Raw genomic sequence first — 68867 nt, forward strand, 5'->3', positions numbered from 1 at the left:
TGTGAGCCCATCTGGAGTTGAACAAGTTGCGAATTCCGTTTGGCTCTAGAGCTCGGGGGGTCAGAGGTCACAGAAACAAGCCTTTACCTATGAGTGTCACTAAGGACCCAGGGCCCTGGGGATGTGGGCCTTTAGTTTTAGCCCACCTCTGCTGGGTTCTCTAAAGGGGAACCGACGGCTGGGTTGATGTGAACTCAGAGCCGGTCCCACCTTGGCTCGGCCAGGCACCCCATCTCCCACCTGGGAAATGGGGAGCAGTTAGGGCTGGAATCCTGGGGAAGAGAAGTTCTTTCTCTGTTGGGCTGCTGATGGGTGCTGAGGCCATCCCGGGAGTGGCGGTGGAGAGCCCCCCTGAGCAGGACAGCAGCACAGAGGGCAGGCAGCCAAGCCAAGAGGCTGGGAGGGCCGATCCCTGCTGGTGGCGTCGAGCACCCAGGTACAGCCTCACCTGAAGCTCTCTGCCTTTAGACGGCCTAGTTACAGAAATTGTTCTCTCCTGCTTTGTTCGTTTGCTAGTTCAAGCCCCTTGGGTTTCTGTCACAGGCTATCAAAAGAATCCTGGGGCCGGGTCGGCAGCATAGTGGTTAAGCTCCTGCACTCCTCTTCAGCGGCCCCAGGTTTGCAGGTTTGGGCCCCAGGTGCAGACACTCACATTGCTCATCAGCCATTGCTGTGGCAGGTGTCCCACATGGAAAATAGCGGAAAATTGGCACAGATGTTAGCTCAGGGCCAATCTTCCTCACAACACAAAAGGAAAAGAATAAACCTTCTGACTGTTCCTTTCAGCTGGCAAATGGAGCACTGTGGCATGGCTACAACATGGAGGATTTAGGCTAGCTTCAAGGAAGAACTTCCAGATAACACTGCAAGGCTCCAGTCTAACCTGGAGCCCAACTGGACTCAAGCCATATCTGTTGGGGGCCTGCTATAGACTGCTACCCAAGTTAATCCTCGTTTTGGAGGACAAGACTGAGGCTCAGAGAAGGGAGGCAAGTGGCCATAGCGAGGACGTGTGGACCAGGCAGCAGGCCCAGACGCTGCTGCTACTCTCTGGGGAGGTGGCCGAGGTGGCTTGCCCGCGTGCCGGGGGCTCTGGCGCCAGTGGCACGTGTGCTGGGAGCGCCTGAGCCATGGTGGCTGCACGGGCTGCCCAGAGGCGCCCAGAGGGCTTGCGCACACAGCGGGCCGGCTCTTGGCCCGGCCCCGCCCGGCTCCCCTCCCGGCTTTGTCTTGCTTTGCTTGGGGGAGTCACGCTCAGGTGACCACCAGGCCCAGTGTCTGGAGCCTGTACAGGGGAGGCCACAGCCTGCGCCGCCCGCCGGCCCTCCGGACACCCCTTCCTTCCTTCGGGCCTTGCGGGACCCTGTTCCCCACTTGCACAGCGGAGGTCTTTCCAGAATACGCAGGGCACCTCGCTCCTTCTGGAATGCGATGGGTCCCTCGCTGCCCTTTCCGCGTCACCCTGGAACGCAGCTCGGGTCCTGCTTTCTTTGCCTCGTTGCCTCCAGAGGCCGCCACAGGAGGGCCCGGGCGGACGGTGCACCAAGCTCAGCCCCCAAGGGCCCTGAGGCGAGAGCTGCCCACCAGGGACCTCGCACCAGCTGAGGAGGCTGCTGAGGCCCCGAGGGGCGGACACAGGGCTCCGGCCAAAGGGACCCCAAAGGCTTCGTGCTGGCTGGGGGCTTCTGGCCGTGCTGGGGGTCGAGGTCCCTGCGGTGTCTGAGGGCCCGCTGTGTGCAGAGAAGCAAGGACAGCGGCCGGCCCAGAGCTGTTCACAGCCCAAGCGCGGACGAGCCAGCCAGGCAGACAGAACCGCAGCTCACGGGCCGTTTCCAGGGGTGAAGGGTGGCGTCGGGGCAGAGGCCCACGTCTGCTGGGGAACTACTTAAGTACAGAGAAGTTTTAGCTGAGACTTGCAGGCTTCCAGTGAGATATGAGTTTGGCTCAAATAATGGAAAACTCTATTAAGAGTGGCTTAAACCACAAAGACATCTAATTTGTAATGTTTAAAAATGATGTGAGAGACGGGAAGTCCAGACGTGGTCTGGTGGCCCGACAATGTCATCGGTGACCCAGAAGCCACCCCCTCTCTATCCCACCATTAACAGAATGTTAGTGTCACTCCCTCATGACTGCAGTGTGGCTGCCTCCATTCCAGCCATCATATCTGCACAGTCAGGGTTCAAGCCGGAAGCAAGGGGGCATCTCAACTCAGGGCGCCAGGGCAAAGGTAGATTTTCAAAGCTCATTCTAATACTGAAAACCTGGAAGACTACAGAGCGAATGCCAGGTGTCAAGCTTTTTGTTGGTATGAAATGGGAACGGCTGGCCACCTGCGACAGTCCCTCTAGGAGACGCTCTTCTGGAGCTGAGCTGGAGCCACTCTCTGGATGGAGCATGTGTCCCCAGCTCACCACAGTCCCCGCCACTCCCTCAGCTTGCCTCTGGCCCAGGGCCTCACCCACCTCTCTGGACCTGACCCCTGGAGGCATCTGAGTTTGCGGTCCTCCCGTTAGCCCCACGGAGCTTCACTTCTTCACCCAAGACGTGAGGACAGCAGTGTCCGGCCTGGGTTAGACGCACTGGGAATGCAGCCTCAGAGCAGGGGTTCACTGAGTGCCCCGAAGGCAGCTGAGACGAGGTGGGTGGGCGAGGCCCGGGACTAGGGGCTCAGGGAAGTGTCCCCGAGGAATGCTGTGTCTTCTGACTCCAAAGCTGCACCCTGACCTCCTGCCCGTCTCTCACTCCCTCGTGCATCACTGCAGCCAGGGATCCCGCAAACCCTGGGCATGCGGGGGCCACGGCCCCGGGGTCAGCACCAAGGGCACCAGCAACAGGCACCCATCCAACACTCCATCTCCAGCAGCTCAGAGAGCACAGCGCCCCCGAGGTACCACTGCCAGACCCACTTATAGAGAGAAACTGAGCCTCCAAAGGGACCAGGGACCCGTCCAAGGTCACACAGACTTAGAAAGCTAGAAGCCAGGTCTGCCGGTCTCTCACACAAGCAGACATCCCAGCCTCAGGCGATGACAACCAGGTGACCTAAGCACAGAGCGGGCTGCGTGTGTCATGGTGGGGGCGGGGTACTGGCCGGGCAGGCTGGGGAACAGATGCCAGAAGGGCAGAGTCTCGCAGGGTGAGGGCACTGCTGTCTGGAGAGCAGAGGAAAGGCGCTCCTGCTGGAGGACCAGCTCATGCTAAGGCCTGGAGGTGCGGCGGCCTGAGAAACACGGCTTGTACGTGACAGAGGGGCCTCTGGAAGCCACCGCCCTCACCTGTGGAGGCCCCTGGACTCCCCCTCCTCCCGGCTTGACCCCCGCCCCGGCAGCTGTGCCTCCATCCATCTCTCTGTCTGCCCTCCTCCGGCTGCCCCGAGGCCCAGCCCCTGAGCCGGCTCCTCCTCAGCATCCTGCTCTTTCCACATTGTCCGGTCTTGGCTCAGACACAACAGGTGGGTTCCCTCCCTTGAAGTGATAATTAAGTTTCTCATTACCGAGGGATACCCTCATGACATGTCCTCAAAGTTTAAAAAGAATTAAAATTGAGAAAAGAATCCAGACTGCTAACGGCCTAAATGAGCACAGGATGAGAGAAGGTCCCTCTGTTCCTGGTGAGGAAGGGGCCCTGTTCCCGGAGGAAGACGGGAGGGGGTGACCTGGACCCCCGTGCGCCTGTGGGCAATCCTTCCGTCTAGTCAGGGTGTAGCCATCGTCACACGTTTCTGAGCCCCTTTCTGTATCTGTCCCAGAGCCCTCCCAGCGCTCCCAGGCTGGAGAGGCCATCAGACAGTGAGCACAGCTCTGGGGGCCCAGGTGAGGCCAGAGGGGGCTGCAGGAGGGGATGTGGTTTGAGAAGGGCTTCATGGAGGCGGTGAAATCTGAGCAGGGTCTCCAAGGACAAGGCATCATGCAGCCAGGGCCTGGCACCCGGCAGGAACCAAATCCATGAGGAAAGAACGAGCGAGTGAGTGAAGAAATGAACGGGCGCCCTGACCTCCTGCCCGTCTCCCACTGAGCGGGTGCTGAGCGGGGGGGCCTGGCTCTGAACGCAGTGAGGGGAATGAAAGGGCCGACGCGAGGGAGACCAGGCCGGGAGGCCGTCACTGTGGACACAGGAAGCAGGGAAGGCTCCTCTGAGGAGGTGACGTCGGAGCTGAGCCTTGTCTGGGCCATGTTTGTAGCTTCTGGAAACCTGAGGCTTTAACCTCTGGCCCACGTGCGCATAGGGGACACGCCTTGTCCCAAGTCCCTTCGGCTCGGCCTCCTGCCTCCCTTGTCGCACCCCCACCCCAGGAAGAGCCCTCCTTCGTGGGCCCACATTCCAAATACAAACCGACCCATCCAGGGGCCATCCACACCCCAAGCACCTCCTCTCTTGGACTCTCACACTCAGGGCCACGGGCCCCCTGCCCTTGTCCCCCAGGGCAGGCACCGGACAGGCGGGACAGCCCCCTGCCCCGGAGCCTGTGAGTTATTCAGACCAGCCCGTCTGAGCCGGCTCACCCTGCCTCGCTGTTCCTCCCCGCAGAACCCACAGGACAGACTCCTGCCCGCGGTGCCCTGCTGTCTCGCCTCCTGACCCCCGGGGCTTCCCGGGTGGCCCTGCGTGGCCCTGCGAGCTCCGCCTCAGAGAACTGCAAGTAATAAACTATCTTCTCAATGGCATCGTCTCTGGGTCCGCTGGCCTTGCTGAACCGCACATGTTCCCTTGTCACTTTCTCTGTGAAACCTGCCCTCCCAGACCCTTTGCAGACGCTTAGCCTGAACAGAGGAAGAGCAAAGGAAGTGTGCGCCCTGTCACAGCATCTTCGACAAGGTGAACCTGGAATACACACTGGAGTTCCTTTCCCCATCAAACGGGAGGCTCCAGAAGAGTGGAGGGCACATCAGGCATTCCACTGACAAGACCAGAGCCCCGGGAAGTCCCGAACGTCTGTCTCCCCAGGCGGCGGGCTCGGGGCCAGGGCTTGACTGAGTCCCAGGCTCTGCCTGCCCACTGAGCCTGGAGTTTGGTGGGTTTTTCGGATTCAGCTTTTAATCTTGTCACTTTAGCAGACAGCCCTCAGTTCCTAACTCAACTTTCCAGCAATAATCCAGTTAGAGAGCTGCTCCCTGAGTCAGGTGACGAGAATCTGCGGACATCAGCAGGGAGAGACAGTTTCAGCCCGGCCTGTTTCACAACAAGGGGTGTCTTTGGGAGAGAGTGGGGGTGCGCAGTGTGGGAGGACAGAACAAGGGGACGCCCTGGGGGGCATCAGCGCCAGATTTGTTTCCTGGGGGCATGGACCTTCACGCATTAGATTTCCAGGGCAGCGCCCCGAGAGGGGAGTGGGTTGGAGCTGAGCTTGGCTGTCACCCCACGGAAAGGAGGGCTGAACACTGCAGGCAGCTGTGGCCCGGGGAGCAGCCTGACCCAAGGGAGCCCCCGAGAAAGTCGCCTCCAAGATGGCCATCCTGGTCAGGACAGGGTCCAGCTGCTGGAACAAAGGCCCACGGCAGAGTGGCGCACAGAGCTGGCCCCTCTCCCACGCTCAGTCTGGAGGCACACGGTTGGCGCTGGTCTGGCAGGGCTGCCCGGGAGGCTCCTGTCCCCGTTGCCCTGTCATCCCAGAGGAGACGCCCTCCTCCGTGTGGTCAGGACAGAGCTCCAGCCTCAGAGCTCGTGCTCCCGGCAACAGGACAGAGGGAGATGCAGATAGAAGAGCCTGCTTCTCTCTCCTGGGAAATATCTGGAAGCCGCACAAGTCACTTCCCTTCCCGTCCTGAGGGAGCGCTGGGTTCCATGCCCAGCCCGCTGCAGAGGCGGCTGGGAACTCTATGTCCTGGGTGGCCACATGCCCAGCCAGGAGTCAGGGGTTCAGTTGCTCTGGGAGGTGGACGATGCCATTGGGAGCCACCCGGACCTGTCTGCCACACCCCTGGTAATGTTTTCTCCCACCACCCCACCACTCCCCACCCTGAGTTGCTGTTTTGTGAAAAATGACCCATCAGACCAGTTGCATTAAGTAATTCATAATTCAGGAGTCAGCTGAAGATGCCGGGCCAGCGGGGCGTTCATTAGCTGCGCTGGCAAATCCCTGGTGGGGCCCCACACCGACTCACGGTCTCTCCCCGCAGAGCCCACTGTGCACCTGAAGCCAGAAGCATCTTCTCCAGCGGAGGCCGAGCACGTCGCTCCCTGCTCCTGCTCCCCTGCTCCTTAGAAACTGACCCAGGGCCCTTGCTGTGGAACTGAGCTTAGCCTAACGAGGCAGCTCAGAGGCAGGCGCCGGCCAGCCAGCCAGCGCCCAAGCTCACAGAAGAGACGGAGAAAGCCTCATCAGCAGAGCGTTCCGTCATCGCAGCTGACTGCTCTCCAGGCCTGAGCTGGGGGATATCGAAGTTCGGAGACGCACCCAGCGGAAGTGGTCCCAGAAACAAGGGCTGCTGGTCCACGTCCCCCCAAGCCTCGCGCCTGCCTCTGTCTTGTACGTGCCCACCACCGCAGCCTCCTTCTGTCTGGGACGCCTCCTCCGATTGCTGCGGTCAGAGCCTGCAGCCCTCCCCACTAGGTGCCACCTCCCTTTAGACTGCCAGCAGGGGGTGAGCGTGTGCTGAGCTGGGCACGTCCTGCCTCTGTCCCCGGCACAGGGGACTGTCCTCCTGTTGGGTCCCCGCCTTCTCTTCCCAGCTGGGCTGTGCTCTTCCAGCGGGATCCACGCCTCATTCCCCTCGGGGAGCCCGTGAGTCTGGCCAAGCGCCCAGCATGTGGGCTTCACCGAGGGGGAGCCTCACGGGCAGAGGATTTGTGGAAAACCGAACCAGTCAGTGTGAGTAAAGCCCAGGGAGGAGGTGGGAGTGCAAAGGGCTGCCGGGAGCAGGTCACAGAGGGCCCCGAAAGCCCACCGAGGCAGTGGGACTGGCCCTGAAGGGAAGGGGTCCCTGGACAGATGCCAGGAGAGCAGCGCCGGAGGACCACACGCTGGGCTGTTTGGCGTAAGGAAAACCACAGCGGGGGACCCGAACGGGGAGCAACAAGCCTCCATGCATGTCCACAGCCCTCCTCTTCCTGGCCCTGGCCCTGCACTCCGTGGGCGCAGGGAAATCTCTGCCCACTCTCGTGCTGGGACCGTCCCGAGCCGTCTCGTGAGCACGTGGAAAGACTGCACACAGTGCCACCGGCCTCGCGAGCAGCAGCCAGCGGCCTCCTGGCCATCCTCAGGCTTCTGAGGAGCCCCTGCGGAAGCTCCCTGATGGTTGACCCTCCCTCTGGAGCCCCAGGATGTCTGGCTTCCTGTCACCTCCCCTGGAACCTGCAGCTGTCCGAACAGCCCACACCTCGTCAGTGCTCTTAGGGGCCTGCTCCGCATCACCGTCATCAAAAGGAGAAATCGTCCCATTGCCCAGGGCCCCTGCACGTGGAGGTGAGCTGAGTCCGCTCGGGGGCCCACACCCTGCCACCCCGACCCCCCAAGGGTGGCTCACGGACTCGGTTACCCTATCTGGACCTCTCGCTTGTAGTCATAAAAGCCACAGGCTCGACGTTTCCCGTGCTGCTTCTGGAAACGTCAGCTAGTGTTAGCCACGGTCGCTGCCTTTCTGCCCTCCACTGTGGCTCCCAGCCTTGTCCCTTCAGACCCGCATTAGTTGCTAGGAGCGTTACCCCAAGAATTCTGAGTCACTTCTCCACCTAGTTGTTCTGATCACCTCCTCGTGCTACATCCCTACACGCGTCTCAGGCTGGAGCCCGCCCAGCCCCCGCTCTGCGTACGGAGGGTGCAAAACGGAGCATCTGTGACACAGCTTTCTGCAGCAGCAAGTTTATTACAAGACTTGGAAAACCGAGGACTTTCCGAGACCCGACCGTCAGCCCCTCAACGTGGAAGAAGAGACGGAGAGGACGGGGAGGGAAGCTGTGCTCCGGGAAAAGCAGTCCAGGCTCTGAGGTTCCACCCCGGTGGGGCCAAGGGGCAGAGCTGCAGCGAGGGTGGCCTCTCCTCGTGTCCCCCAGGTGCCTCCAGGCCGTCCTCTAGGTTCCCCGAGTGTTTGGACGCGATGCTTTGGAGGCTCAAAGAGGGGCCAGGTCCCTTCCGAGTTGAATCTCTGCAGAGAGCGCCGCCGCGGTTGGCACAGCTCCCCTGGCCGCTGGAGCGAGGCCTCTCACCCGCATCTTTGCACACACGCGTGTCCTTCTTGCACGGCCCCCACTCACAGCAGAAGGCGTCTCCCTCTGGCCGAAGCCCCACGCCCGGGCCGGCTCCGGATTCTGCGACTTCCTTGCTGTGCGCGGACAATGCAGGGGGCAGCTCGACCCTTGGGTTGGGACCGGACCTGCTGGGACCTCACCGGGGCCACACCCTGTTCCTCTTGCCAGACCCTATCCTGATTGGCAGGCAGCAGCACAGACGTCGGAGTGCCTTGAACAGCCTCCTGGCAGCGCCCCCTCGGCCCTGGCTGCGGCCAGAGGGCGAGGCCGGGGTCACCTCATGGGGCTGCCCCGCCTGCCGGGAGTCTCCTTGGCAGCTTTCCTCCTGGGCCCCACGTGTGGTGCGGGCGCTGTCGGAGGAGGGGACGGCCCCGGGGTCCCATGGGGGGGCCGGGCTGGGGGCAGCGGGGCATGAGTCCAGGCTGGGCAGAGCACCGCCAGGCTCTGCGGCCTTCGGCCCTGACTGCGGCTTCTCGCTGGGCCGCTGACGGCCAGCCTCCCGGAGCCAGGTAGGCAGAACGGGCTCACTGCCAGCGCGCTGGCCGCGGGGCTCCGAGGCCCTCCGCCACGCCGTGCAGTGTTGCAAAGCACGGCAGCTGTGGGCCTTGTTGGAGGGGAGGGAGCTCAGGGGTCTGGCGTGACCACCCCCCTGCGGCTGCTGGGCCTTCGCCATCTCGTCGGTCCCCCAGGCGGTCCTCGTGTCAGCAGGCGGCTCCCTGTAAGGCCTCAGCCTCGGCTGGCCCCAGTTGACCCACGGGTCCCCCATCACCTCCTCCAAAGTCTTCCTCTTCCCAGGGTCGAGGGTCAGCAGGCCTCTGAGCAGCTGGGCGCACTGGCACGACACCAGCCTGGGCGGCGAGTAAGCCCCCCTGAGCGTGCTGCGCTGTATGGCTTCGAAGTCCTCCCCCCAGAATGGCAGGGACCCGGCAAGCATGGCGTGGAGCAGCACGCCGAGGCTCCAGACGTCGGCCGGGGGGCCGGCGTAGGGCTGCAGCCGCATGACCTCCGGGGCCATGTAGCCGGGGGTGCCGCAGAACGTGCTCAGCGGCCCGCCGCGGTCCAGGCTGCAGAAGCCGAAGTCGGCCAGCTTCGCGCTCCCCGCCGGGTCCAGGAGCACGTTCTCCGGCTTCAGGTCCCGGTGTATGACGCCCCGGCGGTGGCAGTACTGGAGAGCAGAGACGAGCTGCCGGAACCAGCCTCGCGCCTCCTCCTCCGTCAGGGGGCCGTGCTCCATCAGGTGGTCCAGCAGGTTGCCTCCGCGCACGTATTCACTTATGATAAATAGTGTCTCCTTGCTTTCCATCACCTCCACCAGCCTCAAAATATGGGGGTGACGTAATCGCGCCAGACCCTGCGTTTCGCACAGGAGTCTCTTGGCAGTGGCGGCGCTCTGCTCCTTCTTCTGTATGATCTTGACGGCCACCTCCGTCCCGCTGGGCACGTGCAGGGCCAGCTTCACAATGCCGAAGGAGCCCTCCCCAAGGGTCCTTCGCAGCTGGTAATCCCGCGGACAGGGCTGTCTGCCAGCAGAGGTGGCCGCCAGGCCAGGAAGCATGCTGGCTCCTGTCTACGCTAACTGATAACACTAACGAACGACGCTAACTACGCTTACTATGTGAACAAACAAAACGATAGGAGGCTAGCTAATATGGGCTAACTAAAGTAACGAGGCCAGCTATGCTTCCTAACTACGCTAATAAATAACACGAACGCTACCAAAGATACTAACTACTGACTATGCCAACACTGCTAACTATACTAACTATGCTAACTATGCTAACTATGCTAACAATACTAGCTAAAAAATTTAAAGAAAACGCGAAGAAGAACAAAAACAAGCAAAAATTAAAAATGAGAAAATAACAAGGAAAAACAAATATAAAAAATATAAATATAATAAAAATATAATTTAAAAATATAATATAAAAATAAATCAATAATAAAAAAATTAAAGATTTAAAAGGGGGAAAAATAAGAAGGAGAACAAAACCCAAAAAAATAAAAAAAGGAAAACAAAGAAAAGTAACAAAACAAAAAGAAAAGAACAAAAAAGCAGCAAACTGAAAAAAAATGAACAAAATCAGGGGGCAAAAAAAAAAAAAACGGAGAAAACAAACTAACTGTGGCAGATTCCTCAGGTCACCAGAGCAGCTTCCTGGGTAAGTACCAAAGCCCTAGGCCGGGCAGAGGCTTATACAGGCTTTTGGGAAATTCCATCACAGGGGCTCCTTATGAGGTCAGAGCAGGAAAGGGACCAGGCATGGCTGGGGCTAAACTACAGTGGTTGGCTCACTTTTTGCTCTCAAGACCCCTTTACTCTGAAAAACAGGGACCCCAAAGAGAGTTTCATTAATGTGGGAGATTAGAGAGTGATATTTACTTTATTTGAAATTAAAATCTGTAGGATTTTTCAGTGGCCTTTGCATCTATAATTCAAAAATCTCTAATAACTCTTGGCTGTTAAGACCTCAAAATAGCTACACTTAAAACGCACAACTCCTGGGGCTGGCCCCGTGGCCGAGTGGTTCAGTGCGCGCGCTCCGCTGCAGGCGGCCCAGTGTTTCGTTGCTTCCAGTCCTGGGCGCGGACATGGCACTGCTCATCAAACCACGCTGAGGCAGCGTCCCACATGCCACAACTAGAAGGACCCACAACGAAGAATATACAACTATGTACCAGGGAGCTTTGGGGAGAAAAAGGAAAAAATAAAAAATCTTTAAAAAAAAATACACAACTCCTTTTCCTTAAACTCTGATTAGTTTCAAAATGATCGTACCCCTGAAGGGCTGTTATAGTCCTATAGGAAAACGTTCTGTTGCATGAGACCTGAGAAGGGGCATCATTAACGTTCACAGAGCTGAGGGGAAGAGAGCTTTCCTCCTACTTCCCCAGGGAGACCACGAGCAGATTCCTCACCAGAAACCCTGGAGGCCAGAGGGCAAGGGCTGATGTACTCAAAGTGCAGAAGGAAAAGAATCCGACCAGGAGCCTCTATCTGGAGAGCAGTCCTTCCAAAATGAGGGAGCAACCAAGACGTTCCCAGAAAAGCACGGCTCAGAGAGCGCTGTCCACCAGACCCGCCTCCGAGGAAGGGAGTCCTTCAGGCTGGAAGGAGAGGACGCGGACGGGCACTCGACGCCTCGGGCAGAAATGAGGGTCTCTGCTCAAGTAAGTAGGAGACGACTACAAAAGCTGGAACTATTCTAACTTTGGCTTGTACCTCCTCTTCTTGTTTTCTGCATTAGGAGACTAAAGGATTAAAACCCCAATTCTTAGTCTGTGTTTTTGGACACACAATGCCATTGATGGAATTCTGTGACATTAAGAACTGAAACAGGCAGCGTGAGAGCTCTATAGGGTCCCAGTTTCTCTATGTTACTGAAGTGACGCTGGCATCAATTGACATTTGAGTGTTATGACTTTAGGATGTTAAGTGTAATTCCACGGTAACCACAAAGAAAAGAGCTATCGAATATACACAAAGCAAAATGAGAAGGGAGTTAAATTGCCTTTTCAGTAATTGTACAGACGAGCTGCACGGCCCCGTCTACCACAACTGGGTCTATGTTCATGAGGTGACCTTTTAAAGCCACTAAAGGTGAGGGCTGGCTGCCAGGGGAACCCACCTCCCTCGGACAGTCGGAACTTTCATTCCCACCCCCTGATTTCCTGGGAGGGGAGAGGGGGCGGCGGTCGAATCCATCACCAACGGCCAATGAGCTAATCAATCCTGCTTCTCTAAGGAAGCCTCCATAAAGACCTCCAACCCCAAAGAGGTTCAGAGCGCTTCCAGGGGGGAGCTAGCACGCTTCCACGGGCCACCTGCCGGGCCCCGAACTGCACGAGGACAGAAGCTCCTTCGTCAGGGACCTCGCCGTGTGTATCTTCATCTGCCTGTTGATTCGCATCTTGAAATCTTATGTGATAAACCAGTAATCTAGTGAGTAAACTGGTTTCCTGAGTCCTGTGAGCCACTCTAGCAAATTAATCGAGCCCACAGTGGGGCTCGTGCTAACCTCTGATTTATAGCCTGCTGCTCAGTAGCACAGGTGACAACCTGGGCTGGCGACTGGCGTCTGAAGTGGAGGCAGCCTGGTGGGACCGAGCCCTCGACCCGTGGAACGTGATGCTGGCCCCGCGGAGAGGGTCAGAATCGAGGCGAAGTGTCAGGGAATTGTCAGGGGTCAGGGAACGGCTTGGTGGTATGGGAACACTTCCCTCTACATACATCAGAAGTGGGTACCAGAATCTTCCCCAGGTGAGCTCACAGTGTGAAAGCTCGCCCTGCGCACACTTAGGGCACAAGCGCTTTTCAGTGTGTGTGCTAGTCTATAAAAAAATTGAGAGAAATAAGATGAAAGGGGGAGGGAGGAGGGCAGGAGAGATGACACGAGTGGCTCAGAGCTGATAATGTAGAAGCTGGGCACGTGGGGAGGGTGGCCATTATACCATTTTGCCTACTTTTGTGTATATCTGAAGTTTTCCCCAAGAAAATGTTGAGAAAGGAAAACACAAGAGTGAGTGAATTTGGAGCCTGCCCTCCTGGACTCCCGCTGAGTGGGCTGTGGGGAGCAGACACGTGAAGCAGCGTGGCTTCTGGGAGGTGGGCTCGGCGAGGACGGACAGACGGCGTCCTCCTCTCACAGCCGCATGGCAGAGCTGGAGTGCGATCAGATCCGTGGTCACGATCACGGCACCCCTTCTCTGGCTGAGAGCCCCATAGAGCCTCTGATCAAGGCCAGGGACCCCCCCCAGAGAAAGGCACACACTCGGCTGCAACTCCAGCTGTGGAGAGCCCCGTGCCCTGGCCAAAGAGGGATGTGCCACGTTTGCGACGGCTGGCCCCGATTCTCCCAGCTTTGGCGTGCTCCAGCCCCATCTTGTTTGGGGTGGTGCTGGCTTGGGGGAAGAGCAGGGCAATATGCGCTTCAAGGACAAGAAGATATGTAGCCCAGGAGGTGAGGCCAACATAAGAGGCGGGCGTTTCCCATCGCACACGGCCGAGAGCAGACGAGGCCTGTGTGGTCAACAGGGGCAGGCGCGGGGGGGTGGGGGTGCCGGGTCAAGGGCTCACACTGCAGTTAGGAGGGTGAGTCAGCCCGGGGACGTAATGTGGGCACGACGACTACGGTTAACTTTGCGTCTCAGATGCTGGAAATTCGCTAGGAACACACTGCAGGTGCTTCCACCACGCCAGAAAAGACAATGCCGTGAGGAGAGGCACAGGTTAATTAGCTGTATTGTAGCAACCATTTCACTATGCATCTGTGAACCAAAGCGTGCCGTGCACCTTACATAGATAGCATTTTTATTCAAAAAACACCAAGACAAGGTCTGTGGTGTGAATGGCCAGGAGCTGTACCTCGACACTGTGACTTTTCTGATGGCAGGAAGGACACTCCTGCCGGGTTCAGGCCCAACCTCTCTCTCAGAAGCACTCTCACTCTTAGAAACAACCAGGACGCCGAGAGGAAGCCCATGTAGCCACACGCAGGAGGACCAAGGCCCCAGGCCGCCAGCCTCACCAGCTCCCAGCTGTCAGCCAGCACCAACTTGCCGGCATTGGGAGCAAGGCCTCAGCTGATGTCACACAGGGCGGAGAGGAGCTGTCCCCAGGCCCGGGCCCAAACTGTGAAATCCTGAGTCAATAAATGATGATTCCCGTTTTAAACCGCTAACATTGGGGCTGGTTGGTTACACAACGACAGAGGACCGCAGCAGCCCCCACCCCTTGCTCCGTGCACGCTCCAGTTCTGCAGATGCCCCTCACACCCTGTTACAGACCGAATGTTTGTGTCCCCCCGGCTTCCTATGTTGACGCCCTAGGCCCCAGGTGGCTGTGTCTGGAGACGGGGCCTGTGAGGAGGTGCCGAAGGCTAACTGAGGCCATGAGGGTGGGGCCCTAACTCGGTAGGACCAGTGCTCTGACAAGAGGAAGGGACACGAGAGCTCTCTCTCCACCACGTGAGGACGTGGGGAGAAGGCACCCGCCAGGAGGAGGGGTCCCCCAGAACCCCGCCCTGCCAGACGCTGCTCTGGGGCTTGCAGCCTCCAGCACTGTGGGAAAATGAACTTCTGTGGTTCACGTGGCCCCGTCTCTGGCCCTCTGTTGTGTCGGCCGAGCTGAGGGAGGCCCCCAGCCTCAAAGCCCCTGCCCACTCCTCCTCCCGCCAGGTTGTTCCGCGTAGCTAACGCCGGCCATCGTCCCTCTCAGCAGACGCGTCTCCATGCAGGGGCACCGCTGACCGGCCTGCACACCCTCGGCCAGGCCTCCCCGTCCATCCCTGTCTGAGCAGCCGGCCCCTCCCCACCCCACAGGCCGGTCTGCAGCTGATCCTCCTGGAGGACGCTGCCCCTCCCTGAGCTCAGCACGGGGCCTGCACACACGCGCTCCCTTTCAGAGGAGACAGCGGCCTGCCCAGGAAGGGCAGAGCACCTTTGGACCCAGAAGTTCTGCTCCCAGGTATAGACGCCAGTGAAGCGTGGGACTCGGCCCTGAGCTGGAATGGGCCCGCGTGTCTCTATGGGACAGTGCGTGCATGTGGCCCACCCACACAAGGGACGCTAAACAGTCGCGGGAACACACGCACCCTGGGCACCCCGAGCAGCCGGGTGAGTCGCCCAGGGAGCCAGTCCCCAAACAGGGCGCGCATCACGGTCCACGTGAATGAGGAAAAACGGGCAAAACGCCACGCCTCAGCTGAGGGTGCCGCCCGGGGAGCCAGACTGTGAGGCCGAGCAGGGACACGGCTGTCACAGAAGTCAAGCACCAGTCGCCCCAGGGAGAGGGGCTGTTGTCAGGAGGAACACGAGTGCTTCTGGGCGGCTGGAAAGATCCTGTTTCCTGACGTGGGAGGTGAATACAGACGTCTATACCAGCCGAATCTTTAAACTGTATGCACACGCGTAGGCATATGCATGCGTAGATGTTGTGTGTGTCTTCTGTGTGTATGTCACAATTTGAAAATGGAAAAATGAGCAATGGTCCACCACAGTGATGGATTATCATTTTACGAAGGGGGAGAGAGCCCCCGCTTTGCTCCTTGCACGTCTAGGCCGGTTGTCGCAGGGGAACCGCCGGCCACCCCCGGCAGCACCCAAGCCCCCGCACTCTCTCCGGCAGCAAACGAGACCCAAAGCAGGGAGTTCCCAGCGATGTGTGTCCCAGCGGCCTGAATGGAAGCCCCTTGTTCTAGAAGGACACTGGACTCCCGTCCAGCAATTCCAGGTGGGGGTCGGTGCCCAGCACACCACCCCCTGTGCTGGCAGATGACAGAAGACCGGAATGGCGGGCAGAAACTCGTGCTGTCTCCATAGCCCAGGGGCCAGGGACAAGGTGCAGACAGCTCTCTGTCACCTGGACGGCTCTCCAAGGCCACTCTCAGGGAGCCTGAAGGAAAGCAAGCCCCGGACAGGGAGGAAGGGCGAGCCGGGAACAGCGGGAGAGGGTGCTTGTCGTCGTTTTGTTTTCCATTCCATCCCAGCCGCGGGGGGAGGAAAGCAGGCGGGGCGTGTGTGCGTGTGCGTGTTCGTGTGTGTGTGCACGTGTGTGCGTGTGTGTGTGTGCACCTCGATCTCCATCTTCATCTCTCCCCGGGGAAGCCAGCTCCCGGCCTGTGAGCGGCCCTGTGGAGAGGCCCACGTGGGGAGGACCCGACGCCTCCTGCCCCCAGCCACATACGGGAGCTGAGAGGGAGACTCCCCGCCTGGGATAACGCGGCCCCTGCCGACATCCTGACCGACCCCTCGACAGCCGTGAGTCAGAGCCGCCCAGCCCTGCTGCCCCTGGGCTCCTGGCCCACACAGCCCAGATGATAAACATGGGCTGCTGTCGTTCATCCCCCAGCAGGAGACAGACCCCTCCTCGGAGCCTGTCTACCGTCCCCTGCATGGCAGCCCTCATTCAGGGCCCCTGGAGCCGTCTTGCTTATGGCTGCTTACCGTCTCTGCCTTCCTCGTTAGAGGGAACCCCCCGCAAGGACAGGGGATCTGTAGGTTCACAGTAGGGTCCCCAGTGCCACGACAGCACAGAGGTTGCTTGACAAATGGCCAAGGTGCAGCAATGCAGCAAACCAGGAGCCCCATTGCTCTGACGTCCCGTGTCTGAGAGGCGGGAACACGCCAGGGAACAAGCACGGGCCCTGAGTCAGGCCTCCCCGGTCCCAGCCCCAGCCCCGGCCCCAAGGGACCTCAGAGTCACCCAACCTGGAGGAGCCTCGGTTTCCACATCTGTGCACTGGGGATGATAGTAACAGTTAGCCCACAGGATGCTGTAAGGAAACAAGACACACCCCTGGCACAGAGCAGCTGATCAATCAAGCTGCCTCTCTCACCCTGTCTGAAGGTATCACATGAGAATGTGAGCTCCCTGCGGCTAGGCGGCAAGCCACTGCTCAGGGGCAGACCTGCAGTGAAGGAGGGCAGCTGACATCTGTAGTAGAGGATGCATCCCCATGCGCCAGAGCCAGCATCCTCGTGCGCCCAGCAGAGCAGGCTCCAGGGGACAGTTGGCTCTGTGAACCCAGGACAAAGCTGGCCCCAACCTCACACACTAACAGCGACCCACGGCAGAGTCCCGTTTATGCCAAGGGTGGCACATTCAGAGGATGCCCTTGAATCCCATGGAGATTCATCACCAGTCGCAGGGCCGATGGAGCACTGAATGACATGGGGAGAAGAGGCAGAGACGGCCGGGTGGAACCCTGGGGTGGATGACACCTGTGTGCACACGTGGTCCTGGCCTCAGCTTGGGGGGCGCATCGGGCAGCTGAGAGCGTCCTGGAGCCCTCTGGGTTCCTGCCCACAAGGATGAGAACCAGGAACGGGACAACCTTCCAAACTGGAGTGAGCAGGTGTGAGGTCACAGAAGCAGCCTCACACCTGTTGACTCACGGCCCAGGGACTGTCCCAGCAGGACACCCAGAGCCGGGACGAGGCTTTCCACGTGCGCATGCTTAGGCCACGGAGGCCTCAGCTTGTGCGGCGCCAGAAGCAGACCTGGAGAGGAGGACTCTGGAGCAGGAGTTTATCTGGGTGGTGGAGGCAGGGGGGTTGGGAAGTGAGAGAGGGAAGAGGCGGGGGCTAATAATGGCTCCTATGGGCTGCCCAGCACTGTGGGGCCCCACTCTGGACACCCACCACCGTGGGCAACAGGAGCTCGGCCCACCAGGGAGCCCTGGCAGCCGGGGCAGAGCAGGCCGCTCAGGGCTCTCCCACTCAAGGGGTGAGGCAGCTGGGGTACCGGCTGAAGGTGCTCCTGGGGGACAGCAGATTTCCACATTTGAGCCTGTCACCCAGGGGGCCAAGGAGTCTCCAGCGGTAAGGAAAGTCCCAGCCAGACAGAGCTGGCAGCTGGAAGCCAGGACAGTATGCACTGTGGAAGCTAGGGTGAGGCGCTCTGAGAGCCAGTGCTCCCGGGACCAAGAGAGAGCCACTCGCTCTCCTCCTTGTAACACAGTGGATAGCTGAGCCTTCCCGTGGCCTCGAGAAGGTCAAGGGTGCAAGTGATCATTTCTGTCACTCTTATTTCACACCTCTGGTGGACCCTGCAGGCTGACTCATTCCACCAGTGTGCCAGCCCCTCCTTCTGTGCTTGGCCGCATGGGAGTCTCTGGAAAAACTGCCATCGACATCTCCGTGACTCCCTTGCAGCCAGGGATCTGCCAGTGGCCTCAGCTCCTCTGGACAGATGCCTGCCCGAGATTTAAAAGGTGGAAGTGAGCCACCCAAGGTGGTGGAGGATGGGGCTCCTGGTGGGCAGGGAACAGGGGGTCTGGTTGTCCCACAGCAGCACGCTCCAGGGTCTGGGCCTGAGTATCACAGGCGGTGGGGTTTCCATGGCAACATGGCGGGGAGAGTGATTGTCCAGGTCATTGTTAGTGTTGTCCCTGGCCATGGGGCATCCAAGCTTGGTCCCCTGCTGGTCCTGGCTTCTCAGTCCTAGCACCCATGGACAGATTCTCCTCAGCTCAAACCAGAAAGAGTGTTCTGTCGTCTGCAACTAATCAGTGAGACTGGCCCACGTTCAGATTTTGAAATCACCTCTATTGTTTGTCTTGTGTGAAAAAAATACAGGAACGCTTAAGAAAAACAAGTGAAAATCGTACGTAATCCCACCGCCCGGAGGTCATCACTGTGATAATTGTGCATGTTTCCTCCCGGACTTTGGGTTCTGTCCATTTTTTTATACAGTCAAAATGACGGTTTCTAGCACTCTGTGTGAGCTTTGCTCACTTGACACGGATTGTCAAAGTGGCCCAATCGCCTCGTCCACGAGGCCTGCAGCAGCTTCTAGACCAAGGCAGTTTCCTCTCCACCCACTCTTACTGTTTTTTAAACCACATTCTTGAGGTGTAATTGACAAACAGAAGCTGTATATATTTAACACATACAATGTGATGACTTTGGAGACGAGCATACATCGGTGAAACCAGCACCACCATCTGTGCCATAGACACATCCATCACCTCCAAAAGTTCCCTCCACCTTGTTAGTCATTGTTTTGTGAGTGTGTGTGTGATAAGAATACCTAACATGAGACGGGCCCTCTGAGCAGAGTCGTAAGTACACAGCCCAGCACTATGACCCAGAGGCACAGTGCTGCACGGTAGGGCTCTGGAACGCACTCACCTTGAGACGCGGAGGCTCCGTGCCCTTCGACTGAGACCTCTCCGCTTGCCCTTTCCTCAGCCTCTGGCACCCACCGTCTGCTCTCTTCTTTGTGCGTTTGACTATTTGATTCTTCGTGGAAGTGGTTTTCTGGTATCTGCCCTTCCACGTCTGACTTGTTTCATCGAGCATAACGTCCCCCAGATTCACCCAAGTTGTGACGAATGTCAGGCTTCCCCTCTTTTTCAAGGCCGAATAACATTCCATTGTGTGTGTAAGCCCCATTCTCTTCATCCACTCATCACTTGATACACATTCAGCTTGCTTCCATGCCTTGGCTCTCGTGATAACGCTGCCGTGAACATGGGAGTGTAGACGTCTCTTTGAGATCCTGATTTCAATTCCATTGGGTGCGTACCCACAGTGGGATTGCTGGATCCTTTGGTAGCTCTACTTTTAACTTTTTGTGTGGCCTTGGTGTCACGGCAAGGCTGGCCTCACAAAGGAGCTCACGGTCTTCCTTCTTCAACGTTTTTGAAGAGTTTAAGAAGGATTGGTGTCAGTTCCTCTATAAATGTTTGGTAGAATTCCCTTGTGAAGACACCTGGTCGTGGGCACACATTGCATGTTATTGATGTCACAATTCACATCTTTTCTATGGTGTTTCCATTACCAGATCTTTGTAGTTATAGTTATTCTTAATATTTTTGTCTTTTAACTTTTAGACCAGGGTTAAAAGCATTTCATGCGCCACCATTACAGTATTACTTGGTTTCGTACTTGTCTATATATTACCTTTACCAATAAGATTTATACTTTCATAAGCTTTTGTGTTGTGTGTAGTCTTCTTTCCTTTCAACTGGAAGTACTTCTCTTAGGCAGGTCTAGGGGTAACAAAGCCCCTCAGTTTTTGCTTTTCTGGGAAAGCCTTTCTCTCTCCTTCGTTTGTAAAGGACAGTGTTGCCAAGGACCGCATCCTCGGTTGGTGGGTATTTTTTCCTTTAGCACCTTAAACATATCATCTTACTCTCTCCTGACTTTCCAGGTTTCTCTCGAAAACTATGCTGATCATCTCCTGGGGTCCCTTGGATGTGATGAGTCACTCTTCTCTTGCTGTTTTCAAAAGGCTTTGTTTGTCTTTGACTTTGGACAATTTAAGGAACGTGTCTCGGTGTGGACCCTGTTTGTGTTTAACTTATTTGGGGTCTTTTGGGCTTCATGAACCTGAATGTCCATTTCTCTCCCCAGATTTGTAAAGTTTTCAGCTATTATGTCTTGAAGTACACTTTCTGCTCCTTTCACTTTCTCTTCTCCTTCTGAAACACCCATTCTCTTATATTGGTTTCCTTTAGGATGTCCCGCAAGTCTTACGGTCTTTCTTCATTCTTTCCCTTCCTTTTTCTTTTTGCTCCTCTGACTAGATAACTTCAAATAACCTGTCCTTGAGTTCCTTGATTCTTTCTTCTGCTTGTTCAAGTCTGATGCTGAAGCCCTCCACTGAATTTTTTAGTGCAGTCGTTGTACTCTTTAGCTCAGAAGGTGTGTGTTTAGTTGTCTGTCTGTATTCTCTCATGCCTCACTGAGCTTCTTTAAGATGTCTGCGTAGAATTTGCTGTCGGGCAATCTGCAGAGCTCCATTTCCTCAGGGTCAGCTACTAGAGCTTTACCGTGTTTGTTTCATGGTGGCATGTACCCCATCTCCAGCCCTCAGAACAAACCCAAAGTCCACCCACAGCCTACGAGACCCGAGGGGTCTGGCCCTGCTCGCTTCTCCAGCTTCCTCAGCTTCCAGCTTCTCCCGGCTTCTCCTGCTCCAGTCTCACATCCTCCATCGCATCCCTCACACCGCCAAGCTCCCCAGCTCCAGCATCTTGTCAGTCCTGTTCCTCCTGCCCGGAAGGTCTTCTCCGGGCTGCTCGTTTCACTGGCTCCCTCATCCGTTGGATCTCACTTTGAATGCCAGCTCCTAGGACAGGCTCTCCCCGTGTCCCCCACCTCAATAGCCCTCCCCAACTCCCCTTGATCCTCTACCACATTATCCCACTCTTCCCTCTGCGTCCTTGTCACCATCTGAGACCATCTCATCTGTCCACTCGCTCATTGTCTGTCTTCCCCAGGAGAATGTCAGCTCCCAGGGGCAGGCAGGGTGTCTGTCTTGTTTATGACTATACTCCCCGCCATTCCCTGCAAGTTCTTTTAAAAAGGCATTTTAAATCGTCACGTAACAGTCGATGTATACCGTGCCGTACTTGACTTCACCCTTTACTGTCTGTGAACATGCCGCAGTTTCTGAGTAGAAGTAACACTGCAGTGAACGTCTCTGTGCGCAGCATCCTTTGTCCCTGCCTCTGATGATCTCGTTAAGCAACAGTCTCAGGAGTGGAAATACTGGATCGAAGAACATGAATATTGTTAAGCCTCCTTCATACACACTGCCATCCTGCATTCCAGAAAGTCTGAACCCAAGATCTAACGGAAGTCCCATCGTTCCTGACTGTGAGGGCTCAGAGATGGGTCCTTTAGACTAGTGGTGCACGTGGGTCATGTGGGGTCTGATTCATATTCAGATTTTGATGCAGGAGGTGTGGAGCGGAGCTTGAGAAGCTCATTTCTAACCAGCTGCTGGGAGAACTCCTCCAGAGGCCTCAACATCCTGGGCTCAGTGTCCCCATCTGGGCCCCGGGACTGACCCCTGCCCGGCTCTCAGGGAGGCTCTCTCTGAACCCAAGACCATGTAGGACCATCCCAGCACTGCAGGCCAAGGCCGCCCTGGGGACCCTAAAGTCTCATCATCTTCAGGAGGCAGGAAAAACCTCGAAGGGTTTCCTGGAAAGGCCCCTTGAAGCCAACTTGCTGGCATTTTGAGATTTTTCCTCCTGAGATGAACATGGAAGGAACTGCCTAGTGCTAACAAACTTTGGGAAACTTCCCCTTTGGGAAAGCTTTCCTTCACCAGGCAGGGGCAGCAAAGCAAGAGCCAGGGCCCACCAACTTGCTAGCTCCTCGTTAAGAAACGGGTGGGGCTTTTGATTTGGGGCTTTAGGTAGGGGAGGGTGCCGTGGCCTTCCTGATCAGTGTTTTCCCATGGGCCTGCGTCTGGGGCTGCTTCCAGCCGAGGAGACAGAGGGTTTCTCAGATGAGCGTCCTCGGCTGTTTGTCTCCACGGGGGAAGGTGCACTCTGACGTCAGGGAGCCGAGGAGCTGGGCCTGGGCAGCCTCGGTTTCTGGATATGGTCTGGACGCTAGTTCCTCTGTAAAAGGACTTCAAGGTTTTGGGATCAGCATGACTTTAGTGGGAGCCCAGCGGGAGCCCATCTGGACTTGAACAATTTGCTAATTCCATTTGGCTCTATAGCTGAAGCGGTCAGAGGTCACAGAAACAAGCCTTTACCTATGAGTGTCACTAAGGACCCAGGGCCCTGGGGATGTGGGCCTTGAGTTTTAGCCCATCTCTGCTGGGTTCTCTAAAGGGGAACCGACGGCGGGGGTGATGTGAACTCAGAGCCGGTCCCACCTTGGCCCGGCCAGGCACCCCATCTCCCACCTGGGAAACGGGGAGCAGTTAGGGCTGGAATCCTGGGGAAGAGAAGTTCTTTTTCTGTTGGGCTGCTGATGGGTGCTGAGGCCAGCCCGGGAGTGGCGGTGGAGAGCTCCCCCTGAGCAGGACAGCAGCACACAGGGCAGGCAGCCAAGCCAAGAGGCTGGGAGGGCCGATCCCTGCTGATGGCGTCGAGCACCCAGGTACAGCCTCACCTGAAACTCTCTGCCTTTAGACGGCCTAGTTACAGAAATCGTTCTCTCCTGCTTTGTTCGTTTGCTAGTTCAAGCCCCTTGGGTTTCTGTCACAGGCTATCAAAAGAATCCTGGGGCCGGGTCGGCGGCATACTGGTTAAGCTCCTGCACTCCTCTTCAGCGGCCCCAGGTTTGCAGGTTTGGACCCCAGGTGCAGACACTCACATCGCTCATCAGCCCATGCTGTGGCAGGTGTCCTGCCCAGAAAATAGCGGAAAATTGGCACGGATGTTAGCTCAGGGCCAATCTTCCTCACAACACAAAAGGAAAAGAATAAAGCTTCTGAATGAAGGGGCACCCTGACCTCCTGCCCGTCTCCCACTGAGTGGGTGCTGAGCGGGGGGCCTGGCTCTGAACACAGTGAGGGGAATGAAAGGGCCAACGCGAGGGAGAGCGGGGCAGGAGGCCGTCACTGTGGACTCAGGAGGCTGGGAAGGCTCCTCTGAGGAGGTGACGTCGGAGCTGAGCCTTGTCTGGGCCATGTTTGTAGCTTCTGGAAACCTGAGGCTTTAACCTCTGGCCCGCGTGCGCATAGGGGACACGCCTTGTCCCAAGTCCCTTCGGCTCAGCCTCCTGCCTCCCTTGTCGCACCCCCACCCCAGGAAGAGCCCTCCTTCGTGGGCCCACATTCCAAATACAAACCGACCCATCCAGGGGCCATCCACACCCCAAGCACCTCCTCTCTTGGACTCTCACACTCAGGGCCACGGGCCCCCTGCCCTTGTCCCCCAGGGCAGGCACCGGACAGGCGGGACAGCCCCCTGCCCCGGAGCCTGTGAGTTATTCAGACCAGCCCGTCTGAGCCTGCTCACCCTGCCTCGCTGTTCCTCCCCGCAGAACCCACAGGACAGACTCCTGCCCGCGGTGCCCTGCTGTCTCGCCTCCTGACCCCCGGGGCTTCCCGGGTGGCCCTGCGTGGCCCTGCGAGCTCCGCCTCGGAGAACTGCAAGTAATCAACTATCTTCTCAATGGCATCGTCTCTGGGTCCGCTGGCCTTACTGAACCGCACATGTTCCCTTGTCACTTTCTCTGTGAAACCTGCCCTCCCAGACCCTTTGCAGACGCTTAGCCTGAACAGAGGAAGAGCAAAGGATGTGTGCGCCCTGTCACAGCATCTTCGACAAGGTGAACCTGGAATACACACTGGAGTTCCTTTCCCCATCAAACGGGAGGCTCCAGAAGAGTGGAGGGCACATCAGGCATTCCACTGACAAGACCAGAGCCCCGGGAAGTCCCGAACGTCTGTCTCCCCAGGCGGCGGGCTCGGGGCCAGGGCTTGACCGAGTCCCAGGCTCTGCCCGCCCACTGAGCCTGGAGTTTGGTGGGTTTTTCGGATTCAGCTTTTAATCTTGTCACTTTAGCAGACAGCCCTCAGTTCCTAACTCAACTTTCCAGCAATAATCCAGTGAGAGAGCTGCTCCTTGAGTCAGGTGACGAGAATCTGCGGACATCAGCAGGGAGAGACAGTTTCAGCCCGGCCTGTTTCAGAACAAGGGGTGTCTTTGGGAGAGAGTGGGGGTGCGCAGTGTGGGAGGACAGAACAAGGGGACGCCCTGGGGGACACCAGCGCCAGATTTGTTTCCTGGGGGCATCGACCTTCACGCATTCGATTTCCAGGGCAGCGCCCCAAGAGTGGAGTGGGTTGGAGCTGAGCTTGGCTGTCACCCCACAGAAAGGTGGGCTGAGCACTGCAGGCAGCTGTGGCCCGGGGAGCGGCCTGACCCAAGGGAGCCCCCAGAAAGTTGCCTCCAAGATGGCCATCCTGGTCAGGACAGGGTCCAGCTGCTGGAACAAAGGCCCACGGCAGAGTGACGCTCAGAGCTGGCCCCTCTCCCGCGCTCAGTCTGGAGGCACACGGTTGGCGCTGGTCTGGCAGGGCTGCCCGGGAGGCTCTTGTCCCCGTTGCCCTGTCATCCCAGAGGAGCCGCCCTCGTCCGTGTGGTCAGGACAGAGCTCCAGCCTCAGAGCTCGTGCTCCCGGCAACAGGACAGAGGGAGATGCAGATAGAAGAGCCTGCTTCTCTCTCCTGGGAAATATCTGGAAGCCGCACAAGTCACTTCCCTTCCCGTCCTGAGGGAGCGCTGGGTTCCATGCCCAGCCCGCTGCAGAGGCGGCTGGGAACTCTATGTCCTGGGTGGCCACATGCCCAGCCAGGAGTCAGGGGTTCAGTTGCTCTGGGAGGTGGACGATGCCATTGGGAGCCACCCGGACCTGTCTGCCACACCCCTGGTAATGTTTTCTCCCACCACCCCACCACTCCCCACCCTGAGTTGCTGTTTTGTGAAAAATGACCCATCAGACCAGTTGCATTAAGTAATTCATAATTCAGGAGTCAGCTGAAGATGCCGGGCCAGCGGGGGCGTTCATTAGCTGCGCTGGCAAATCCCTGGTGGGGCCCCACACCGACTCACGGTCTCTCCCCGCAGAGCCCACTGTGCACCTGAAGCCAGAAGCATCTTCTCCAGCGGAGGCCGAGCACGTCGCTCCCTGCTCCTGCTCCCCTGCTCCTTAGAAACTGACCCAGGGCCCTTGCTGTGGAACTGAGCTTAGCCTAACGAGGCAGCTCAGAGGCAGCCGCCGGCCAGCCAGCCAGCGCCCAAGCTCACAGAAGAGACGGAGAAAGCCTCATCAGCAGAGCGTTCCGTCATCGCAGCTGACTGCTCTCCAGGCCTGAGCTGGGGATATCGAAGTTCGGAGACACAGAGCACAATGCACCGGCGGAAGTGGTTCCAGAAACAAGGGGTGCTGGTCCACGTCCCCCCAAGCCTCGCGCCTGCCTCTGTCTTGTACGTGCCCACCACCGCAGCCTCCTTCTGTCTGGGACGCCTCCTCCGATTGCTGCGGTCAGAGCCTGCAGCCCTCCCCACTAGGTGCCACCTCCCTTTAGACTGCCAGCAGGGGGTGAGCGTGTGCTGAGCTGGGCACGTCCTGCCTCTGTCCCCGCCACAGGGGACTGTCCTCCTGTTGGGTCCCCGCCTTCTCTTCCCAGCTGGGCTGTGCTCTTCCAGCGGGATCCACGCCTCATTCCCCTCGGGGAGCCCGTGAGTCTGGCCAAGCGCCCAGCATGTGGGCTTCACCGAGGGGGAGCCTCACGGGCAGAGGATTTGTGGAAAACCGAACCAGTCAGTGTGAGTAAAGCCCAGGGAGGAGGTGGGAGTGCAAAGGGCTGCCGGGGACAGGTCACAGAGGGTCCCGAAAGCCCACCGAGGCAGTGGGACTGGCCCTGAAGGGAAGGGGTCCTTGGACAGATGCCAGGAGAGCAATGCCGGAGGACCACACGCTGGGCTGTTTGGCGTAAAGAAAACCACAGCGGGGGACCCGAACGGGGAGCAACAAGCCTTCCAGCATGTCCGCAGCCCTCCTCTTCCTGGCCCTGGCCCTGCACTCCGTGGGCGCAGGGAAATCTCTGCCCACTCTCGTGCTGGGACCGTCCCGAGCCGTCTCGTGAGCACGTGGAAAGACTGCACACAGTGCCACCGGCCTCGCGAGCAGCAGCCAGCGGCCTCCTGGCCATCCTCAGGCTTCTGAGGAGCCCCTGCGGAAGCTCCCTGATGGTTGACCCTCCCTCTGGAGCCCCAGGATGTCTGGCTTCCTGTCACCTCCCCTGGAACCTGCAGCTGTCCGAACAGCCCACACCTCGTCAGCGCTCTTAGGGGCCTGCTCCGCATCACCGTCATCAAAAGGAGAAATCGTCCCAGTGCCAAGGGCCAAGTCCTGCGATACAGTCGGAAGACCCATCTGCACGTGGAAGTGACCTGAGTCCGCTCGGGGGCCCACACCCTGCCACCCCGACCCCCCAAGGGTGGCTCACGGACTCGGTTACCCTATCGGGACCTCTCGCTTGTAGTCATAAAAGCCACAGGCTCGAAGTTTCCCGTGCTGCTTCTGGAAACGTCAGCTAGTGTTAGCCACGGTCGCTGCCTTTCTGCCCTCCACTGTGGCTCCCAGCCTTGTCCCTTCAGACCCGCATTAGTTGCTAGGAGCGTTACCCCAAGAATTCTGAGTCACTTCTCCACCTAGTTGTTCCGATCACCTCCTCGGGCTACATCCCTACACGCGTCTCAAGCTGGAGCCCGCCCAGCCCCCGCTCTGCGTAAGGAGGGTGCAAAAACGGAGCATCTGCGACACAGCTTTCTGCAGCAGCAAGTTTATTACAAGACTTGGAAAACCGAGGACTTTCCGAGACCCGACCGTCAGCCCCTCAACGTGGAAGAAGAGACGGAGAGGACGGGGAGGGAAGCTGTGCTCCGGGAAAAGCAGTCCAGGCTCTGAGGTTCCACCCCGGTGGGGCCAAGGGGCAGAGCTGCAGCGAGGGTGGCCTCTCCTCGTGTCCCCCAGGTGCCTCCAGGCCGTCCTCTAGGTTCCCCGAGTGTTTGGCCGCGATGCTTTGGAGGCTCCCAGAGGGGCCAAGCCCTTCCGAGTTGAATCTCTGCAGAGAGCGCCGCCGCGGTTGGCACAGCTCCCCGGTTGCTGGAGCGAGTCCTCTGACCCGCATCTTTGCACACACGCGTGTCCTTCTTGCACGGGCCCCACTCACAGCAGAAGGCCTCTCCCTCTGGCCGAAGCCCCACGCCCGGGGCCGGCTCCGGATTCTGCGACTTGCTCCCTGTGAGCGGACAATGCCGGGGGCAGCTCGACCTTTGCACTGGGACCGGACCTGCTGGGACCTCACTGGGGCCACACACTGTTCCTCTTGCGAGACCTGATCCTGATTGTCAGGCAGCGGCACAGACCTCGGAGTGCCTTGAGCAGCCTCCCAGCAGCGCCCCCTCGGCCCTGGCTGCGGCCAGAGGGCGAGGCCAGGGTCACCCCGTGGGGCTGCCCCGCCTGCCGGGAGTCTCCTCGGCAGCTTCCCTCCTGAGCTCCACGTGTGGTTCAGGCACTGTGGGAGGAGGGGACGGCCCCGGGGTCCCATGGGGGGGCCGGGCTGGGGGCGGCGAGGCCCGTGTCCAGGCTGGGCAGAGCACCGCCAGGCTCTGCGACCTTCGGCCCTGACTGTGGCTTCTCGTTGGGCCGCTGACGGCCAGCCTGCTGGTCCCAGGTAGGCAGAACGGGCTCACTGCCAGCGCGCTGGCCGCGGGGCTCCGAGGCCCTCCGCCACGCCTTGCAGTGTGGCGAAGCACAGCAGCTGCGGGCCTTGTTGGAGGGGAGGGCGCTCGGGGGGCTGGCGTGGCCACCCCCCCATGGCTGCTGGGCCTTCGGCATCTCGTAGGTCCCCCAGGCGGCCCTCGTGTCAGCAGGCGGCTCCCTGTAAGGCCTCAGCCTCGGCGGGCCACAGTTGATCCGCGGGTCCCCCATCACCTCCTCCAAGGTCTTTCTCTTCTCTGGGTCGAGGGTCAGCAGGCCTCTGAGCAGCCGGGCGCACTGGCGCGACACCAGCCTGGGCGGCGAGTAAGCCCCCAGGAGCATGCTGCGCTGCATGGCGTGGAATTCTTCACCTGAGAACGGCAGGGACCCGGCAAGCATGGCGTTTAGCAGCACGCCGAGGCTCCAGACGTCGGCCAGGGGGCCGTCGTAGGGCTGCCGCCGCATGAGCTCCGGCTCCATGTAGCCGGGGGTGCCACAGAACGTGCTCAGCGGCCCACCGGGCTCCAGGCTGCAGAAGCCGAAGTCGGCCAGCTTCGCGCTCCCCGCCGGGTCCAGGAGCACGTTCTCTGGCTTCAGGTCCCGGTGTATGACGCCCCGGCGGTGGCGGTACTGGAGAGCAGAGACGAGCTGCCGGAACCAGCCTCGCGCCTCCTCCTCCGTCAGGGCGCCGTGCTCCATCAGGTGGTCCAGCAGGTTGCCTCCGCGCACATATTCACTGATGATGAATAGTGTCTCCTCACTTTCGATGACCTGCACCATCAAGATATGGGGGTGATGCAATCTCGCCAGACCCTCGGTTTCGCAGAGAAGTCTCTTGGCGGTGGCGGCGCTCTGCTCCTTCTTCGGTATGATGTTGACGTGCCTCGTCACTTAAGTCCCATCGTTCCTGACTGTCAGGGCTCAGAGATGGGTCCTTCAGACTAGTGGTGCACGTGGGTCGTGTGGGATCTGATTCATATTCAGATTTTGATGCAGGTGGTGTGGAGAGGAGCTCGAGAAGCTCATTTCTAACCAGCTGCTGGGAGAACTCCTCCAGAGGCCTCCCTCCTGACGCATCCTTGCCTGCTCCTTGCCATCCCTGTCCGGGCTCCCTACTGACACGGCCCCTGGGCACCTGTGTCTCCACCCGGCCCTCTGCCTCCCAGGCCAGCAGGAAACCCTGGGCTTGTCTCCACTCTGCCTGCCTCGGGCCCTGTCTCCACGTGGCTCTCAGTTCCAGGCTCCCTACCCCTGATGTCATATGCGGTTCTCGGGGGTTTTGAGCTGGTTTCCCACCACTTGTGGGGTGAGCTTATCCCCAGTGGAGATGCCAAGGTGCTCCACTGCCCTGCGTGGGGAAGTCCACGTCTGTGGCTATTTGTCCTGCCTGCTCCCACCCTCTACCTCCCCATCTTATGCCAACAGTGCCTCTTTTTCCTCAGAAGACCCCCTCCAGCCTTTCCTAGTCCATGTGGTTTGGGGGAAGTTAACCGTCTATACACAGGCATCAAAGAGAAACATAGGACCTAGATCCGGCCAGTCAGTGCGTTTCATACCCTTTGATCCAGTCACCAGGCTGAGGATGGACATGCGACCTGGGCCCAGCCATCCCGTGCTGGGACTTGCAATGGACTCCTATGAATGAGAAGCCCTCTCCCTCTGAGGCGCTGCCAGGGCACCTCACGCAGGCACCTGACAGAAGGGTGAGGCCAACACGGAAAGCAGAGCTAAGGGAGCTCCTGATGACACAATCTGAGCCCCGGGTCAGGCCAGGCCTGGCGCTGCCCTGACTTGCATGGGGATGGGGCGCCGTGGGGCGGGGACTAAAGCCGTCGAAGCTCAGTGCTAGCTCAGGCGCTGATGCTCGTGTGTGATGGTGTGTCAGCACAGACTGAGGAGGGGAGAGGACTCCAGGGAGAGAAGCCCCAAGGGTGTGCACGCACACACGCGTGTGGGCACACGCACGGCTCAGGCCAGACCAGCGCAGGTCATGAGGGGCTTGCAGCCAACAGGGGGAGCGCCGGTCCAGTGGAAGAGGGGGGTTACCACGTTGCCGGGATCCCTGCGTGACGCACAATCAGCTTTGAAACGACAGTGAAAATGAGGCACGTTAGGCAGCCGTTAAGAAGCGTGACGGGCGCCTGAGTCAGAGCAGCATTTCATATGGGGCAGCGGCCCCGTGGATCTCTAAACAGCCTCGAGCCTTCATCTCTCCCGAGGAAGAAATGCTCAGCCTTGTTATCTTTATGCATGTTCAGGGCCTTCCAAGGCACCGTCTCCTGGGCTCCATGGGAGGAGAGGGGTCGGGTCAAGGTCACACAGCCTGTCGGTCAAGGGCAGACACATGGATGAGGTTTGCTTAGGAAAACCCAGGCCCCACCAGAGGCAGGTTCGGAAGCTGAAACCACAGGGCTCCTCAGTGCACGGCCCCGTCTGGGGCCCTCACCTAGTTCCGGGTTCCTTTACTGAGAAAGCTCCGCCCGAAGGCCTGGGTAAGTCCTAAGCTTTAGGCCCCACAAGGCGTGGATCAGCCCCTACTCCCAACGACACCCGAGGCAGAGGCCAAGGCCGCTTCCCGCTTGCTTCTCCCTCGCCTTCCCGAGCCTAACCCCAAGGGCGCGGCCACGGACTGCACACAGGGGCTCCCGGGCCTCTGCTCCTCCTCACTGGCAGATTCTTCCTATGACTGATGATTCAGAGCCTTGTTATGCCAACGACATCGACAGAGACCCATTCTGTTCGACGCTCACAGGCTGTTTTTCAAGGGTTCTTCATCTTCCAAACGAAACCAAATCCTCCTGCTTCTGCCCGGGCCAGTGAGGGGCCCAGCCCGCAGAGAGGGAGCGGCTCCGGGAGACCCTCAGCCTGCCGCCTGGTGGCCCAGGAGCCCACCCCCACCTGCGCGCCTCCCGAGGAGCCCTGTCCCGCCCTCGAACCTGTCAGGGCTGAGGCGGGCTGGAAGTCACAGCTGCAGGCTCTGTTGCTTGGCCCTGACTCAGTTTCCACCCAGACGTCCTCTCCCTACCCCTCGGGCCTTCCTACACTTTCATGGGCCTCCCAGTCAGCAGCCTAAAGGGATGCACCTGCCCTAACCACCCCAGGGCAGAGGAGCCCAGCGCTGGCAGCTCTGAATTAGAGCACGGGGGCTGCGTGGGCGCGGTGGGGGTGTGGGGACTGGCCCCTGCCCAGAGCCCCCTGGGGGCTTCGCACCTTCCTCCCTGGGACAGGTGACCCTGCCTCCCTGGGCCTCCAGGCAGCCCTGTCGCTCAGGCTGAGAGGACCCCGTTTCTCTCGGAGGACGGGACAGACGTGAAGGGTTTTGCAGAGCTGCTTCAAAGTGATGGTGATGGTGATAATGCTATAATGATAATTACCATTATTATAGCATGATCACGACTGGCATTGACTCAGAAAGGTCTGCGCAAATAATCCATAACCAGCCTATCAGTGAAAACTGGGGTGAGTTTATCAGGAGCCAGAGTGAGGGTGAGGCGTTCGGAGAAGCATGGCTGTCAGAACGGTCTCGTCTCCTTTCGGAACAAGCAGCACACGTCAAACACACCAGGATACGTTGCCATCAGAACGTCACAGAGGCCTTCAGAGGCGCAGCAGCAGGCCACCAGGACCCTGCTGAGAGGACCAGGCGTCCCCCAGAGGGCGCGGGAGGGGCCGGCTGCATCCTCGTGTGAAGAGAGCGCAGTCCGGACTCACTGGTCAAGTAGACGCACGTCTCGGGTTGACAGGCAGTGAGTCAGGCTTTCAGTTCAAGCCGAGTCAGTTATGAAGCCGAATAGTCGCCCCTTAGCCCTCGCTGTGTGACGCTCTCTCGTGCGCACTTAGCACAGACCCGGCCCCGTCTACTGGCTTTCCAAGCATTCACGCTTTCGATCCTCACTCCGTCCAAGGAGGACGGTGGTACTTCTATAAAATTTGTCTTTTCCACTTTCTGCGGCTTCTTTGCTTTTATTGCAACGGAATCCACGCTCGTTGGAGCAAATCAAACGGGATAGCGAGGTGCGAAGAGCAAGGTCACCGTCTCCCCCCACAGGCCGCTCTCTCCTTCTCCACCCCTGTCCATTTCCACTCTCCTGGAGCCACCAAGGCAGGTGGTTCCACGTATCCAGTCTGTCCTCATGCCAACACATCACGCACGTACAAGAAGGCTCTCTTAGAATTATGCTCCCCATTTTGTGCATCAGGAGAATGCAGCCCAGAGAAGTTAAGTGACTTGGCCAAGGTCACACAGCAGGCAAGTGGAGGAGCTAGCACTTCCTTGACTCCCAAGTTTAACGGCAAAGCCTGTGACTTTGCCCACCAGCCTACACTGCCTCCACAAGTCTTATCAGCTTCCAACAAAAGGAGTCGTAACAGTCGTAACAATAGAAAATGGCAGCGCACATGGAGCACTGAGCGTGGGAGCGTGTCACATGCATTACCCATGTTCGTCTAGACTTTTCCAACGCCTAGCGAGGTGGCCCTGTTATTTGCACAGAGGAGAGAACTGAGGCTTCACGAGGGGAAGCCACTGGCCCAGGTCACACAGCTACAAGCAGTGACAGACCCGGATTCAGACTTCAGCCCTCTGACTACGAAGTCAGCCCGGGAAGTAGGTTGGGGTGGAAAAGGACAGGGTTTGGTCCTAGGTTAATGGGCAGGATGACCACTATCCCCATCCTGAACTCACACGGACATCTTCCCTGCTTCACCTGGCCACCTCAGGGCCTTTGCACAGGCGGGTCCTCCCTGATTCTCACCTCTTCCTTGGCCTGCATAGCGTGTGCTCCTCCTTCATGAACCCTTCATGAACTTCAGCCTGTGCCACTGTACTCCCGAAGCCCAGTGGGGAATCAGGTGCCCAGGAGACTCAGAATAAACACTTGTTCAGTGAATTCTGCATTCCTCCAGTGGGAAGGCTGGACCAGGCTAAGGCGACAGGACGTGTGAAGGGACAGGGAGGGGGGTGCCGGGGGAGGGCAGGGGTCCCACAGGCCTGGACCCTGGGAGGCAGTAGGGAGGAGTGGGGAGTGTGGCAGGGCAGGAGGTGAGGCCCCCAGGATGAGCACCAGTGGAAGGCGGTAGGGAACCAGGAAGGACACAGGCGTTTGTTGTCTGAGCTCAGAGTGGGCCGCACGATTCCAGACGACAGCAGACGCCTCCCAAGCACATCCCAAGGCCTCCAAGGACGATGCTGCCTCCTGCCTCCCCGAGTCAACTGACCCGTCGCTGCACGTGTCCCGGGAGGCCTGGGCTGGGCAGGTCCACACTCCAGGGCCGGGGCCGGGTGCAGACACACACACCTGGCTTGGGAAAGGAGTTCTGCACCCACTTCCCCTCCCTGCTGTGTGACGTCAGGCAAATCCTACCCACTCTGGGCTCGAGCTACCTCTGTGCATAACGGGAACAGAAAACACCAGAGAAGGAACAGGAACAGGGCATTTTGGAATAAGACAGGTGTAAGTGAACGATAAGCACATCTCCGTGTCTGGGCTTGACACGAGACAGTGGGGAACTCGTCTTTTTCTTTTTGCAGGTGTAGGAGAGGAAGACGTTTCCTCTACCCACTCTGGGTCCTTCTGACTGGACAACGTACTAAATTCTCATGGGACAAAATAACAGGAGGAAACCAGACAAAGCTTTGTAACAAGCGCACATGGCAGAGACCCAGGAAAACTGAGCCACTCGCCAAAATGGCGGAAGCTCTCACCTTGAATGCCAGTGTCAGCTACAAAGGAGGCTTTGGCGTGGGGAGGCGGCTATGGGAGGTCAGCAGAAAGGCAAGTGAACAAGAGAAAGGCTGTCATGCAGATGTGAGTGCTTGCCCTCCACACTGACAGGAGTTTCTAGAGAGAGAAGGTCGTCCCCCTCTTCCTGGTACAGAGGAAGACCCTCTGCAGATGGGGATCGCCCTCACAAACATCAGTGCCTCTTACGAAGGGTGAGTTCTCGTGTTCAGAGCTTCTCCAACGTCTGCAGGGTCTGAAAGGAGCCAGCCCAAAATAACCCTCATGCCAAAGAGACGTATCTTGGGGCGGCCACTTCAAGTCCCCCACAGCCCCAAAGATTCTCCCTGGGCTAACGTCTCTCCAATCTTCCTTTTTCCTTTCCTCCCAAAGCCCCAGTGCATGGTAGTACACTGTACTCATAAGTCCTTCCAGTTCTGTGTGAGCCACAGCCACAGCGTGGCTCCTGACAGACGGCTGGTGTGGTTCTGGGACCGGGAAATGAACCCGGGCCTCGGAAGCGGTGAGAGCGCTGAACTGGAACCCAAGGCGTCAGGGCTGCTCAGAGTGCGTGTTGTTGAATGAAGAGGCAGATGACCGAGTGAGTGGCTGCCCTCTTCCCTCCTTTTGCGTCACGACGAGACTCGCGTGCACTGAGTGCAGACGGCATCTCCTGCCTTTGCTGAAAGGCTTCCCCAGAGAGCTTCGTGTCCCCACAGGAGGGGCTCCGGGAGCCCTCTGCAGCAGGCCCAGCGAGGAAGGACGCTCCATGTCACACGACCAAGCCACCTGCCCCACCAGCTGGGACGGCCACCATGGAGGCAGTAGGCACTGGGGCCAGCGCGTGTCATGACACGGGCAGTGCGGCTACCCGCTCCAGGGCGAAGAGGCCCAGAAGGTTCCTTCCGTAAATGTTCCCTCGTCAAAGATGTTCGTGGCACAACAGTCAATGCGCCCTGGATCGGGCAGAAGGCAGCGAGCGTCCTCCAGAAACATAGACACGGTCCCACCGGAGCCGCCCGCCCTGTTTACACGCTTCTGCTGTGCCCTTGGTGACAGTTACGAACTCTTGGACAGAGGATTTTCAGAAAGGGAGGATGAGCTTAGGATGATAATCACGCATCCCAAAGGTTCCGTGGATCCTGCACGGTGTGAGTCCTCGGTGGTGCTGAGTCGGGGCGAGTCCATGCTCCAGCATCAGGCGGCTCACCTGCTGGGAACTGCCCAGCCTCTCCCCTCCCGGGAGCACCAGGGGTGGCCGTGGGGACGCCCCTATCCGTGAGATCCGGAATCCTGGAGCCTTCATTCCCCTGAGGCATTTCTCAGCCACCCCAATGAGACCAGCCTGGAGCAAATTTTCCCACCTGCCCAAAAAATGAAAGGGGTCAGGTCTCAGGGGGAGGGAAACCAGAGTGTGTGCAGGGAGACAGCCAGCCAGGAGGGGAAGGGGCAGGGAGCAGGGGCAGTCAGGGCCCCGGGGAGGGCGGAGTATGGCTCTCCACCACAACCGCTGAAGAACTGCGGGTTTCTCAGGACGGAACGGCGGAGCCCAAATGACAGAGCTCCTGTCCCTGGAGTCTGGGCTGGTGGAGAGGGCGTGCAGCGCAAATAAGGGACTGGCCTGTCTCCAAGGCCCTTCAGCCATCAGGAGACGCCAGGACCCTGAGATCTGACTGTCCCTCTCTGTTAAGGCAAGTCCAGAAACTCCTCCTGGGGGGCAGTGCGGTCAGCAGAGTGAGGAGTGTCCTGCAGGTGACACAGCCCCAGGACGCATGCACTTCTGTTAGTCGGTGCTTGTCCTTCCACAGGAAGCACCCACACAGCTCAGCCCGCTGCCTGGTCCCGGGACGGATGTCAGCAGAGTTCAGCAGAGAGCCGCTTGCTCAGGGCTTGGTGTGTGCGAGGCTCCTGGAGGGGACAAAGCGGGGGTCAAGAGACCCAGGCCGCAGCGTCAGGGAGGCAACCGGAGAGGCTCCTGGGAGGAGGCCTGAGGGCAACAACTGCCTGGATGACAGCACAAAACGTGTCTCCCCTCCTCCAGAACCTGGGGTGGGCTACGCAGGCCCCACCCACACGACTGCAGGCACGGAGAAGTGCCGCTGTGTGCAGGACACAGCGTATAGAAGCCGGGACGAGGGACGGGACACATGCTTCCTGTCCAAATGACATTTTGGAGGGAAATGTTTGACACTTTCTTCTTCCCTCCTTCCCAGCTGAGCCTCAGAGGCCAGCAGCGCCTCAGCCTCCAGGCTGAAGTTCACCGGGGAGGGTGGGGCCTGGGGAGCAGCTGCGGCCACGGCCAGGAGGTGCTGGAGCAGGGCCAGCACACAGTGGGTCTGTTTCCATAAAAGGCTGTGGAGTGAAGACAGAGGGGAGAACGTGATGGCGTGTGTGGGACTTCAACAGAGAGCACTGACAAAGAACGTCCAGGCCATAGGGAGCCACGGTGGGAGCCGGAGCAGAGGAGCGACAGGAATGGACACGGGGCTCCCCCGCAGTGACCCAGCCCTCTAGCCGGGAGTGCACAGCAGAGCAGGATGACAAGAACAGACATGCTACTGATGAGCACTCACTGAGAGCGGGTGAGGGGCCAGGCCCGTTCTGAGCCCTTGGTGTCGATGACTTCATTCTGTCCTGGCGCGATAAGTCTGCGTGGTGGGGACCACCACTGTCCTGTTTGTGCAGACAGGCAAAGCGACCCCCCGAGGTCACGCTGCTGGTCGCAGTGTCCCCGGGTCCCTGTGTAGCAGCTCTGGGCCGTCGTGTCCAGCGGGCCGGTGTGCTCGCTGCCTCCTGGCGTGTGTCTGGGAAGATCCTCAGCATCCCGGGCTCACTGTCCCCATTTGTGCCCCGGGAGTGACTCCTGCCCGGCTCTCAGGGCGGCTCTCTCTGACCCCAAGACCATGTAGGACCGTCCCTGCACTGCAGGCCGAGGCCGCCCGGGGACCCTCACAGTCTCATCATCTTCAGGAGGCAGGAAAAACCTCAAAGGGTTTCCTTGAAAGGCCCCTTTAAGCCAACTTGCTGTCATTTTGAGATTTTTCCTCCGGAGATGAACATGGAAGGAACTGCCTAGTGCTGACAAACTTTGGGAAACTTCCAAGCACTTTGGGATTCCCTTTCCCTCTCGGTCCTGCATCAGCCTGTCACCTTGAAAGGACATGCGACACTCCCTTCGGCCAGGCAACCAGCTGGGGACCTTTAATATCCCTTGGCCAAGAGCTGCAGGTCAGGAAGAGGGCAGAGCCCCTGGCTCTGTGTCCCATGTCCCTCTCAAGACCTGGCTGAGCCGCTGGTCCTCCCGGCCCCCAGGGTCCCCACCCTGGACAGAGGCCAGCCTCGGGGCTCCCAGGGCCCTCCAGCCTCTGGTGCCGGTAGCCCTTCCTCCCTTGGGCCAGCACCGCATGAGGCAGGGGCTGCTCCACTCCCAGGTCACTCCTGGGGACCAGCCCCCAGCAGCCTCTGCAGCGGGATGCCAGGGCCCTCCTGCCCCCAGAGGAAGGCAAACTCCAGGAAGGGTGGTGCTCAGGCCCTCCTCTGGGCTCAGCACGGCCCTCGGAGCATCCCTGAGGGCTCTGAGGACAATCTCAGAGGCCTGGACAGGCAGGGCTCACCAGCGGCCACCTCGCCTCAGCCCAACTCCAGAAGGTTCTGCTCCTGTTTCAAAAGAAGGGTTTCCACCTCCAACAAGAATCAACAGGGGCTGGAAACCAAGCGCACGTAATCAGACCAGCTCCCTCCCAGACCCGAGCCTGGCAGGTCCACCTGCCTTCTGGCTCATCTGCCCAGCTGCCTGTAGATGTCACAAACTCGCCTGGCCCAAGGTGTCTAGGTGCCTGTCCCCCCGTCTCTCCACTCACATCTCATCCCTCAGCCCATCCTGGTGGCTCCACCTGCAGAACCGCCCAGAATCTGCTCCTTCCGCATGCCCCCCGCCCCAACCTGGGCCAAACCACACCAGCCCTCCCTCTAATGCCTGTGGTCCCTTGCTGCGCCCGCACCTCCAGTCTGCTCTCCACACACCACAGCCTGACCACGTCAGCTCACATCCTCCTCTGCTCCACACCCTCCGTGGCCACCCTCCAGGCAAAGCCCGGCCCTGCCAGGCCCTGATGACGAGCTGACCTCATTTCCTGCCACCCCGCTCCCTCCTGCCCATCCCACTCCAGCCGACCGGCCTCCCCATCTTCTCTCACACACCAAGACCATTCCTGCCCTTGCTCTTGCTGGTCCTTCCTCTTAGAACACTCTTGATGTCCACACGGCTCCCTCGCCTCCTCCAGATCTTTGATCAAACGTCATCTCCTCAGTGAGGCTTTCCCTGACCTCCCCTTCTCACCACCTGAGCCCTGGGCAGGCTCAGTCTGTCTGCATGTGACACGTTCCCCCCACCACCTGTGAGCCCCCAGGAGCAGGCCAGAATGCCAGGGTTTGAATCCTAGCTCTGCCACTTACCAGCTGTGTGACTTGGGACAAGGTGCTTAACCTCTCTGTGCCTCCATTTCCTCCTATGTAAAATGTACCTTCACTCTAGGTCGTTGTGGAAGCTAATGAGTTAATACGTACAAACTGTCTGGAATGCAGAGACGTCCGTTAGCCATTACTCGAATCGTTATGATGTGCTGTGGACCAAGGCTTCCTGGCCAGTGGTCCGAAGACCTGGGCTGTGATCCACCTCTGCCGCTACTCTCCACGTGGCCTTGGGTGAGTCCCTTTCTGTAAAAGCTATTTCCTACAGCTGCAAAACACGGGGATTGTCCCGGCGGTGGCCTGAGCCCCTGGGGTGCTTGGAAAACACGTGCCTCTCATTCTTTCAAAAGAGAATAACAGACCACGTCCTCAGGTGGGAAGGAGCACGTTGTGTAACTACTGAAGGCTCCAGCAGAGAGAAGGGGCAGTGAGCGAGGGCTCGTGGGCCACGCGCATCAGTGAGGACAGTCTTGTGTGAGCACTGATGGCTCCAGCAGAGATGGGGCAATGAGCGAGGTCACGTGGACCACGCGCACCAGTGAGGAGCAGCTGGGTTATGGTTAATAACAAATGAGATCTCGATCTCAGGGGCCTACTATCAGTCTGTGCATCTCTCACACAATGTGTGCACCACGTGGCTCTGCTGCATGGCACCTTCCCTCTGGACTCAGGCCGCCAGGGCAGGCTGGGTCGGGAATGCCACCGTGGCCTCAGAAGGAGGAGAAGTTGTCAAGCCCACGCCGGTTCTTGCAGCTGCTCAGCCCCTGTGCCCTGCCCGAGAGCAACAAGGGGCAGGGCCGCCAAATCCTCCAGGGAGGGAGGAGCCACCACAAGGGCCCTGAGCGTGGGCGAGCCATCATCCAGTTCCACACCACGCTACGATTCTGCAGACTATCCCAGAAGCAAGGACAACCACTGAATAAATTCTCCATTTGCAGCAAGTCACGCTGGCCACAGCGAGGAGGACAACAGACTGGAAACGGGCAAGAGTGATAATAAATTGGGAGAAAAATTGGGAGGGCGTTTCAATTTTCCAAGCGCAAAACAGGACAGTCCTTTAGACGAGGGTGATGGCAGTGGAAGTGGGGAGACACCAACAGGTTTAAAAGATAGGAGGATTGACTGAGGGGCCTGGGTGGCTATGTGGCCCCAGGGTGGGGAAGGAAGGGAGCAGGCTTGGCTTCTCCTGTCTCACCAGCCGCGGGCTCTGGTCTTTGGGGAAGGCCGGTGAGCCTATTCTCTGTTTGTTCTGGGGCTCCCTGTGTTCTCCCAATAAATCTCCCATCTTGTTCAAAAGAAGAGCATGAGCTGAATAGAGGAGGGAACCCACGGCTTAATAAGGCGAGGAGTGCTGAGTGAACTGACGAATGAGTGATAGAGCCACCAGGGGGATTCACTCATGTCCCCAGCTGTTCAAAGAATGAAGAGAAGGTAGGCTCAACCAGAAGAAAAAGGAAGTGGTCCCCACTGGGCATACTCCGAGGGACCCCTCCTCCCCCACCAACGCCTCAGGGTCTCCACTCCTCCAGGGTGCGGACCAATTTCAGCTGAGACAGAGAAGGGAGGGGTGGGCGGGAAGGAGGAGGGAAGGAGAGGCAGGCGACATGGACGGTTCCGAGGGACCTCTGCCTCATCCTCTCCTCCCGCCGTGTTGCCTCTCTGTGCTTCCCTTTCGGAGTCCACAATTTCACCATCCGTGGTGGGCGGGTTTGGGAGTCACCAACACGCCAGGAGAGATTTTCTGTCGCAGCAGCAGCATTGGGCAGCTCACAGGAGCTCAGAGCCCAGGGTCCTCCTCTGCCCTGGGTGCCCTTAACGGCCCGAAGGGGAAGGACTCAAATGTGCAACTGTGTGACTGTGGCCTCCGCTCAGCCCAGCCCGCCTCTGGAGCATCATGGTCACTGTCCGAGATGCTCACGGGCTGACTCGCAGCTGGAGACACGCTCTGAGACCAAGCCCCACCGTGTCAGAGCTGAGGGGGTCCAGGACCTCCTTTTCCCCAGAGCCTGGCTTTGCAGATGAGAAAGCAGAAGCCCAGAGACGGGGAGGAATTCCCTCAGGACACACAGCGAGGGGCAGAGAGGGCCTGGAAGTGAGCTTTTGGACAGAACCCATTTCCTTTGGAAGGCTCCTGGGCGATGCCCCCTGCCCGGGACAACTCCCAGCGCTGAAAACTCAGAGGAGCACACAGTAGGTGCTCAGGGCCATTTGTGACTGAATAAATGTTTCTAATGGGACAGCACAAGCAGGCCGTGAAGCTGGGAGCGGACCCCAAATCCTGCCTTTCCCCAGGAACTCCTGCTCCTCTTTCAGACGAGCGAAGTGGGGCTCGGAAAGGAGGCGGGAGGGGAGCAGCGTGGCCCTGAGTCCCTGGTGAGGAGCACACCACCGGGTGTGGGCAGCCCACGGAGCAGGCTCCCCAGGAGAACGGGTGCAGAGGAGCGTGGCGGCTGCACCCTTGCTTACTGAATGTTTGGTCTCTGATCCCGATGCCCGTTCAAATAACAAGAACAGAGTCTTGGGGGAAAAGGAAAGCTTTCCTTCACCAGTCAGGGGCAGCAAAGCAAGGGCCAGGGGCCCCCAAATTGCTAGCTCCCCGTTAAGAAACGGGTGGGGCTTTTGATTTGGGGCTTTAGGTAGAGGAGGGTGCCGTGGCCTTCCTGGTCAGCGTTTTCCCATGGGCCTGCGTCTGGGGCTGCTTCCAGCCGAGGAGACAGAGGGTTTCTCAGATGAGCGTCCTCGGCTGTTTGTCTCCACGGGGGAAGGTGCACTCTGACGTCAGGGAGCCGAGGAGCTGGGCCTGGGCAGCCTCGGTTTCTGGATATTGTCTGGACGCTAGTTTCTCTGTAAAAGGACTTCAAGGTCCTGGGATCAGCATGACTTTAGTGGGAGCCCAGCGGGAGCCCATCTGGACTTGAACAATTTGCTAATTCCATTTGGCTCTATAGCTGAAGGGGTCAGAGGTCACAGAAACAAGCCTTTACCTGTGGGTGTCACTAAGGACCCAGGGCCCTGGGGATGTGGGCCTTGAGTTTTAGCCCATCTCTGCTGGGTTCTCTGAAGGGGAACCGACGGCGGGGCTGATGTGAACTCAGAGCCGGTCCCACCTTGGCCCGGCCAGGCACCCCATCTCCCACCTGGGAAGCGGGAAGCAGTTAGGGCTGGAATCCTGGGGAAGAGAAGTTCTTTCTCTGTTGGGCTGCTGAGGGGTGATGAGGCCAGCCTGGGAATGACGGTGGAGAGCCCCCCTGAGCAGGACAGCAGCACACAGGGCAGGCAGCCAAGCCAAGAGGCTGGGAGGGCCGATCCCTGCTGATGGCGTCGAGCACCCAGGTACAGCCTCACCTGAAGCTCTCTGCCTTTAGACGGCCTAGTTACAGAAATCATTGTCTCCTGCTTTGTTCGTTTGCTAGTTCAAGCCCCTTGGGTTTCTGTCACAGGCTATCAAAAGAATCCTGGGGCCGGGTCGGCGGCATAGTGGTTAAGCTCCTGCACTCCTCTTCAGCGGCCCCAGGTTTGCAGGTTTGGACCCCAGGTGCAGACACTCACATCGCTCATCAGCCCATGCTGTGGCAGGTGTCCCACATAGAAAATAGCGGAAAATTGGCACAGATGTTAGCTCAGGGCCAATCTTCCTCACAACACAAAAGGAAAAGAATAAAGCTTCTGACTGTTCCTTTCAGCTGGCAAATGGAGCACTCTGGCATGGCTACAACATGGAGGATTTAGGCTAGCTTCAAGGAAGAACTTCCAGGTAACACTGCAAGGCTCCAGTCTAACCTGGAGCCCAACTGGACTCAAGCCATATCTGTTGGGGGCCTGCTATAGACTGTTACCCAAGTTAATCCTCGTTTTGGAGGACAAGACTGAGGCTCAGAGAAGGGAGGCAAGTGGCCATAGCGAGGATGTGTGGACCAGGCAGCAGGCCCAGACGCTGCTGCTGCTCTCTGGGGAGCTGGCCGAGGTGGCTTGCCCGTGTGCCGGGGGCTCTGGCGCCAGTGGCACGTGCGCTGGGAGCGCCTGAGCCATGGTGGCTGCACGGGCTGCCCAGAGGCGCCCAGAGGGTTTGCGCACACAGGGGGCCGGCTCTTGGCCCGGCCCCGCCCGGCTCCCCTCCCGGCTTTGTCTTGCTTTGCTTGGGGGAATCACGCTCAGGCGACCACCAGGCCCAGTGTCTGGAGCCTGTACAGGGGAGGCCACAGCCTGCGCCGCCCGCCGGCCCTCCGGACACCCCTTCCTTCCTTCGGGCCTTGCGGGACCCTGTTCCCCACTTGCACAGCGGAGGTCTTTCCAGAATACGCAGGGCACCTCGCTCCTTCTGGAATGCGATGGGTCCCTCGCTGCCCTTTCCGCGTCACCCTGGAACGCAGCTCGGGTCCTGCTTTCTTTGCCTCGTGGCCTCCAGATGCCGCCACAGGAGGGCCAAGGCGGACGGTGCACCAAGCTCAGCCCCCAAGGGCCCTGAGGTGAGAGCTGCCCACCAGGGACCTCGCACCAGCTGAGGAGGCTGCTGAGGCCCCGAGGGGCGGACACAGGGCTCGGGCCAAAGGGACCCCAAAGGCTTCGTGCTGGCTGGGGGCTTCTGGCCGTGCTGGGGGTCGAGGTCCCTGCGGTGTCTGAGGGCCCGCTGTGTGCAGAGAAGCAAGGACAGCGGCCGGCCCAGAGCTGTTCACAGCCCAAGCGCGGACGAGCCAGCCAGGCAGACAGAACCACAGCTCACGGGCCGTTTCCAGGGGTGAAGGGTGGCGTCGGGGCAGAGGCCCACGTCTGCTGGGGAACTACTTAAGTACAGAGAAGTTTTAGCTGAGACTTGCAGGCTTCCAGTGAGATATGAGTTTGGCTCAAATAATGGAAAACTCTATTAAGAGTGGCTTAAACCACAAAGACATCTAATTTGTAATGTTTATAAACGATGTGAGAGACGGGAAGTCCAGACGTGGTCTGGTGGCCCGACAATGTCATCGGTGACCCAGAAGCCACCCCCTCTCTATCCCACCATTAACAGAATGTTAGTGTCACTCCCTCATGACTGCAGTGTGGCTGCCTCCATTCCAGCCATCATATCTGCACAGTCAGGGTTCAACCCGGAAGCAAGGGGGCATCTCAACTCAGGGCGCCAGGGCAAAGGTAGATTTTCAAAGCTCATTCTAATACTGAAAACCTGGAAGACTACAGACCGAACGCCAGGTGTCAAGCTTTTTGTTGGTATGAAATGTGAACGGCTGGCCACCTGCGACAGTCCCTCTCGGAGACGCTCTTCTGGAGCTGAGCTGGAGCCGCTCTCTGGATGGAGCATGTGTTCCCAGCTCACCACAGTCCCCGCCACTCCCTCAGCTTGCCTCTGGCCCAGGGCCTCACCCACCTCTCTGGACCTGACCCCTGGAGGCATCTGAGTTTGCGGTCCTCCCGTTAGCCCCATGGAGCTTCACTTCTTCACCCGAGACGTGAGGACAGCAGTGTCCGGCCTGGGTTAGACGCACTGGGAATGCAGCCTCAGAGCAGGGGTTCACTGAGTGCCCCGAAGGCAGCTGAGACGAGGTGGGTGGGCGAGGCCCGGGACTAGGGGCTCAGGGAAGTGTCCCCGAGGAATGCTGTGTCTTCTGACTCCAAAGCTGCACCCTGACCTCCTGCCCGTCTCCCACTCCCTCGTGCATCACTGCAGCCAGGGATCCCGCAAACCCTGGGCACGCGGGGGCCACGGCCCCGGGGTCAGCACCAAGGGCACCAGCAACAGGCACCCATCCAACACTCCATCTCCAGCAGCTCAGAGAGCACAGCGCCCCCATGAGGTACCACTGCCAGACCCACTTATAGAGAGAAACTGAGCCTCCAAAGGGACCAGGGACCCGTCCAAGGTCACACAGACTTAGAAAGCTAGAAGCCAGGTCTGCCGGTCTCTCACACAAGCAGACATTCCAGCCTCAGGCGATGACAACCAGGTGACCTAAGCACAGAGCGGGCTGCGTGTGTCATGGTGGGGGCGGGGTACTGGCCGGGCAGGCTGGGGAACAGATGCCAGAAGGGCAGAGTCTCGCAGGGTGAGGGCACTGCTGTCTGGAGAGCAGAGGAAAGGCGCTCCTGCTGGAGGACCAGCTCATGCTAAGGCCTGGAGGTGCGGCGGCCTGAGAAACACGGCTTGTACGTGACAGAGGGGCCTCTGGAAGCCACCGCCCTCACCTGTGGAGGCCCCTGGACTCCCCCTCCTCCCGGCTTGACCCCCGCCCCGGCAGCTGTGCCTCCATCCATCTCTCTGTCTGCCCTCCTCCGGCTGCCCCGAGGCCCAGCCCCTGAGCCGGCTCCTCCTCAGCATCCTGCTCTTTCCACATTGTCCGGTCTTGGCTCAGACACAACAGGTGGGTTCCCTCCCTTGAAGTGATAATTAGGTTTCTCATTACCGAGGGATACCCTCATGACATGTCCTCAAAGTTTAAAAAGAATTAAAATTGAGAAAAGAATCCAGACTGCTAACGGTCTAAATGAGCACAGGATGAGAGAAGGTCCCTCTGTTCCTGGTGAGGAAGGGGCCCTGTTCCCGGAGGAAGACGGGAGGGGGTGACCTGGACCCCCGTGCGCCTGTGGGCAATCCTTCCGTCTAGTCAGGGTGTAGCCATCGTCACACGTTTCTGAGCCCCTTTCTGTATCTGTCCCAGAGCCCTCCCAGCGCTCCCAGGCTGGAGAGGCCATCAGACAGTGAGCACAGCTCTGGGGGCCCAGGTGAGGCCAGAGGGGGCTGCAGGAGGGGATGTGGTTTGAGAAGGGCTTCATGGAGGCGGTGAAATCTGAGCAGGGTCTCCAAGGACAAGCCATCATCCAGCCAGGGCCTGGCACCCGGCAGGAACCAAATCCATGAGGAAAAAACGAGCGAGTGAGTGAAGAAATGAACGGGCGCCCTGACCTCCTGCCCGTCTCCCACTGAGCGGGTGCTGAGCGGGGGGGCCTGGCTCTGAACTCAGTGAGGGGAATGAAAGGGCCGACGCGAGGGAGACCGGGGCGGGAGGCCGTCACTATGGACACAGGAAGCAGGGAAGGCTCCTCTGAGGAGGTGACGTCGGAGCTGAGCCTTACTGGGCCATGTTTGTAGCTTCTGGAAACCTGAGGCTTTAACCTCTGGCCCGCGTGCACATATGGGACACGCCTTGTCCCAAGTCCCTTCGGCTCAGCCTCCTGCCTCCCTTGTTGCACCCCCACCCCAGGAAGAGCCCTCCTTCGTGGGCCCACATTCCAAATACAAACCGACCCATCCAGGGGCCATCCACACCCCAAGCACCTCCTCTCTTGGACTCTCACACTCAGGGCCACGGGCCCCCTGCCCTTGTCCCCCAGGGCAGGCACCAGACAGGCGGGACAGCCCCCTGCCCCGGAGCCTGTGAGTTATTCAGACCAGCCCGTCTGAGCCTGCTCACCCTGCCTCGCTGTTCCTCCCCGCAGAACCCACAGGACAGACTCCTGCCCGCGGTGCCCTGCTGTCTCACCTCCTGACCCCCGGGGCTTCCCTGGTGGCCCTGCGAGCTCCGCCTCGGAGAACTGCAAGTAATCAACTATCTTCTCAATGGCATCATCTCCGGGTCCGCTGGCCTTACTGAACCGCATATGTTCCCTTGTCACTTTCTGTGTGAAACCTGCCCTCCCAGACCCTTTGCAGACGCTTAGCCTGAACAGAGGAAGAGCAAAGGAAGTGTGCGCCCTGTCACAGCATCTTCGACAAGGTGAACCTGGAATACACACTGGAGTTCCTTTCCCCATCAAACGGGAGGCTCCAGAAGAGTGGAGGGCACATCAGGCATTCCACGGACAAGACCAGAGCCCCGGGACGTCCCGAACGTCTGTCTCCACAGGCGGCGGGCTCGGGGCCAGGGCTTGACCGAGTCCCAGGCTCTGCCTGCCCACTGAGCCTGGAGTTTGGTGGGTTTTTCGGATTCAGCTTTTAATCTTGTCACTTTAGCAGACAGCCCTCAGTTCCTAACTCAACTTTCCAGCAATAATCCAATTAGAGCGCTGCTCCCTGAGTCAGGTGACAAGAATCTGCGGACATCAGCAGGGAGAGACAGTTTCAGCCCGGCCTGTTTCAGAACAAGGGGTGTCTTTGGGAGAGAGTGGGGGTGCGCAGTGTGGGAGGACAGAACAAGGGGACGCCCTGGGGGACACCAGCGCCTGATTTGTTTCCTGGGGGCATCGACCTTCACGCATTAGATTTCCAGGGCAGCGCCCCAAGAGTGGAGTGGGTAGGAGCTGAGCTTGGCTGTCACCCCACGGAAAGGAGGGCTGAACACTGCAGGCAGCTGTGGCCCGGGGAGCGGCCTGACCCGAGGAAGCCCCCCAGAAAGCCGCCTCCAAGATGGCCATCCTTGTCAGGACAGGGTCCAGCTGCTGGAACAAAGGCCCACGGCAGATTGGCGCACAGAGCTGGCCCCTCTCCCACGCTCAGTCTGGAGGCACACGGTTGGCGCTGGTCTGGCAGGGCTGCCCGGGAGGCTCCTGTCCCCGTTGCCCTGTCATCCCAGAGGAGCCGCCCTCGTCCGTGTGGTCAGGACAGAGCTCCAGCCTCAGAGCTCGTGCTCCCGGCAATGGGACAGAGGGAGATGCAGATAGAAGAGCCTCCTTCTCTCTCCTGGGAAATATCTGGAAGATGCAAAAGTCACTTCCCTTCCCGTCTTGAGGGAGCGCTGGGTTCCATGCCCAGCCCGCTGCCGAGGAGGCTGGGAACTCTGTGTCCCGGGTGGCCACATTCCCAGCCAGGAGTCAGGGGTTCAGTTGCTCTGGGAGGTGGACGATGCCATTGGGAGCCACCCGGAACTGTCTGCCACACCCTTGTTAATGTTTCCTCCCACCACCCCACCACTCCACACCCTGAGTTCCTGTTTTGTGAAAAATGGTCCATCAGTCCAGTTGCATTAAGTAATTCATAATTCAGGATCAGCTGAAGATCCTGGGCCAGCGGGGGCGTTCATTAGCTGCGCTGGCAAATCCCTGGTGGGGCCCCACACCGACTCACGGTCTCTCCCCGCAGAGCCCACTGTGCACCTGAAGCCAGAAGCATCTTCTCCAGCGGAGGCCGAGCATGTCGCTCCCTGCTGCTGCTCCCCTGCTCCTTAGAAACTGACCCAGGGCCCTTGCTGTGGAACTGAGCTTAGCCTAACGAGGCAGCTCAGAGGCAGCCGCCGGCCAGCCAGCCAGCGCCCAAGCTCACAGAAGAGACGGAGAAAGCCTCATCAGCAGAGCGTTCCGTCATCGCAGCTGACTGCTCTCCAGGCCTGAGCTGGGGGATATCGAAGTTCGGAGATGCAGAGCACAATGCACCAGCGGAAGTGGTCCCAGAAACAAGGGGTGCTGGTCCACGTCCCCCCAAGCCTCGCGCCTGCCTCTGTCTTGTACGTGCCCACCACCGCAGCCTCCTTCTGTCTGGGACGCCTCCTCCGATTGCTGCGGTCAGAGCCTGCAGCCCTCCCCACTAGGTGCCACCTCCCTTTAGACTGCCAGCAGGGGGTGAGCGTGTGCTGAGCTGGGCACGTCCTGCCTCTGTCCCCGGCACAGGGGACTGTCCTCCTGTTGGGTCCCCGCCTTCTCTTCCCAGCTGGGCTGTGCTCTTCCAGCGGGATCCACGCCTCATTCCCCTCGGGGAGCCCGTGAGTCTGGCCAAGCGCCCAGCATGTGGGCTTCACCGAGGGGGAGCCTCACGGGCAGAGGATTTGTGGAAAACCGAACCAGTCAGTGTGAGTAAAGCCCAGGGAGGAGGTGGGAGTGCAAAGGGCTGCCGGGAGCAGGTCACAGAGGGTCCCGAAAGCCCACCGAGGCAGTGGGACTGGCCCTGAAGGGAAGGGGTCCCTGGACAGATGCCAGGAGAGCAGCGCCGGAGGACCACACGCTGGGCTGTTTGGCGTAAGGAAAACCACAGCGGGGGACCCGAACGGGGAGCAACAAGCCTCCCAGCATGTCCACAGCCCTCCTCTTCCTGGCCCTGGCCCTGCACTCCGTGGGCGCAGGGAAATCTCTGCCCACTCTCGTGCTGGGACCGTCCCGAGCCGTCTCATGAGCACGTGGAAAGACTGCACACAGTGCCACCGGCCTCGCGAGCAGCAGCCAGCGGCCTCCTGGCCATCCTCAGGCTTCTGAGGAGCCCCTGCGGAAGCTCCCTGATGGTTGACCCTCCCTCTGGAGCCCCAGGATGTCTGGCTTCCTGTCACCTCCCCTGGAACCTGCAGCTGTCCGAACAGCCCACACCTCGTCAGTGCTCTTAGGGGCCTGCTCCGCATCACCGTCATCAAAAGGAGAAATCGTCCCATTGCCCAGGGCCCCTGCACGTGGAGGTGAGCTGAGTCCGCTCGGGGGCCCACACCCTGCCACCCCGACCCCCCAAGGGTGGCTCACGGACTCGGTTACCCTATCTGGACCTCTCGCTTGTAGTCATAAAAGCCACAGGCTCGACGTTTCCCGTGCTGCTTCTGGAAACGTCAGCTAGTGTTAGCCACGGTCGCTGCCTTTCTGCCCTCCACTGTGGCTCCCAGCCTTGTCCCTTCAGACCCGCATTAGCTGCTAGGAGCGTTACCCCAAGAATTCTGAGTCACTTCTCCACCTAGTTGTTCCGATCACCTCCTCGTGCTACATCCCTACACGCGTCTCAGGCTGGAGCCCGCCCAGCCCCCGCTCTGCGTACGGAGGGTGCAAAACGGAGCATCTGTGACACAGCTTTCTGCAGCAGCAAGTTTATTACAAGACTTGGAAAACCGAGGACTTTCCGAGACCCGACCGTCAGCCCCTCAACGTGGAAGAAGAGACGGAGAGGACGGGGAGGGAAGCTGTGCTCCGGGAAAAGCAGTCCAGGCTCTGAGGTTCCACCCCGGTGGGGCCAAGGGGCAGAGCTGCAGCGAGGGTGGCCTCTCCTCGTGTCCCCCAGGTGCCTCCAGGCCGTCCTCTAGGTTCCCCGAGTGTTTGGACGCGATGCTTTGGAGGCTCAAAGAGGGGCCAGGTCCCTTCCGAGTTGAATCTCTGCAGAGAGCGCCGCCGCGGTTGGCACAGCTCCCCTGGCCGCTGGAGCGAGGCCTCTCACCCGCATCTTTGCACACACGCGTGTCCTTCTTGCACGGCCCCCACTCACAGCAGAAGGCGTCTCCCTCTGGCCGAAGCCCCACGCCCGGGCCGGCTCCGGATTCTGCGACTTCCTTGCTGTGCGCGGACAATGCAGGGGGCAGCTCGACCCTTGGGTTGGGACCGGACCTGCTGGGACCTCAACGGGGCCACACCCTGTTCCTCTTGCCAGACCCTATCCTGATTGGCAGGCAGCAGCACAGACGTCGGAGTGCCTTGAACAGCCTCCTGGCAGCGCCCCCTCGGCCCTGGCTGCGGCCAGAGGGCGAGGCCGGGGTCACCTCATGGGGCTGCCCCGCCTGCCGGGAGTCTCCTTGGCAGCTTTCCTCCTGGGCCCCACGTGTGGTGCGGGCGCTGTCGGAGGAGGGGACGGCCCCGGGGTCCCATGGGGGGGCCGGGCTGGGGGCAGCGGGGCATGAGTCCAGGCTGGGCAGAGCACCGCCAGGCTCTGCGGCCTTCGGCCCTGACTGCGGCTTCTCGCTGGGCCGCTGACGGCCAGCCTCCCGGAGCCAGGTAGGCAGAACGGGCTCACTGCCAGCGCGCTGGCCGCGGGGCTCCGAGGCCCTCCGCCACGCCGTGCAGTGTTGCAAAGCACGGCAGCTGTGGGCCTTGTTGGAGGGGAGGGAGCTCAGGGGTCTGGCGTGACCACCCCCCTGCGGCTGCTGGGCCTTCGCCATCTCGTCGGTCCCCCAGGCGGTCCTCGTGTCAGCAGGCGGCTCCCTGTAAGGCCTCAGCCTCGGCTGGCCCCAGTTGACCCACGGGTCCCCCATCACCTCCTCCAAAGTCTTCCTCTTCCCAGGGTCGAGGGTCAGCAGGCCTCTGAGCAGCTGGGCGCACTGGCACGACACCAGCCTGGGCGGCGAGTAAGCCCCCCTGAGCGTGCTGCGCTGTATGGCTTCGAAGTCCTCCCCCCAGAATGGCAGGGACCCGGCAAGCATGGCGTGGAGCAGCACGCCGAGGCTCCAGACGTCGGCCGGGGGGCCGTCGTAGGGCTGCAGCCGCATGACCTCCGGGGCCATGTAGCCGGGGGTGCCGCAGAACGTGCTCAGCGGCCCGCCGCGGTCCAGGCTGCAGAAGCCGAAGTCGGCCAGCTTCGCGCTCCCCGCCGGGTCCAGGAGCACGTTCTCCGGCTTCAGGTCCCGGTGTATGACGCCCCGGCGGTGGCAGTACTGGAGAGCAGAGACGAGCTGCCGGAACCAGCCTCGCGCCTCCTCCTCCGTCAGGGGGCCGTGCTCCATCAGGTGGTCCAGCAGGTTGCCTCCGCGCACGTATTCACTTATGATAAATAGTGTCTCCTTGCTTTCCATCACCTCCACCAGCCTCAAAATATGGGGGTGACGTAATCGCGCCAGACCCTGCGTTTCGCACAGGAGTCTCTTGGCAGTGGCGGCGCTCTGCTCCTTCTTCTGTATGATCTTGACGGCCACCTCCGTCCCGCTGGGCACGTGCAGGGCCAGCTTCACAATGCCGAAGGAGCCCTCCCCAAGGGTCCTTCGCAGCTGGTAATCCCGCGGACAGGGCTGCCTGCCAGCAGAGGTGGCCGCCAGGCCAGGAAGCATGCTGGCTCCTGTCTACGCTAACTAACACTAACGAACGACGCTAACTACGCTTACTATGTGAACAAACAAAACGATAGGAGGCTAGCTAATATGGGCTAACTAAAGTAACGAGGCCAGCTATGCTTCCTAACTACGCTAATAAAGAAAACGAACGCTACCAAAGATACTAACTACTGACTATGCCAACACTGCTAACTATACTAACTATGCTAACTATGCTAAGTATGCTAACAATACTAGCTAAAAAATTTAAAGAAAACGCGAAGAAGAACAAAAACAAGGAAAAATTAAAAATGACAAAATAACAAGGAAAAACTGAAATATAAAAAATATAAATATAATAAAAATATAATGTAAAAATATAATATAAAAATAAATCAATAATAAAAAAATTAAAGATTTAAAAGGGGGAAAAATAAGAAGGAGAACAAAACCCAAAAAAATAAAAAAAGGAAAACAAAGAAAAGTAACAAAACAAAAAGAAAAGAACAAAAAAGCAGCAAACTGAAAAAAAATGAACAAAATCAGGGGGCAAAAAAAAAAAAAACGGAGAAAACAAACTAACTGTGGCAGATTCCTCAGGTCACCAGAGCAGCTTCCTGGGTAAGTACCAAAGCCCTAGGCCGGGCAGAGGCTTATACAGGCTTTTGGGAAATTCCATCACAGGGGCTCCTTATGAGGTCAGAGCAGGAAAGGGACCAGGCATGGCTGGGGCTAAACTACAGCGGTTGGCTCACTTTTTGCTCTCAAGACCCCTTTACTCTGAAAAACAGGGACCCCAAAGAGAGTTTCATTAATGTGGGAGATTAGAGAGTGATATTTACTTTATTCGAAATTAAAATCTGTAGGATTTTTCAGTGGCCTTTGCATCTGTAATTCAAAAATCTCTAATAACTCTTGGCTGTTAAGACCTCAAAATAGCTACACTTAAAACGCACAACTCCTGGGGCTGGCCCCGTGGCCGAGTGGTTCAGTGCGCGCGCTCCGCTGCAGGCGGCCCAGTGTTTCGTTGCTTCCAGTCCTGGGCGCGGACATGGCACTGCTCATCAAACCACGCTGAGGCAGCGTCCCACATGCCACAACAGGAAGGACCCACCACAAAGAATATACAACTATGTACCAGGGGGCTTTGGGGAGAAAAAGGAAAAAATAAAAAATCTTTAAAAAAAAAATACACAACTCCTTTTCCTTAAACTCTGATTAGTTTCAAAATGATCGTACCCCTGAAGGGCTGTTATAGTCCTATAGGAAAACGTTCTGTTGCATGAGACCTGAGAAGGGGCATCATTAACGTTCACAGAGCTGAGGGGAAGAGAGCTTTCCTCCTACTTCCCCAGGGAGACCACGAGCAGATTCCTCACCAGAAACCCTGGAGGCCAGAGGGCAAGGGCTGATGTACTCAAAGTGCAGAAGGAAAAGAATCCGACCAGGAGCCTCTATCTGGAGAGCAGTCCTTCCAAAATGAGGGAGCAACCAAGACGTTCCCAGAAAAGCACGGCTCAGAGAGCGCTGTCCACCAGACCCACCTCCGAGGAAGGGAGTCCTTCAGGCTGGAAGGAGAGGACGCGGACGGGCACTCGACGCCTCGGGCAGAAATGAAGGTCTCTGCTCAAGTAAGTAGGAGACGACTACAAAAGCTGGAACTATTCTAACTTTGGCTTGTACCTCCTCTTCTTGTTTTCTGCATTAAGAGACTAAAGGATTAAAACCCCAATTCTTAGTCTGTGTTTTTGGACACACAATGCCATTGATGGAATTCTGTGACATTAAGAACTGAAACAGGCAGCGTGAGAGCTCTATAGGGTCCCAGTTTCTCTATGTTACTGAAGTGACGCTGGCATCAATTGACATTTGAGTGTTATGACTTTAGGATGTTAAGTGTAATTCCACGGTAACCACAAAGAAAAGAGCTATCGAATACACACAAAGCAAAATGAGAAGGGAGTTAAATTGCCTTTTCAGTAATTGTACAGACGAGCTGCACGGTCCCGTCTACCACAACTGGGTCTATGTTCATGAGGTGACCTTTTAAAGCCACTAAAGGTGAGGGCTGGCTGCCAGGGGAACCCACCTCCCTCGGACAGTCGGAACTTTCATTCCCACCCCCTGATTTCCTGGGAGGGGAGAGGGGGCGGCGGTCGAATCCATCACCAACGGCCAATGAGCTAATCAATCCTGCTTCTCTAAGGAAGCCTCCATAAAGACCTCCAACCCCAAAGAGGTTCAGAGCGCTTCCAGGGGGGAGCTAGCACGCTTCCGCGGGCCACCTGCCGGGCCCCGAACTGCACGAGGACAGAAGCTCCTTCGTGAGGGACCTCGCCGTGTGTATCTTCATCTGCCTGTTGATTCGCATCTTGAAATCTTATGTGATAAACCAGTAATCTAGTGAGTAAACTGGTTTCCTGATTCCTGTGAGCCACTCTAGCAAATTAATCGAGCCCACAGTGGGGCTCGTGCTAACCTCTGATTTATAGCCTGCTGGTCAGTAGCACAGGTGACAACCTGGGCTGGCGACTGGCGTCTGAAGTGGAGGCAGCCTGGTGGGACCGAGCCCTCGACCCGTGGAACGTGATGCTGGCCCCGCGGAGAGGGTCAGAATCGAGGCGAAGTGTCAGGGAATTGTCAGGGGTCAGGGAACGGCTTGGTGGCATGGGAACACTTCCCTCTACATACATCAGAAGTGGGTACCAGAATCTTCCCCAGGTGAGCTCACAGTGTGAAAGCTCGCCCTGCGCACACTTAGGGCACAAGCGCTTTTCAGTGTGTGTGCCAGTCCATAGAAAAATTGAGAGAAATAAGATGAAAGGGGGAGGGAGGAGGGCAGGAGAGATGACACGAGTGGCTCAGAGCTGATAATGTAGAAGCTGGGCACGTGGGGAAGGTGGCCATTATACCATTTTGCCTACTTTTGTGTATATCTGAAGTTTTCCCCAAGAAAATGTTGAGAAAGGAAAACACAAGAGTGAGTGAATTTGGAGCCTGCCCTCCTGGACTCCCGCTGAGTGGGCTGTGGGGAGCAGACACGTGAAGCAGCGTGGCTTCTGGGAGGTGGGCTCGGCGAGGACGGACAGACGGCGTCCTCCTCTCACAGCCGCATGGCAGAGCTGGAGTGCGATCAGATCCGTGGTCACGATCACGGCACCCCTTCTCTGGCTGAGAGCCCCATAGAGCCTCTGATCAAGGCCAGGGACCCCCCCCCAGAGAAAGGCACACACTCGGCTGCAACTCCAGCTGTGGAGAGCCCCGTGCCCTGGCCAAAGAGGGATGTGCCACGTTTGCGACGGCTGGCCCCGATTCTCCCAGCTTTGGCGTGCTCCAGCCCCATCTTGTTTGGGGTGGTGCTGGCTTGGGGGAAGAGCAGGGCAATATGCGCTTCAAGGACAAGAAGATATGTAGCCCAGGAGGTGAGGCCAACATAAGAGGCGGGCGTTTCCCATCGCACACGGCCGAGAGCAGACGAGGCCTGTGTGGTCAACAGGGGCAGGCGCGGGGGTTGGGGGTGCCGGGTCAAGGGCTCACACTGCAGTTAGGAGGGTGAGTCAGCCCGGGGACGTAATGTGAGCACGACGACTATGGTTAACTTTGCGTCTCAGATGCTGGAAATTCGCTAGGAACACACTGCAGGTGCTTCCACCACGCCAGAAAAGACAATGCCGTGAGGAGAGGCACAGGTTAATTAGCTGTATTGTAGCAACCATTTCACTATGCATCTGTGAACCAAAGCGTGCCGTGCACCTTACATAGATAGCATTTTTATTCAAAAAACACCAAGACGAGGTCTGTGGTGTGACTGGCCAGGAGCTGTACCTCGACACTGTGACTTTTCTGATGGCAGGAAGGACACTCCTGCCGGGTTCAGGCCCAACCTCTCTCTCAGAAGCTCTCTCACTCTTAGAAACAACCAGGACGCCGAGAGGAAGCCCATGTAGCCACACGCAGGAGGACCAAGGCCCCAGGCCGCCAGCCTCACCAGCTCCCAGCTGTCAGCCAGCACCAACTTGCCGGCATTGGGAGCAAGGCCTCAGCTGATGTCACAAAGGGTGGAGAGGAGCTGTCCCTCAGGCCCGGGCCCAAACTGTGAAATCCTGAGTCAATAAATGATGATTCCCGTTTTAAACCGCTAACATTGGGGCTGGTTGGTTACACAACGACAGAGGACCGCAGCAGCCCCCACCCCTTGCTCCGTGCACGCTCCAGTTCTGCAGATGCCCCTCACACCCTGTTACAGACCGAATGTTTGTGTCCCCCCGGCTTCCTATGTTGACGCCCTAGGCCCCAGGTGGCTGTGTCTGGAGACGGGGCCTGTGAGGAGGTGCCGAAGGCTAACTGAGGCCATGAGGGTGGGGCCCTAACTCGGTAGGACCAGTGCTCTGACAAGAGGAAGGGACACGAGAGCTCTCTCTCCACCACGTGAGGACGTGGGGAGAAGGCACCCGCCAGGAGGAGGGGTCCCCCAGAACCCCGCCCTGCCAGACGCTGCTCTGGCGCTTGCAGCCTCCAGCACTGTGGGAAAATGAACTTCTGTGGTTCACGTGGCCCCGTCTCTGGCCCTCTGTTGTGTCGGCCGAGCTGAGGGAGGCCCCCAGCCTCAAAGCCCCTGCCCACTCCTCCTCCCGCCAGGTTGTTCCGCGTAGCTAACGCCGGCCATCGTCCCTCTCAGCAGACGCGTCTCCATGCAGGGGCACCGCTGACCGGCCTGCACACCCTCGGCCAGGCCTCCCCGTCCATCCCTGTCTGAGCAGCCGGCCCCTCCCCACCCCACAGGCCGGTCTGCAGCTGATCCTCCTGGAGGACGCTGCCCCTCCCTGAGCTCAGCACGGGACCTGCACACACGCGCTCCCTTTCAGAGGAGACAGCGGCCTGCCCAGGAAGGGCAGAGCACCTTTGGACCCAGAAGTTCTGCTCCCAGGTATAGACGCCAGTGAAGCGTGGGACTCGGCCCTGAGCTGGAATGGGCCCGCGTGTCTCTATGGGACACTGCGTGCATGTGGCCCACCCACACAAGGGACGCTAAACAGTCGCGGGAACACACGCACCCTGGGCACCCCGAGCAGCCGGGTGAGTCGCCCAGGGAGCCAGTCCCCAAACAGGGCGCGCATCACGGTCCACGTGAATGAGGAAAAACGGGCAAAACGCCACGCCTCAGCTGAGGGTGCCGCCCGGGGAGCCAGACTGTGAGGCCGAGCAGGGACACGGCTGTCACAGAAGTCAAGCACCAGTCGCCCCAGGGAGAGGGGCTGTTGTCAGGAGGAACACGAGTGCTTCTGGGCGGCTGGAAAGATCCTGTTTCCTGACGTGGGAGGTGAATACAGACGTCTATACCAGCCGAATCTTTAAACTGTATGCACACGCGTAGGCATATGCATGCGTAGATGTTGTGTGTGTCTTCTGTGTGTATGTCACAATTTGAAAATGGAAAAATGAGCAATGGTCCACCACAGTGATGGATTATCATTTTACGAAGGGGGAGAGAGCCCCCGCTTTGCTCCTTGCACGTCTTGGCCGGTTGTCGCAGGGGAACCGCCGGCCACCCCCGGCAGCACCCAAGCCCCCGCACTCTCTCCGGCAGCAAACGAGACCCAAAGCAGGGAGTTCCCAGCGATGTGTGTCCCAGCGGCCTGAATGGAAGCCCCTTGTTCTAGAAGGACACTGGACTCCCGTCCAGCAATTCCAGGTGGGGGTCGGTGCCCAGCACACCACCCCCTGTGCTGGCAGATGACAGAAGACCGGAATGGCGGGCAGAAACTCGTGCTGTCTCCATAGCCCAGGGGCCAGGGACAAGGTGCAGACAGCTCTCTGTCACCTGGACGGCTCTCCAAGGCCACTCTCAGGGAGCCTGAAGGAAAGCAAGCCCCGGACAGGGAGGAAGGGCGAGCCGGGAACAGCGGGAGAGGGTGCTTGTCGTCGTTTTGTTTTCCATTCCATCCCAGCCGCGGGGGGAGGAAAGCAGGCGGGGCGTGTGTGCGTGTGCGTGTGCGTGTGTGTGTGCACGTGTGTGCGTGTGTGTGTGTGCACCTCGATCTCCATCTTCATCTCTCCCCGGGGAAGCCAGCTCCCGGCCTGTGAGCGGCCCTGTGGAGAGGCCCACGTGGGGAGGTCCCGATGCCTCCTGCCCCCAGCCACATACGGGAGCTGAGAGGGAGACTCCCCGCCTGGGATAACGCGGCCCCTGCCGACATCCTGACCGACCCCTCGACAGCCGTGAGTCAGAGCCGCCCAGCCCTGCTGCCCCTGGGCTCCTGGCCCACACAGCCCAGATGATAAACATGGGCTGCTGTCGTTCATCCCCCAGCAGGAGACAGACCCCTCCTCGGAGCCTGTCTACCGTCCCCTGCATGGCAGCCCTCATTCAGGGCCCCTGGAGCCGTCTTGCTTATGGCTGCTTACCGTCTCTGCCTTCCTCGTTAGAGGGAACCCCCCGCAAGGACAGGGGATCTGTAGGTTCACAGTAGGGTCCCCAGTGCCACGACAGCACAGAGGTTGCTTGACAAATGGCCAAGGTGCAGCAATGCAGCAAACCAGGAGCCCCATTGCTCTGACGTCCCGTGTCTGAGAGGCGGGAACACGCCAGGGAACAAGCACGGGCCCTGAGTCAGGCCTCCCCGGTCCCAGCCCCAGCCCCGGCCCCAAGGGACCTCAGAGTCACCCAACCTGGAGGAGCCTCGGTTTCCACATCTGTGCACTGGGGATGATAGTAACAGTTAGCCCACAGGATGCTGTAAGGAAACAAGACACACCCCTGGCACAGAGCAGCTGATCAATCAAGCTGCCTCTCTCACCCTGTCTGAAGGTATCACATGAGAATGTGAGCTCCCTGCCGCTAGGCGGCAAGCCACTGCTCAGGGGCAGACCTGCAGTGAAGGAGGGCAGCTGACATCTGTAGTAGAGGATGCATCCCCATGTGCCAGAGCCAGCATCCTCGTGCGCCCAGCAGAGCAGGCTCCAGGGGACAGTTGGCTCTGTGAACCCAGGACAAAGCTGGCCCCAACCTCACACACTAACAGCGACCCACGGCAGAGTCCCGTTTATGCCAAGGGTGGCACATTCAGAGGATGCCCTTGAATCCCATGGAGATTCATCACCAGTCGCAGGGCCGATGGAGCACTGAATGACATGGGGAGAAGAGGCAGAGACGGCCGGGTGGAACCCTGGGGTGGATGACACCTGTGTGCACACGTGGTCCTGGCCTCAGCTTGGGGGGCGCATCGGGCAGCTGAGAGCGTCCTGGAGCCCTCTGGGTTCCTGCCCACAAGGATGAGAACCAGGAACGGGACAACCTTCCAAACTGGAGTGAGCAGGTGTGAGGTCACAGAAGCAGCCTCACACCTGTTGACTCACGGCCCAGGGACTGTCCCAGCAGGACACCCAGAGCCGGGACGAGGCTTTCCACGTGCGCATGCTTAGGCCACGGAGGCCTCAGCTTGTGCGGCGCCAGAAGCAGACCTGGAGAGGAGGACTCTGGAGCAGGAGTTTATCTGGGTGGTGGAGGCAGGGGGGTTGGGAAGTGAGAGAGGGAAGAGGCGGGGGCTAATAATGGCTCCTATGGGCTGCCCAGCACTGTGGGGCCCCACTCTGGACACCCACCACCGTGGGCAACAGGAGCTCGGCCCACCAGGGAGCCCTGGCAGCCGGGGCAGAGCAGGCCGCTCAGGGCTCTCCCACTCAAGGGGTGAGGCAGCTGGGGTACCGGCTGAAGGTGCTCCTGTGGGACAGCAGATTTCCACATTTGAGCCTGTCACCCAGGGGGCCAAGGAGTCTCCAGCGGTAAGGAAAGTCCCAGCCAGACAGAGCTGGCAGCTGGAAGCCAGGACAGTATGCACTGTGGAAGCTAGGGTGAGGCGCTCTGAGAGCCAGTGCTCCCGGGACCAAGAGAGAGCCACTCGCTCTCCTCCTTGTAACACAGTGGATAGCTGAGCCTTCCCATGGCCTCGAGAAGGTCAAGGGTGCAAGTGATCATTTCTGTCACTCTTATTTCACACCTCTGGTGGACCCTGCAGGCTGACTCATTCCACCAGTGTGCCAGCCCCTCCTTCTGTGCTTGGCCGCATGGGAGTCTCTGGAAAAACTGCCATAGACATCTCCGTGACTCCCTTGCAGCCAGGGATCTGCCAGTGGCCTCAGCTCCTCTGGACAGATGCCTGCCCGAGATTTAAAAGGTGGAAGTGAGCCACCCAAGGTGGTGGAGGATGGGGCTCCTGGTGGGCAGGGAACAGGGGGTCTGGTTGTCCCACAGCAGCACGCTCCAGGGTCTGGGCCTGAGTATCACAGGCGGTGGGGTTTCCATGGCAACGTTCTGGGGCAGGGAGAGTGATTGTCCAGGTCATTGTTAGTGTTGTCCCTGGCCATGGGGCATCCAAGCTTGGTCCCCTGCTGGTCCTGGCTTCTCAGTCCTAGCACCCATGGACAGATTCTCCTCGGCTCAAACCAGAAAGAGTGTTCTGTCGTCTGCAACTAATCAGTGAGACTGGCCCACGTTCAGATTTTGAAATCACCTCTATTGTTTGTCTTGTGTGAAAAAAATACAGGAACGCTTAAGAAAAACAAGTGAAAATCGTACGTAATCCCACCGCCCGGAGGTCATCACTGTGATAATTGTGCATGTTTCCTCCCGGACTTTGGGTTCTGTCCATTTTTTTATACAGTCAAAATGACGGTTTCTAGCACTCTGTGTGAGCTTTGCTCACTTGACACGGATTGTCAAAGTGGCCCAATCGCCTCGTCCACGAGGCCTGCAGCAGCTTCTAGACCAAGGCAGTTTCCTCTCCACCCACTCTTACTGTTTTTTAAACCACATTCTTGAGGTGTAATTGACAAACAGAAGCTGTATATATTTAACACATACAATGTGATGACTTTGGAGACGAGCATACATCGGTGAAACCAGCACCACCATCTGTGCCATAGACACATCCATCACCTCCAAAAGTTCCCTCCACCTTGTTAGTCATTGTTTTGTGAGTGTGTGTGTGATAAGAATACCTAACATGAGACGGGCCCTCTGAGCAGAGTCGTAAGTACACAGCCCAGCACTATGACCCAGAGGCACAGTGCTGCACGGTAGGGCTCTGGAACGCACTCACCTTGAGACGCGGAGGCTCCGTGCCCTTCGACTGAGACCTCTCCGCTTGCCCTTTCCTCAGCCTCTGGCACCCACCGTCTGCTCTCTTCTTTGTGCGTTTGACTATTTGATTCTTCGTGGAAGTGGTTTTCTGGTATCTGCCCTTCCACGTCTGACTTGTTTCATCGAGCATAACGTCCCCCAGATTCACCCAAGTTGTGACGAATGTCAGGCTTCCCCTCTTTTTCAAGGCCGAATAACATTCCATTGTGTGTGTAAGCCCCATTCTCTTCATCCACTCATCACTTGATACACATTCAGCTTGCTTCCATGCCTTGGCTCTCGTGATAACGCTGCCGTGAACATGGGAGTGTAGACGTCTCTTTGAGATCCTGATTTCAATTCCATTGGGTGCGTACCCACAGTGGGATTGCTGGATCCTTTGGTAGCTCTACTTTTAACTTTTTGTGTGGCCTTGGTGTCACGGCAAGGCTGGCCTCACAAAGGAGCTTGCAGTCTTCCTTCTTCAACGTTTTTGAAGAGTTTAAGAAGGATTGGTGTCAGTTCCTCTATAAATGTTTGGTAGAATTCCCTTGTGAAGACACCTGGTCGTGGGCACACATTGCATGTTATTGATGTCACAATTCACATCTTTTCTATGGTGTTTCCATTACCAGATCTTTGTAGTTATAGTTATTCTTAATATTTTTGTCTTTTAACTTTTAGACCAGGGTTAAAAGCATTTCATGCGCCACCATTACAGTATTACTTGGTTTCGTACTTGTCTATATATTACCTTTACCAATAAGATTTATACTTTCATAAGCTTTTGTGTTGTGTGTAGTCTTCTTTCCTTTCAACTGGAAGTACTTCTCTTAGGCAGGTCTAGGGGTAACAAAGCCCCTCAGTTTTTGCTTTTCTGGAAAAGCCTTTCTCTCTCCTTCGTTTGTAAAGGACGGTGTTGCCAAGGACCGCATCCTCGGTTGGTGGGTATTTTTTCCTTTAGCACCTTAAACATATCATCTTACTCTCTCCTGACTTTCCAGGTTTCTCTCGAAAACTATGCTGATCATCTCCTGGGGTCCCTTGGATGTGATGAGTCACTCTTCTCTTGCTGTTTTCAAAAGGCTTTGTTTGTCTTTGACTTTGGACAATTTAAGGAACGTGTCTCGGTGTGGACCCTGTTTGTGTTTAACTTATTTGGGGTCTTTTGGGCTTCATGAACCTGAATGTCCATTTCTCTCCCCAGATTTGTAAAGTTTTCAGCTATTATGTCTTGAAGTACACTTTCTGCTCCTTTCACTTTCTCTTCTCCTTCTGAAACACCCATTCTCTTATATTGGTTTCCTTTAGGATGTCCCGCAAGTCTTACGGTCTTTCTTCATTCTTTCCCTTCCTTTTTCTTTTTGCTCCTCTGACTAGATAACTTCAAATAACCTGTCCTTGAGTTCCTTGATTCTTTCTTCTGCTTGTTCAAGTCTGATGCTGAAGCCCTCCACTGAATTTTTTAGTGCAGTCGTTGTACTCTTTAGCTCAGAAGGTGTGTGTTTAGTTGTCTGTCTGTATTCTCTCATGCCTCACTGAGCTTCTTTAAGATGTCTGCGTAGAATTTGCTGTCGGGCAATCTGCAGAGCTCCATTTCCTCAGGGTCAGCTACTAGAGCTTTACCGTGTTTGTGTCATGGTGGCATGTACCCCATCTCCAGCCCTCAGAACAAACCCAAAGTCCACCCACAGCCTACGAGACCCGAGGGGTCTGGCCCTGCTCGCTTCTCCAGCTTCCTCAGCTTCCAGCTTCTCCCGGCTTCTCCTGCTCCAGTCTCACATGCTCCATCGCATCCCTCACACCGCCAAGCTCCCCAACTCCGGCATCTTGTCATTCCTGTTCCTCCTGCCCGGAAGGTCTTCTCCGGGCTGCTCGTTTCACTGGCTCCCTCATCCGTTGGATCTCACTTTGAATGCCAGCTCCTAGGACAGGCTCTCCCCGTGTCCCCCACCTGAATAGCCCTCCCCAACTCCCCTTGATCCTCTACCACATTATCCCACTCTTCCCTCTGCGTCCTTGTCACCATTGAGACCATCTCATCTGTCCACTCGCTCATTGTCTGTCTTCCCCAGGAGAATGTCAGCTCCCAGGGGCAGGCAGGGTGTCTGTCTTGTTTATGACTATACTCCCCGCCATTCCCTGCAAGTTCTTTTAAAAAGGCATTTTAAATCGTCACGTAACAGTCGATGTATACCGTGCCGTACTTGACTTCACCCTTTACTGTCTGTGAACATGCCGTAGTTTCTGAGTAGAAGTAACACTGCAGTGAACGTCTCTGTGCGCAGCATCCTTTGTCCCTGCCTCTGATGATCTCGTCAAGCAACAGTCTCAGGAGTGGAAATACTGGATCGAAGAACATGAATATTGTTAAGCCTCCTTCATACACACTGCCATCCTGCGTTCCAGAAAGTCTGAACCCAAGATCTAACGGAAGTCCCATCGTTCCTGACTGTGAGGGCTCAGAGATGGGTCCTTTAGACTAGTGGTGCACGTGGGTCATGTGGGGTCTGATTCATATTCAGATTTTGATGCAGGAGGTGTGGAGCGGAGCTCGAGAAGCTCATTTCTAACCAGCTGCTGGGAGAACTCCTCCAGAGGCCTCAACATCCTGGGCTCAGTGTCCCCATCTGGGCCCCGGGACTGACCCCTGCCCGGCTCTCAGGGAGACTCTCTCTGAACCCAAGACCATGTAGGACCATCCCAGCACTGCAGGCCAAGGCCGCCCTGGGGACCCTAAAGTCTCATCATCTTCAGGAGGCAGGAAAAACCTCGAAGGGTTTCCTGGAAAGGCCCCTTGAAGCCAACTTGCTGGCATTTTGAGATTTTTCCTCCTGAGATGAACATGGAAGGAACTGCCTAGTGCTAACAAACTTTGGGAAACTTCCCCTTTGGGAAAGCTTTCCTTCACCAGGCAGGGGCAGCAAAGCAAGAGCCAGGGCCCACCAACTTGCTAGCTCCTCGTTAAGAAACGGGTGGGGCTTTTGATTTGGGGCTTTAGGTAGGGGAGGGTGCCGTGGCCTTCCTGATCAGTGTTTTCCCATGGGCCTGCGTCTGGGGCTGCTTCCAGCCGAGGAGACAGAGGGTTTCTCAGATGAGCGTCCTCGGCTGTTTGTCTCCACGGGGGAAGGTGCACTCTGACGTCAGGGAGCCGAGGAGCTGGGCCTGGGCAGCCTCGGTTTCTGGATATGGTCTGGACGCTAGTTCCTCTGTAAAAGGACTTCAAGGTTTTGGGATCAGCATGACTTTAGTGGGAGCCCAGCGGGAGCCCATCTGGACTTGAACAATTTGCTAATTCCATTTGGCTCTATAGCTGAAGCGGTCAGAGGTCACAGAAACAAGCCTTTACCTATGAGTGTCACTAAGGACCCAGGGCCCTGGGGATGTGGGCCTTGAGTTTTAGCCCATCTCTGCTGGGTTCTCTAAAGGGGAACCGACGGCGGGGGTGATGTGAACTCAGAGCCGGTCCCACCTTGGCCCGGCCAGGCACCCCATCTCCCACCTGGGAAACGGGGAGCAGTTAGGGCTGGAATCCTGGGGAAGAGAAGTTCTTTTTCTGTTGGGCTGCTGATGGGTGCTGAGGCCAGCCCGGGAGTGGCGGTGGAGAGCTCCCCCTGAGCAGGACAGCAGCACACAGGGCAGGCAGCCAAGCCAAGAGGCTGGGAGGGCCGATCCCTGCTGATGGCGTCGAGCACCCAGGTACAGCCTCACCTGAAACTCTCTGCCTTTAGACGGCCTAGTTACAGAAATCGTTCTCTCCTGCTTTGTTCGTTTGCTAGTTCAAGCCCCTTGGGTTTCTGTCACAGGCTATCAAAAGAATCCTGGGGCCGGGTCGGCGGCATACTGGTTAAGCTCCTGCACTCCTCTTCAGCGGCCCCAGGTTTGCAGGTTTGGACCCCAGGTGCAGACACTCACATCGCTCATCAGCCCATGCTGTGGCAGGTGTCCTGCCCAGAAAATAGCGGAAAATTGGCACGGATGTTAGCTCAGGGCCAATCTTCCTCACAACACAAAAGGAAAAGAATAAAGCTTCTGAATGAAGGGGCACCCTGACCTCCTGCCCGTCTCCCACTGAGTGGGTGCTGAGCGGGGGGCCTGGCTCTGAACACAGTGAGGGGAATGAAAGGGCCAACGCGAGGGAGAGCGGGGCAGGAGGCCGTCACTGTGGACTCAGGAGGCTGGGAAGGCTCCTCTGAGGAGGTGACGTCGGAGCTGAGCCTTGTCTGGGCCATGTTTGTAGCTTCTGGAAACCTGAGGCTTTAACCTCTGGCCCGCGTGCACATATGGGACACGCCTTGTCCCAAGTCCCTTCGGCTCAGCCTCCTGCCTCCCTTGTCGCACCCCCACCCCAGGAAGAGCCCTCCTTCGTGGGCCCACATTCCAAATACAAACCGACCCATCCAGGGGCCATCCACACCCCAAGCACCTCCTCTCTTGGACTCTCACACTCAGGGCCACGGGCCCCCTGCCCTTGTCCCCCAGGGCAGGCACCGGACAGGCGGGACAGCCCCCTGCCCCGGAGCCTGTGAGTTATTCAGACCAGCCCGTCTGAGCCTGCTCACCCTGCCTCGCTGTTCCTCCCCGCAGAACCCACAGGACAGACTCCTGCCCGCGGTGCCCTGCTGTCTCGCCTCCTGACCCCCGGGGCTTCCCGGGTGGCCCTGCGAGCTCCGCCTCGGAGAACTGCAAGTAATCAACTATCTTCTCAATGGCACCGTCTCCGGGTCCGCTGGCCTTACTGAACCGCACATGTTCCCTTGTCACTTTCTCTGTGAAACCTGCCCTCCCAGACCCTTTGCAGACGCTTAGCCTGAACAGAGGAAGAGCAAAGGAAGTGTGCGCCCTGTCACAGCATCTTCGACAAGGTGAACCTGGTTTACACACTGGAGTTCCTTTCCCCATCAAACGGGAGGCTCCAGAAGAGTGGAGGGCACATCAGGCATTCCACGGACAAGACCAGAGCCCCGGGACGTCCCGAATGTCTGTCTCCCCAGGCTGCGGGCTCGGGGCCAGGGCTTGAGCGAGTCCCAGGCTCTGCCCGCCCACTGAGCCTGGAGTTTGGTGGCTTTTTCGGATTCAGCTTTTAATCTTGTCACTTTAGCAGACAGCCGTCAGTTCCTAACTCAACTTTCCAGCAATAATCCAGTGAGAGAGCTGCTCCCTGAGTCAGGTGACGAGAATCTGCGGACATCAGCAGGGAGAGACAGTTTCAGCCCGGCCTGTTTCACAACAAGGGGTGTCTTTGGGAGAGAATGGGGGTGCGCAGTGTGGGAGGACAGAACAAGGGGACGCCCTGGGGGACACCAGCGCCAGATTTGTTTCCTGGGGGCATCGACCTTCACGCATTCGATTTCCAGGGCAGCACCCCAAGAGTGGAGTGGGTTGGAGCTTCGCTTCGCTGTCACCCCACAGAAAGGTGGGCTGAGCACTGCAGGCAGCTGTGGCCCGGGGAGCGGCCTGACCCAAGGGAGCCCCCAGAAAGTTGCCTCCAAGATGGCCATCCTGGTCAGGACAGGGTCCAGCTGCTGGAACAAAGGCCCACGGCAGAGTGACGCTCAGAGCTGGCCCCTCTCCCGCGCTCAGTCTGGAGGCACACGGTTGGCGCTGGTCTGGCAGGGCTGCCCGGGAGGCTCTTGTCCCCGTTGCCCTGTCATCCCAGAGGAGCCGCCCTCGTCCGTGTGGTCAGGACAGAGCTCCAGCCTCAGAGCTCGTGCTCCCGGCAACAGGACAGAGGGAGATGCAGATAGAAGAGCCTGCTTCTCTCTCCTGGGAAATATCTGGAAGCCGCACAAGTCACTTCCCTTCCCGTCCTGAGGGAGCGCTGGGTTCCATGCCCAGCCCGCTGCAGATGCGGCTGGGAACTCTATGTCCTGGGTGGCCACATGCCCAGCCAGGAGTCAGGGGTTCGGTTGCTCTGAGAGGTGGACGATGCCATTGGGAGCCACCCGGACCTGCCAGCCACACCCCTGGTAATGTTTTCTCCCACCACCCCACCACTCCCCACCCTGAGTTGCTGTTTTGTGAAAAATGACCCATCAGACCAGTTGCATTAAGTAATTCATAATTCAGGAGTCAGCTGAAGATGCCGGGCCAGCGGGGGCGTTCATTAGCTGCGCTGGCAAATCCCTGGTGGGGCCCCACACCGACTCACGGTCTCTCCCCACAGAGCCCACTGTGCACCTGAAGCCAGAAGCATCTTCTCCAGCGGAGGCCGAGCACGTCGCTCCCTGCTCCTGCTCCCCTGCTCCTTAGAAACTGACCCAGGGCCCTTGCTGTGGAACTGAGCTTAGCCTAACGAGGCAGCTCAGAGGCAGCCGCCGGCCAGCCAGCCAGCGCCCAAGCTCACAGAAGAGACGGAGAAAGCCTCATCAGCAGAGCGTTCCGTCATAGCAGCTGACTGCTCTCCAGGCCTGAGCTGGGGGATATCGAAGTTCGGAGACGCAGAGCACAATGCACGCAGCGGAAGTGGTCCCAGAAACAAGGGGTGCTGGTCCACGTCCCCCCAAGCCTCGCGCCTGCCTCTGTCTTGTACGTGCCCACCACCGCAGCCTCCTTCTGTCTGGGACGCCTCCTCCGATTGCTGCGGTCAGAGCCTGCAGCCCTCCCCACTAGGTGCCACCTCCCTTTAGACTGCCAGCAGGGGGTGAGCGTGTGCTGAGCTGGGCACGTCCTGCATCTGTCCCCAGCACAGGGGACTGTCCTCCTGTTGGGTCCCCGCCTTCTCTTCCCAGCTGGGCTGTGCTCTTCCAGCGGGATCCACGCCTGATTCCCCTCGGGGAGCCCGTGAGTCTGGCCAAGCGCCCAGCATGTGGGGTTCACCGAGGGGGAGCCTCACGGGCAGAGGATTTGTGGAAAACCGAACCAGTCAGTGTGAGTAAAGCCCAGGGAGGAGGTGGGAGTGCAAAGGGCTGCAGGGGACAGGTCACAGAGGGTCCCGAAAGCCCACCGAGGCAGTGGGACTGGCCCTGAAGGGAAGGGGTCCCTGGACAGATGCCAGGAGAGCAATGCTGGAGGACCACACGCTGGGCTGTTTGGCGTAAAGAAAACCACAGCGGGGGACCCGAACGGGGAGCAACAAGCCTTCCAGCATGTCCGCAGCCCTCCTCTTCCTGGCCCTGGCCCTGCACTGCGTGGGCGCAGGAAAATCTCTGCCCACTCTCCTGCTGGGACCGTCCCGAGCCGTCTCGTGAGCACGTGGAAAGACTGCACACAGTGCCACCGGCCTCGCGAGCAGCAGCCAGCGGCCTCCTGGCCATCCTCAGGCTTCTGAGGAGCCCCTGCGGAAGCTCCCTGATGGTTGACCCTCCCTCTGGAGCCCCAGGATGTCTGGCTTCCTGTCACCTCCCCTGGAACCTGCAGCTGTCCGAACAGCCCACACCTCGTCAGTGCTCTTAGGGGCCTGCTCCGCATCACCGTCATCAAAAGGAGAAATCGTCCCATTGCCCAGGGCCCCTGCACGTGGAAGTGACCTGAGTCCGCTCGGGGGCCCACACCCTGCCACCCCGACCCCCCAAGGGTGGCTCACGGACTCGGTTACCCTATCTGGACCTCTCGCTTGTAGTCATAAAAGCCACAGGCTCGACGTTTCCCGTGCTGCTTCTGGAAACGTCAGCTAGTGTTAGCCACGGTCGCTGCCTTTCTGCCCTCCACTGTGGCTCCCAGCCTTGTCCCTTCAGACCCGCATTAGTTGCTAGGAGCGTTACCCCAAGAATTCTGAGTCACTTCTCCACCTAGTTGTTCCGATCACCTCCTCGGGCTACATCCCTACACGCGTCTCAAGCTGGAGCCCGCCCAGCCCCCGCTCTGCGTAAGGAGGGTGCAAAAACGGAGCATCTGCGACACAGCTTTCTGCAGCAGCAAGCTTATTACAAGACTTGGAAAACCGAGGACTTTCCGAGACCCGACCGTCAGCCCCTCAACGTGGAAGAAGAGACGGAGAGGACGGGGAGGGAAGCTGTGCTCCGGGAAAAGCAGTCCAGGCTCTGAGGTTCCACCCCGGTGGGGCCAAGGGGCAGAGCTGCAGCGAGGGTGGCCTCTCCTCGTGTCCCCCAGGTGCCTCCAGGCCGTCCTCTAGGTTCCCCGAGTGTTTGGCCGCGATGCTTTGGAGGCTCCCAGAGGGGCCAAGTCCCTTCCGAGTTGAATCTCTGCAGAGAGCGCCGCCGCGGTTGGCACAGCTCCCCGGTTGCTGGAGCGAGTCCTCTGACCCGCATCTTTGCACACACGCGTGTCCTTCTTGCACGGGCCCCACTCACAGCAGAAGGCGTCTCCCTCTGGCCGAAGCCCCACGCCCGGGGCCGGCTCCGGATTCTGCGACTTGCTCCCTGTGAGTGGACAATGCCGGGGGCAGCTCGACCTTTGCGCTGGGACCGGACCTGCTGGGACCTCACTGGGGCCACACACTGTTCCGCTTGCGAGACCTGATCCTGATTGTCAGGCAGCGGCACAGACCTCGGAGTGCCTTGAGCAGCCTCCCAGCAGCGCCCCCTCGGCCCTGGCTGCGGCCAGAGGGCGAGGCCAGGGTCACCCCGTGGGGCTGCCCCGCCTGCCGGGAGTCTCCTCGGCAGCTTCCCTCCTGAGCCCCACGTGTGGTTCAGGCACTGTGGGAGGAGGGGACGGCCCCGGGGTCCCATGGGGGGGCCGGGCTGGGGGCGGCGAGGCCCGTGTCCAGGCTGGGCAGAGCACCGCCAGGCTCTGCGACCTTCGGCCCTGACTGTGGCTTCTCGTTGGGCCACTGACGGCCAGCCTGCTGGTCCCAGGTAGGCAGAACGGGCTCACTGCCAGCGCGCCGGCCGCGGGGCTCCGAGGCCCTCCGCCACGCCTTGCAGTGTGGCGAAGCACAGCAGCTGCGGGCCTTGTTGGAGGGGAGGGCGCTCGGGGGGCTGGCGTGGCCACCCCCCCATGGCTGCTGGGCCTTCGGCATCTCGTAGGTCCCCCAGGCGGCCCTCGTGTCAGCAGGCGGCTCCCTGTAAGGCCTCAGCCTCGGCGGGCCACAGTTGATCCGCGGGTCCCCCATCACCTCCTCCAAGGTCTTTCTCTTCTCCGGGTCGAGGGTCAGCAGGCCTCTGAGCAGCCGGGCGCACTGGCGCGACACCAGCCTGGGCGGCGAGTAAGCCCCCAGGAGCATGCTGCGCTGCATGGCGTGGAATTCTTCACCTGAGAACGGCAGGGACCCGGCAAGCATGGCGTGGAGCAGCACGCCGAGGCTCCAGACGTCGGCCGGGGGGCCGTCGTAGGGCTGCCGCCGCATGACCTCCGGCTCCATGTAGCCGGGGGTGCCACAGA

General features: G+C 58.7%; 1 protein-coding gene, 2 long non-coding RNA genes and 2 other non-coding genes across 7 annotated transcripts; 4 read left to right on the forward strand and 1 right to left on the reverse strand.

Annotated features, from left to right (window-relative positions):
- The first annotated feature begins 5732 nt into the window (after positions 1-5732).
- Positions 5733-5843, forward strand: MIR8937-1 (microRNA mir-8937-1). The gene has a single exon (NR_127928.1). It is a non-coding gene; the product is annotated as a microRNA mir-8937-1 (primary transcript).
- Positions 5844-22395: 16552 nt separating this feature from the next.
- On the forward strand, positions 22396-26456 carry LOC102148364 (uncharacterized). Of its 3 annotated transcripts, none has more exons than XR_011428445.1 (5): positions 22396-22536; positions 22644-22717; positions 23425-23712; positions 25014-25715; positions 25836-26456. It is a non-coding gene; the product is annotated as an uncharacterized lncRNA (long non-coding RNA). The 3 variants fall into 3 exon arrangements; XR_011428447.1 differs by having other exon boundaries at positions 22423-22536; positions 22644-22725; XR_011428446.1 differs by lacking the exon at positions 22644-22717 and having other exon boundaries at positions 22407-22536.
- Positions 24626-24736, forward strand: MIR8937-2 (microRNA mir-8937-2). The gene has a single exon (NR_128266.1). It is a non-coding gene; the product is annotated as a microRNA mir-8937-2 (primary transcript).
- An 18583-nt stretch (positions 26457-45039) lies between the features above and the next one.
- On the reverse strand, positions 45040-53149 carry LOC138918738 (serine/threonine-protein kinase MARK2-like). The gene has a single exon (XM_070241724.1). The coding sequence runs from the start codon at positions 50483-50485 to the stop codon at positions 49067-49069; it is 1419 nt and encodes a 472-aa protein (XP_070097825.1). The 5' UTR covers positions 50486-53149; the 3' UTR covers positions 45040-49066.
- A 10026-nt stretch (positions 53150-63175) lies between these two features.
- Positions 63176-66455, forward strand: LOC138918739 (uncharacterized). Its single transcript, XR_011428448.1, has 4 exons — positions 63176-63284; positions 64173-64450; positions 64687-64755; positions 65752-66455. It is a non-coding gene; the product is annotated as an uncharacterized lncRNA (long non-coding RNA).
- The last annotated feature ends 2412 nt before the right edge of the window (positions 66456-68867 follow it).

Source organism: Equus caballus, chromosome 18, assembly GCF_041296265.1.
Source record: "Equus caballus isolate H_3958 breed thoroughbred chromosome 18, TB-T2T, whole genome shotgun sequence".
In the NCBI taxonomy this organism is placed as follows: domain Eukaryota; kingdom Metazoa; phylum Chordata; class Mammalia; order Perissodactyla; family Equidae; genus Equus; species Equus caballus.

Coding starts and splice junctions, on each gene's coding strand:
- LOC138918738 (XM_070241724.1), bottom strand. CDS start 50,485: ATGCTTCCTGGCCTGGCGGCCACCTCTGCTGGCAGGCAGCCCTGTCCG.